Source organism: Saccoglossus kowalevskii, chromosome 8 (genome assembly GCF_978046115.1).
Source record: "Saccoglossus kowalevskii chromosome 8, keSacKowa6.1, whole genome shotgun sequence".
Lineage (NCBI taxonomy): Eukaryota > Metazoa > Hemichordata > Enteropneusta > Harrimaniidae > Saccoglossus > Saccoglossus kowalevskii.
The window spans coordinates 11,290,816-11,350,289 of NC_140648.1; the positions used below are offsets into that span (position 1 = coordinate 11,290,816).

The 59,474-nt window shown below is 37.9% G+C and overlaps 3 protein-coding genes across 3 annotated transcripts; 2 read left to right on the forward strand and 1 right to left on the reverse strand.

Annotated features, from left to right (window-relative positions):
• Nucleotides 1–5,578: 5,578 nt before the first annotated feature.
• Nucleotides 5,579–7,590, reverse strand: LOC102806570 (uncharacterized). The gene is made up of 3 exons (XM_006811711.3): nucleotides 7,362–7,590; nucleotides 6,445–6,558; nucleotides 5,579–6,311 (listed from the first exon to the last, which is right to left on the reverse strand). Exons 1-3 carry the CDS (start codon nucleotides 7,468–7,470, stop codon nucleotides 5,818–5,820), a joined length of 717 nt encoding a protein of 238 aa, XP_006811774.1. The 5' UTR covers nucleotides 7,471–7,590; the 3' UTR covers nucleotides 5,579–5,817.
• An 8,508-nt stretch (nucleotides 7,591–16,098) lies between these two features.
• Nucleotides 16,099–41,573, forward strand: LOC100374755 (uncharacterized). The gene is made up of 54 exons (XM_085502687.1): nucleotides 16,099–16,132; nucleotides 18,267–18,617; nucleotides 18,729–18,806; nucleotides 18,949–19,062; nucleotides 19,160–23,263; nucleotides 23,387–23,500; nucleotides 23,673–23,786; nucleotides 23,884–24,915; nucleotides 25,065–25,178; nucleotides 25,366–25,479; nucleotides 25,582–25,695; nucleotides 26,184–26,297; nucleotides 26,419–26,532; nucleotides 26,639–26,752; nucleotides 26,875–26,988; nucleotides 27,119–27,232; nucleotides 27,330–27,443; nucleotides 27,550–27,777; nucleotides 27,891–28,004; nucleotides 28,202–28,315; nucleotides 28,435–28,548; nucleotides 28,994–29,107; nucleotides 29,233–29,346; nucleotides 29,517–29,630; nucleotides 29,910–30,026; nucleotides 30,506–30,619; nucleotides 30,778–30,891; nucleotides 31,106–31,219; nucleotides 31,339–31,566; nucleotides 31,753–31,866; nucleotides 32,260–32,376; nucleotides 32,585–32,698; nucleotides 32,922–33,035; nucleotides 33,595–33,708; nucleotides 34,581–34,694; nucleotides 34,905–35,018; nucleotides 35,141–35,374; nucleotides 35,535–35,648; nucleotides 35,797–35,916; nucleotides 36,057–36,170; nucleotides 36,281–36,394; nucleotides 36,505–36,618; nucleotides 36,794–37,156; nucleotides 37,352–37,471; nucleotides 37,687–37,800; nucleotides 37,947–38,060; nucleotides 38,474–38,587; nucleotides 38,700–38,816; nucleotides 38,963–39,076; nucleotides 39,422–39,535; nucleotides 39,662–39,787; nucleotides 39,960–40,079; nucleotides 40,241–40,354; nucleotides 40,759–41,573. Exons 1-54 carry the CDS (start codon nucleotides 16,099–16,101, stop codon nucleotides 40,908–40,910), a joined length of 11,859 nt encoding a protein of 3,952 aa, XP_085358813.1. The 3' UTR covers nucleotides 40,911–41,573.
• Nucleotides 41,574–43,974: 2,401 nt separating this feature from the next.
• On the forward strand, nucleotides 43,975–57,635 carry LOC146739303 (putative defense protein Hdd11-like). The gene is made up of 5 exons (XM_085502688.1): nucleotides 43,975–44,230; nucleotides 54,004–54,235; nucleotides 56,444–56,511; nucleotides 56,777–56,905; nucleotides 57,379–57,635. The coding sequence occupies exons 1-5, from the start codon at nucleotides 44,032–44,034 to the stop codon at nucleotides 57,633–57,635; spliced, it is 885 nt and encodes a 294-aa protein (XP_085358814.1). The 5' UTR covers nucleotides 43,975–44,031.
• The last annotated feature ends 1,839 nt before the right edge of the window (nucleotides 57,636–59,474 follow it).

A 59,474-nucleotide genomic window follows, 5' to 3' on the forward strand; every position in this document is an offset into this window, starting at 1 on the left:
ATGTATTTTAAGAATTGATTACAATATCAAACATGCAGACTGCAAATGAAACTAGTTCAGAAAGATATATAACTGTCGAAATACGAGAAAGTGAATAACTATTTCGGGATCGATCATGATCTCGTACTTGTAACGTACGAGTTATAAGTATATATATATATATATATATATATATATATAACTGCAAGAACTCAATCGATAAGATATAAAACATGTACATGTAGGTGGCCGGAACTTCTTGGTGGCGAATGAAGACCGAATCTTCCGCGGCGGAGCGATTTTCCGGATTTTCAAGTAACGGGAGGATTAGCTACAGAACTGCAGCTACGGGCGGATTTACATGCAGCGGGCCAATTGTATATATGGGCCACCGTAGAAGGTCTATATTCGTTGACACGTTTCCAAAATTCCTTATCCAAATGTTGAAAATTGTTTGTGGGCAAGTGAATGATGAAGACGATGGAATGTCTAAATATTTGTACAAACCGTGTTTTAGTAAACTGACAATGCTGTCGAAACTGATAACAAATCGACTTGCACAATCCGGTCTTCGTTGCGTAGAATGGAAAATCCGGAATGTGAAAACTATGGAAACATGGAAAGTAACAAATACTGTTATATATATTTAAAACGAATGTTAATAATAAACGAATGTTAATGAATTCATGTGTTTTCCAGTTTCAATATACTCGTATATATATTTAAAGTCTTACAAAAAAAAAAAAACAACCTCAAATCAACCAATGCGGTCGCCATCTTGATATCAATTGCTTGATTTTGGCGTTCAGCTCTATTGAGGACGCACGTAAGTCTCGTTAATATCAATATCGTTAATGGCAATAGAAAAAAATCCGAGTTATTTGATTAATACAAAATTTTATATCAAAAATAAATTATATTTTTATAACTTTCATTAACCAGAAGGAGGGATTACCCTTTGCTTTTTTGATAACATTGTGGATATGGTTATAATGGAATAGTATAATTTCGAAAATGATTTTTTTACTCATGACTAAAACAATTCTAAACCAATTTTCGTGAAATTTTCAGGAGAGGTTACCCGTGAGACAAAGACAAATTGCGTGTAATCTGATCCGGTTTCCATGGAAACAGTAATTTCGAATAAGTATTGATTTAACTCAAAGTTTTGGTCATCATGATGGAAACAGTAATTTCGGGAATTATTTACTAGTATTTATAATTCAAACAGTGACTGAAACGTTTTGGATGAATTTTCAGCAGGGTTTTGACTTGTCACAAGAATGTTTTTAGATTTAGGTAGAAATGCAAATTCTGTTGCATGTACATGTACAGTTTACGTTATTTTCATGTAGTTCGACAGTCCAATAATGTGGATATTAATCGACTTTCATTTATATTAATGAAATTGGTATGGACCTTAAGTTACTGTCCATCAAATACACAAAATATTAAATCACTTTCACTTTTATTTATGTATACCAATTTCGGGCGTTACATTGATGTCCGTCAAATAAACAAGATACTACTGTTTTGTTTTGTTTTCAGAAAAGGCGACATTATAAATATTTATAACATTAACATTCAAATCCGAAGAAATGATGTGATTGGATGTAACTGGTATCGCTCTCTGCACCCAGCCAATCAGATTTAGTAACCTGACGTCACGCTCGTTCTGATTGCCATTTTGAATTATAAATATTTAAAATGTCGCCTTTTCTGAAAAAAACAGCATATGATATGAAATATGATTATTTTATATAAAATATAATTGCTGTATTTGTATTTACATTTTAATACTGACAATATTTATTGTCACTTACCTGTACATACACTAGTTACCTTTTTTCGCATCCTGACGATAGTCAGTTCTTGGACAGGAAAATTTGATTATGTATGTATACCACTATTGAAATTTTGATAGTGTGTGCATTGCTTTAATATAAATTGTCTTCCATAATGTTGAACTGTGTGTCACTCCGTGCACATGCACATGTGCCCATATACAACTTTTTAGATGACGCACGTAATATTGTCATAACATTTCTGTTTTACATGAAATCGAAATAATATTATTTGAAATATTTCCGGCACAGAAAATATAATCATGTCGGGAAGAAATTATATTCACGCATTACTGAAAGTTGCGATGTTATATACGTCATCAATTAAATGTTATGGGCCATTTCAACTTGATGATTTTGTGGACTTTACATCATTCGTTTAGATGTAAAATAAGGCCATATTACATGGGGGACCACCCACGAGCAGTTTTCGGTTTCAAAAACCCAATCTTCAAATTAACGACCCTGGGTGGATTTACAGCATAATTGCTAAACATTCATCGGGATACCACCACATATTTGGTTGAGGTCCACCCAAAGTTGCTTACAAAGTTCTGGACCCCAAAACAGCAACATTGTTAAGTGAGTTGGTGACTGGTTTGCTAATGGTGCTTCTCAAGATCATTTATAATTTCGGGTCAAACCATTTTGCAAGCTTTGCTATTTGTCGTGCAGCAGTATATATTTTTCTTCTCTCCCGGGTAAAATATGGAAAGACTCGCTAGTGCGCCCTCTTGTGACAAAACTCAACTTGAAGATCGCAGTCTGATCTACTGGACAAATCTATTACTGTTCGTTTGAAACAAAATAATGGAGGTAGAAATAAAACTTAATATATATTATGAATTGTTTATTTTAATTACCATATTTCTACTTTCCATGTTTTCAGAGTATCTTTACTTTCCATGTTTCCATAGTTTTCACATTCCGGGTTTTCCACTCAATGTCGGTCTTCGTTGCAACTGTGGTTGCAACACAGTCTCGTGACTTTGGGCCGGAATCCCGGCCCAGTGGAACAATATGGCGATTACTAGTTACATGCGTCCTACTTGCCATTCGCAAAGGACGTCAGGAACCAGCGAAACGGTAAATTGTGGTGAAATCTACTAAGGGTTTATGTTGAGGCTTCGGCCGAATAAATTGTCCTTGGCTGGCGAAAATGCTGCGATCTTGTCCCACTATCGAACTTGCTAAATGTATGGAAGAAATGTCACCTCCTACATGAAAATGTACAGAGCCGTGACAGAGATGTACTCGCGGTGGTTTATGCAAGTTGTTGCAGACGTATACGACAAATAATTGTGTTCCGTGGAGTGAGATGAACTTCTAAATGAAAGAAAGGTTGCTTTTTCTCATTGCTATGATGCAGTAATTACTCTCATTTTCGCTGGAATATATTTAAGCAATAACCCCCGCCGAAGGCGGGTATACCACGAGATATTGCACAATTCACGACATATATGCACGAGCCGGCGGGGGTTATTGCTATTATATTATACCAGTATATTGACAATTCGATAAAACTAGTAAAAAAAAGAGTTTACTTTCATCTACTAAAAAATCATGATTATGGCCCTTGAACATGAATATTTATAAGAATAGTATGTAGTTGTACGCTGAATGCATTCAAAAATTACATGCGCAACACAGTTCAAATTGAATACAAACTAATTTTTATTCCACATGAAAAAGAAACATACCCACGTTGAATAGAGCAGCGTAAACACACAAATTAGCATAACAAAGGATGGCCTTTCTGACCTTTTACTGACGCACAACGCGATTTGAAATACAGGGTCGTGTACAGTTTGGATCATTTAAACAACGGATTTTCCACGTTTTCATTCCGGTTTTTGTACAATTTGGACTGTAATTTGCCCATTGAAAGTACAGTTGTGAAATAAACCGGTTTTGTGACTCATCATACTACTTGTAACTGTGGATATTTGACGTTCAGCGGTACTTGGTTCGACCGAAATTTGAGACGCGGCGGGACGCAGTGTATCATGTACGGCGACCGGCACAGCGACCTCAGTTCCAACATCTGACCTGGATACCTTTGGTATAACCAAAGTTTTGTGACAAGTTTTGTCGTTGTTCTGGGGTAAGTTTGATGGTGTAAGATCGGATTTTCGCATCGTTTTTGTGACACGTACATGATATGCCTTGTCTCAACTCCGGCCGAAAGACTTTGCACGCCGTCGCTCTAATACAGTGGCAATCTGATTAAAATCTGATGTAGTGTATTTTGGCTATAAACTTATTTTAATTTTATTTTTTATTACTTTTGTTACATCAGATTTTAATCAGATTCATACAGTGGTTGGTGTACACTCGGCACAAATCTGTAGCTTTCGAAATTACCTTCATCATCTCCTGTAATTTATTTACCCATAGTGGAGAATTACAATACCATATATCGTCGTCGAATCCTGCGTTGTCCCGTGTTTTTTGAAACAGATGGCACTGCAATATTTTGTCAGCTGCCGCTACCGGACACCGGTTGTTATTGGTGGCATACATTTTTGCCTGTAACTCATAGTTTTTTGCATTTTTATGTCATTAAATCCCTCAATTATATCTTGTACTTAAAGACCATGTTTTCTTTGTTGGAAGTTCGCAATCTATCTCAAAGTAACAACACTGAGAACATAGCGTTCTGGCGTTCGTGTAGGCACCTCACGGTGTTGAGGGACGGTGGTTTAGGTTTGTGTGGCGAACGACAATCACCCAACGACCGACGCTCACAACTTGGATCCCACCATTAACAAAAAGCAATATTATAGTTATATAACTTTTCAGATGTTTTTAATTCAGTATTTTTTTCAATATTCTTCCAAAATTCAACCACTATATTTCCCTAAAAATCAAATAATACCGGTTTTATGTATTTCCGTATTAAACCTGTAGTCAATTCATGTTCCAGGGCCACTTGGTTTAGCCGTGCATTATCAGCCAATATACCATGGATTGCATATGCAAATTTTGTGTTTGGACCAATCAAATCAATGGATTAACACCATCAATATACTGGTATAATATAATTTCGTATATATTATTCCCATGTTTTGTAACCCATAAATAACATGGGTGTGTCGTGGGTTATTGCGTCTAGTACTCGTACGTATGGTCGTCCCGACGTATCGGGATGCTCAATGATAAGCATGGCAATTTAATTAAATACTCTCAAGTATTTTAATTACTAAATTCCGTGGAAATAGCGAAAATAACGTCAGTGCGTTAATTCATAGCCTGCATTACTTAATATTCTTATTTACTGGGAAATAAAATAATGCTACGTTGTGGCCACGGCATGATGTCATTGCACGTGAAAAACAGACCACCATTCACAAACGTAATGACGTCATAAATATATCATTAGAATGAGGCGCCACAATTTTTGGGAACGACAGTCATGTCCCATGCAGCCAATCAGAAAAATGAATATCCAAATATTTCATCGATTTCGTTCAGCCAATCAAAACAAAGTACGTCAATGTGAACGGAAGGAAGTCGAAAAAAACGAAAAATACAACGTGCATCATTCCTTCTTTTCATTCGTGCATTTAGCAAGTACTCTGACGCTCTGTTCCTCTTTAATTTGCTAAAACAATCATTCCGAGCTGTGATTCTATAATGGTGTAAGCGTGTATAGGACAGGTCAGGTGCACCCATCCTACAAGAATGTTATTGTAATTCTAATGCGAATTCCCAGCCCGCGTTGTAGCATAATATTTCGCACCATTTGACTTGCATTGTCTATGTGTACTTATTTTATTTATTACGTAATTCAACAATACTGACAGACGTAGGAAAGTACATGTAATTGAAATGTAAATTCACTACCAAATAATATTATCCCCTGAAAAAAACGTTAAAATTACAATGTATCCGACGATCACATTGTAAACCTTCATCAGTGCCCATCGCCCTTCTACCCATGTTCGTAACGTGACCGTCCATCACCACCCTCCCACCTGATCATACTGTAGTTCTACATTTGCCACGGAACCTTTTGAATTTGTAATAGTCCGTCAGACCTATCTCTGTGGTTTCTGACAAGAACAATTAATCGGAATAGAAACATTCTTGCTGTCCGGAATAACTGCGCATTCTCAGCATCTGCATTACATAACTTACGAAAGTCATCAATAACAGTTTCTGTGAGGTCTTCGTCGATCCACATATTGTAAAAATGGTGCCATATTGCTTCATTGTATAGAGAAAATGTCCGCTCTTTATCTCCTGATATGATAGTGTTCCAAAAATTGCTTGTCATATCAGTGATGAATTTATTAGAGAAGGTGTCGCCTGATTTCACTTTGGTGATGACGTCGTTTGCAATCGCCACGATTCCAAATCCATACACGCTACCTGGGATAGTCAAACAGTTATCGCATTTGATTTGTTGGAGTGCTTCGATGACTAGAGCTGGCAAGTCATTTTTCAAATTATCTTTTTGGTAAACTGCAGCAGGCGTGGAAAAAACTGGGACAAAAAAGAAATGACTTTGGTCAGTACAAATCACAGTAAAACCCGACTCGCCACAGCGTAATGTCATATCCAATAGATGGTGGAATCCCCTGTCACTCAAATTAAGCAGTATATAATGAGATCTTACCAGGTTCCGTGGAGCAGTCCGGGTTATTCTCGTCATCTGAGTCCATCCATTGACACACATTGTCCTCTACATCGTCTCGCTTACTTCCTGGGGTTGTCACTTTGTGTTCAGTCGCTAAGTAGAACAAAACACAATGTAAATAAACATCGATTGACACTGAATAATAGAAGAAACACGTGCATAGCGTCGTATAAAACAGAATAAGTAAGTAAGCGACCAGGGCCAGATCGTCCTTACACCAACGTCGCAAATTTGGTACGCAAATTGATAACATTGTAATAGTATATGTATTTTTTTATTTATCTAACTAAAGAAATCAGAGGATTGTTGGCTAAAATTGAAATATTGTCGCATACAGGAGGGGTCAAGTCAAAACTTGTCACGAGTTGTCAACTAGGAAAAAAAGTGTGACACATTGAATTTTATTGTACAGTGTAAATGAATGACACCTATAGATGTGTTAATTGACCGTGGAAAATGCGACATCAACAAATCACCAACTTTAAATTACAGCGGATCTTAATTTTAATTATTACAATGAATGCATAGCAAAATTATATTATTTCATATGGGGGGAGTGAGCAACATTCAAGATCATCACTACTAGCCATCTGAGCCAACATTTCTTTCAATTCATACTACACTTGATAGTATTTGGGTAGTATAAATAACGATTTATTGAACATTCGATTCACAGAAATGTCGTACACTACACACTTTAAAAGGCAACGATGATGCCTACGGCAGCTGGGTGGTTCGGTCCAGTTAATAAAATTAAATAAGTTACAGACCTCATTTTTGACGTTACGGTCGTAAACGAGTGGTCGTTTCGGCCCTTCTATTAACAATATTCAAAGTAGCCAGTTTACTCGTAATGCAATTCATAAACCAGTGCAGACGAGAAAAAAAACACCAACCTTTTAAACCTGTCCCATGTACTTTTTTTGAATGTTTTTGAAATCCACTCGTATTTTTAAAAGACTTCTCGCACGACGGGCATTTGTAAACACACATCTGGGTTGACATTTTGTTTTCAGAAGCGAGCGTACTCAGTGGACTGGCTCTTCGTTTGCTGTGACGGAAGCGGTGACGCGCTATGCACCCTGGTAATTTGGGTTGGTCTATTATTTTTATCGGGGGTAGGGTAGGTTAGTACAGTTGGCATACTTTGACACGGTTGTTGGCAAAGGTATATGAGAATGAGCCACGTGATCGCGAGTTGGCTCAGGCTCCGAAAATATCTACATATGCAGCCACGGCTTGTAGTGAATTTGTCTTGTGGTCTTCATCCTCCGATGTAATTCACGATAACCTAGTTTCACGTCATTTATAACTGTGAATTCAATCAACTTCAGTCGATTATTTCATTTCGTCATTCGAACACTACTATGCTGTTTATTCAGTTTCACGATGGTTTAGCATTCAGGGTTTCGAATTGGACAAACATTTCTGAACCTGTTACATAAAAAAATAATTTTATTTATTTATTGTTATCAAAATGAAACATATAGTTAATGTAGACATCGTTTAACGAATTCGCGGAGAAATCTTTGTGTGATATCTGGCGTATTTATTCGACTTGCCCAGTAATGTTAGATTTCAGTAGATTGGTGCCACACAACAATATCGAGTACACTAGTAATTCGAACAAATACATATAGTCACTGCATAAAAGTTAATGAGCATTCGTAAATAAGGATTCGGAGTCCCAGACTGCATGCCAGTTGAGTTGATACAAAATATTCAAAATACAAAACGTATTTCCGAAACGGTTTTGAGAGACTGACAAGCCGCCTTCTGCTACCTGGTACGGTAAATTTAACATACCGCCCTCTACCGACTTCAGTACTACATGTATAAGCATATTTTGGTTAAAGCCAATAACACGTTAGTTTCCCGTAAAAAGAGAAAAACTCGTCCGCCAAATAAGTATAAAAAACGAATATGTGCAGAGGTGTATGTAGTTCGACGTTCGAATTGTCTGATGCTGGTTCGTAGTACGACCAAGAGGCTTTTTTGAGTTCTGATTCAGATTGTGGTTCTGATTACAATGATGCTTTGGACGTCCAAGAAAATCAACATTGATTGAGAAAAACAACTTGAGCATGATAGTGATGAAAGTTGCGAGTTGTTGATGTTGATTTGCTTGATTCCGTTTTAAATTTCGTGTGGAAATGTAGTCACTGTATGATCGGCTGCGTCCAAGAAAATCAACATTGACTGGGAACAACAACTTGAGCACGACAGTGATGGAAAGTTGCGACTTGTTAACGTTGATTTGCTTGATTCCGTTTTAAATTTCGTGTGGAAATGTATGATCGGCAGTTTGTCATTGAATGAAGTTTCTGTCCAAGGATGGGACAGCCACTTCAAGTTCTATCATCAAAGAAGAGCGGCCGATAATTAGTATTTTCAAATAAACCGGAAGATGGTGTTGGGTCTGCAAGCCATTGAGAGTGTTTATTGACACACCATGAATTCCTATTGTCGAGAGTGTAAGGCATGGGAAGATAAGCCAAAAGATATGGAGCTCATGCAACCTAATTGTAACATGAACCATGATGGCTAAGAGTATGGAGGAAGCTGGAGTAACAGTATTGTTTGAAAGAAAAACACAACCTCAGGCAATAAATAAATAAATATGTGTAGTATGAGTTATTTAACATCTCACGTGGATCAGGGATTGTCCATAAAAAGTGGAAAGAGTGTTTATTGCATATTAAAATATTCATACTATTCAAAAAAATTGTTCGTGGTTGGTGTGCATAGAGATATTAATATTGTTTTTTTCCCCGTTATTTCAACTGTATAGTAATGAAAAGAATGATTCATATTATTATTGATGAAGATACACACAGTTTATTGGTGATGGAGATAGTTAAGCAATCCGGTCAGTCGAGGATGTTTATGCTGATGATGGAATTCAAGTTGAAAAAATGGACTATGTGGGTCACATTAAAAAGAATAGGTTGCAGTCCGAGAAAGCTGGTTGATTAATACAAAAGTGCGTGACTATTTCAAGCTTATTTATGTTTATTTTATATATTTGGATTGTTTTTTTTCAAAACAAATGAGAAAAAAACAGACTGCCCTCAAGTGGATGTAAGGTTTTATAAATGTAATTTATAATTTTTTTATAATCAGCATGTCAATTGTGACTGTAGAATTACATTCAATAATTATACTAAATTCGAGACAATAATGTGTGTGAAATTTTACTGTTAAAGATTTGTTGTCATCAAATAAAATCCTCATTGAAGTACACGTTCTATTTATTTCACTCCCATGCCAAACGTTGCTACTAGTATTTTACAATCTATCCACGTCCAAGTATGTTGTGAGTAATTTGGTTCATTGGCGGCCATCTTTGTCAAATGTAGTTAGTGATCGTTTACTCATTAGCGGTATTCAACGGCCTTTATTGGCACCCCCTAGGCCGCGCGTTATTGACACGTCAGCAATTCTGACATTTGTTATTGGTTAAATGTGATAGGTATTTTTGATGGTTAAAAACCTTTCACTTAGGTAACCGGGATTCGGTCGTTTCCACGCTAGGCTGACAAAAGACACACACAAGCTTCGTTCATGTTCCCAAACGATTCTCTGCCAAGTCCCTCGTTTTCACCCGAGACAGCATTAAATCACTCTTTATTTCTTGTCACTCCTTAACCAATTACAATCAGTATAAGAGACTCCAAGGCCTTGCCTTCAAACAAACAACCAATCACATGAAAGTTTTACACATCATAATCAATTAATTACTCGTCAAGCTTTCTAGAAAAACACTACTATATATTGTCAACACTAACTAATATTTATGGGGTAATAGTCTTGCACTAACATTCCACAAAGATACCGCCTTAGTTAGAATCGCAAACAAAATTGGTTTAGGATTACAGCTACTGTATTGTATCTTAAAAACTGCAGAGTCATAAGATGTTTTTGGTTGATTTCGACCAGCTCGCCATCTGGTCTTGTCATTAACCTTTATCAGTATATGTCATGGCAACCACTGTCAAACTGACTGAAATATAAATCATGACATAAATTTCGATTTAGACTAGTCCTAAGTCAAGGGTCGGAAATAATCCTGTCCCATACCAATATTCAAGTTGTTTATTGAAAAACATGTATGTGATATTTATGTGGCCCTCAGCATAGGTAGGTAGAGCTCGCATGATTTTAATTTATATCAGTAAATGTTTTAGAAAAAAGCGCCATTTATGTTATTTGTAATGGGGATGTGACTACGTCAGGTTATACCGTGACGTCACAGTGTAGGCATTTAATACTGATTGATTCTACCTGTACTACGTATAATATTGAATTGTTTGAGTGTGAGGATGTGTACTGTGGCTGAAATATTATACACAAGTAGGCAACTATTCAGCTTAAAGGGGCACCTTCCAGTTAAGATTAATTTCACAACAAATTTACTTTCTGGATTAAAATAACAATGGATAACAAAAGATAGATTAACACTGTAAACAAAATAAACAATAGTGTCCCATGATTCTTTGGTGCAATCCATGGGATTGAGCGGTTCCCCTTTAAACAGAGATACACAGTGTGGGGTTGCTTTCGTCGAACTACTAGTATTACAAAGACGATGAAAGTAAAAGTTGTGTCCTCTTCGCGTTTAAACCGGTGTTAAGGTAACAATATGAACAGGATCAAAGTCTCAGATAGAGTTTGACAGTTTCTAATCCAACTTAATTCGCGTAGAGAATGGTTTAATGCAGCTTACTTTCATCCCCGTTTCATATAAATATATGGAGCTTCAATTAACAATTACATTATTCGTGTACCGGCTACACCACCTATAGTACGGTCTAATGTTTAAGCTAATCTCATACGTTTGCATATCGGCTAGAGCGTTCACACACGGGTGAGGAAACAGCGGTTAGCACGGACTAGCGAGAGCCCAAACTACAATAACCAGGAAGGTATACATGTTAGTTCTGTGGTTATATAACAATACTGACGAAAAATCAGAAAGTGCAGATTGCAGAATAACAGGAAGTAGCACAGTTACTGGTATTTTTTCTCCCGAGAACAATGTCCCTAGATGTGCTTGCCTTGATTGTCATGTCGGAACTGGCATAATGAAATGAGTAAACCTTCTAAACGGACATTGAATACAGTGTCGTTGTAGGCGCTTAGCCCAAGTATGACTTACTGTAAGCGTTCGCGCACACTTCGTTAGCCCGTGCCAAGGAACAAAAGTAACCCGTACTTAGAGTTTCTTAGCCCATGCTAAGTGTTCGCGCGCGTTTTCTTAGCACGAGCTAACGTTTTTTCAATCCAACTGTATCACATCTCCTTATTCAATATGCCAAACTTGGTTTTCAGTGTATTTTCGGTTAATATAGTTTATCATTTATACATGGCGTGTTTTAATCATGTAAGACATGGGTGTTTAGAAAATAAAGAAAGACACATTACTGTGTGACAACAAGACAAGAACGAGATGTGCGCAATAATGCTCGAGACACAAACGTCCGAGCTCGTAATAATGGACGGTTCGGAGTCCTTCACTCCAAATATAATACCCCCGAAATATCGAAACATTGAATATACTTGCAGCGCTGAGCTTGAAACAAGTGAAATCGACAATGAGTTGGGAGTGGGTGACGCTTACTAGCAAATGTCATGTGAAAACATCCTTATACGTAATTTTGTGAACGAATCATAATGGACTTATTGTGTAAACGATTCTGCCTTCATAACCGGACCACTAAATGCACCGATCGACCAATAAGAACGCGCAGTTGGAACATGCGCTGCTGTACACATTGTAAATTACATTGTCATGGTAACTTAACTTGGAATTATGTGGCAGCAAACATATTTAGAAAAGGCGTGTCGGGACTGTTTTTTTGTGTGTGAACAAATGAAAATATTTTCTATACCGAATATTATCACATGGAGATGGTCCGATGTGTAGCCCGGTCGACTAATTCTTTATATGCTGGGCAAAATGAACGTGTACACATGGAACTATAAAGGGTTTATAGTTCCATGGTGTACACAAGGCGTTGTTACTTGGACGTATGTCTCTTTTACAATAATGATGCGAGTGTCTGGGCAGATGCGATTTTGTTTTGCTATTGCAAAATAAACATCGAAATCCATAATAAATACCAGGGCATGTTTATTATCGTTTATTATTTTAATTTCGTTATTTGTTGATGAACTACATGGATTAAAACAAGCGGCAGAAGGAGACTCTGAAAACTGGCGTGGCACTTATGGAACTGCAATGACCTCATACGAACTATTGCTTGTTTGATTATTCATGACAGGATACCATACATGGAGTGTGTAAGGGTGAATAGTGCTGTTCTCGGTTGTCGGCAACACCACCGGCGAGCCTATTTAGAAAGTATAACCAATGCAGTTAGGCTGAGCTACTATTGTTATTCTTTTGAAATGAAAGACGGGGTGCTATCGTGTAGTTATAACAGCGACTTGCAACGGTTCGATGATTTACGTTCAAGAAATTCCGGTCAACACCTTCTATTATCTTCATTTCAATGGGTTTTCTGGTATAAAAGCAAGTCGCCGGCGCTCCTATGTCACTTCCATGCTACACACATGTGCTACCGGCCGTGTACGCACAACTAATCGAACTGTTTCAAATTTCGAAAATTGTGAGAAAATATGCTACAGGGCTCTGTTAAGTTTTAAATATCATCGTTTTTTTTTAATATTTACAAAAAAGTTTGATTTAGATTATAAACTTGTTGCCAGTGAAATTATGGATACTAAGTTAGTCGTCAGTATTACTTTCCTGTTTATTGTAATAACGGAAGTTCACACACAAGGTATGTTTATTTATTTATTTATTTGTTTATTTACTTATTTACTTACTTACTTACTAACTTATTTATTTTAATTTGAGTTTATAACCGGTGATTTAAATGGACCCTTTAATTCTGTGGGTTTTTTTTTTCTTCGAAGAATTGGATCTTATTTCACATAAAATGACCGGATGATCCCTCCAATTAAATTGAATGATAGACTACCACTTACCAATATAACACCGTGACCGCGATAAAATAAATTTTACGTATGAGAACAAACGTCTTTAATACAAAATTAGCGAAATTAACAAAAATAACGTTGTTTCGCAAATGTGTCACCAATGTGATTACAGCGTTATGAAGTCATGATAAAGTCGCGATTGAAATTTAAGCTGATTACTCATCCTATTTATCTATTTTAATCGCATAATTTCACACACACGTTTATGCTACACGGAATGAACACGTATATTATAACACATTAATTCGAATTAGTTGTTCATCAAGTGTGATAACTACGATATCTTTCATGACCGTCTTATCTTACCGTGAGTCGTGTAGTTTACGGTGAATCACGTTTTTGTACCATTTGGTATGTAAAGCACTATTCAACAATGTTCATTCACATAACTCACAGATTTGTAGTGTCATTGCCCACAATGCTGTGTAAGCAAGGGATAACTAAAAGGCACGTAATGAATTCCACTTATCTGGGCGTAGCGTTGCAAATAGAATAAAATGAATAATACAGCCCCCGTAATGATTTAATCAATGCATATCAGTCGATTAGGTGGCACATATGAAGGCTTGCCTATCCCGACTGACCGGCTATGATCAATTAGTTTTTAGCCAGTTTTCTAAGACACAAAAAAGTGGATATTTTCCGGGCGCCCTGATCCAAGTGAAACACAAGGATCTGTACAATATCAGTAGATCAGAAAAATCCTTACGATAACATAGTGCGCTCCCTGTGCCCTTTAATTCGACATGTCGCGTCACCGACACGTAAAGATGAGATGCTGAATTGTTCGAGTTACGGACATCGGGTTACAAAAACATCGAATTACAAAAATGACTACGCCCATACTTCTGTTAAACAGTTAAAGTTTGAATTACTAAATGTGGATGTTCAACAAAAATAAAAAATATAGGTTGCACGTAACTCGAAGTTCTGTTACCTGTTACCTGTTCTGTTACCTGTTACCTGTTCTGTTACCTGTTACCTGTTCTGTTACCTGTTACCTGTTCTGTTACCTGTTAATTGAACAATTCAGCCTGAGCATCTCCGCGAGGATTTCCTGTTACGCAACTACTTGTGCTAACTTACTGGCGCGTCATTGATGCAACAGAAAATCATACATTGATATGGTGATCTTGAAAAATGATTTAAAAACGAAGGAAATCAGGAGCCACAACATGTACCGTGAGTCACATACAATTTTTTTCTTAAAAGCCGGACCTGTCCAACAAACACCAAACTGACTCAATTTAATTTTTTAGAATTCGATTTTGACTCAGGATAGTTACAAATTCAGTCGTGTTAGAGGACACACTGCATGCGCTATCAGTTATTGAAACACTGCATTCCCATTGGTCGATCGGTACCACGTGCCGCTAAGTTAGCAGACGGTAACAAGACAGTGCACGAGGTCAATGCACTAGCATACAAACAAGTTTGTGTGTGTTGTAACTCGTCAACATTTAATGTTTCTCCACATTTGCATGGATGGTTTAAACAACAATCTCACCATAATTCGTTCAGGTTATAAAATCACGTTCATTTTCAACTAGAAATGTACCTATGTTCTTATGTCGTTTGCTCGTGAACTTCTACACATGAAACATACAAATAAAAAAACATAAAATCGGCGCTAATCACATTGTCGATTTCATTCTTATCATGCTACTGTAACTATTGAACGTATATAATTTTTTTAGAAAGTTCCTCTTATCAAATTTGAAGTAAAGGTCTCCACACTTCCCGTGAGTGCATGATAACCGGGCTTGGAGGGAGATGTTCACTCATTATTACATGTATCCCCGCAGTGCTATATTGTATGAGAAAGATATTTGGCACGTAATCGCGTGCGCACCTTTTTCCGAATCTCCGCAACCAGTATGGCGCCGTGGGGATTCATTATTATTGTTATGAGTCATCACCATCAGAATAACAATAAGTTTAGTTATATTTGGTATTTTGTTGTTGAAACGAGTTTGCCCGTGAATAATAGGCTTATGTTATCGTGTTAAATGTAAAGCTATGACGTCATAAAAAGCTCTAATTCAGATAGGGTTGATTTATAACACGCAATGAGAATCGTCTTTTATGCACTAATTATACACATTGAAGTACATGTAGTTTCAAAGTTTGTTTGAAATTATTTTATCCCGTGGAAATTATCAACATCAAAAACAAACTACTGAAATCAAAACTTCCACAAAATAATACTCGCATGTGGAAATTTGAATATACTCTGGGTAACTGTTTCGGATGGAAAATATTCGTGGAAGTCACATGACAGTCAGTCCCTGTCATAGCCATACAAAACTACTACACACGATCGACTTTATCGTAGGTTATGGTAAAATTACAACCACTCATAGTAAAATTAACTAATATAAATTCCAAAAATCGTAGCTAGTAACTACACCGTTGCCTTGAAACTGCCTCTGCAACTTTATGTTCACAATTGTTTACGTTCCGTTCGCGATTGAGCGATCAGTGGTTTTATCTTATTTTATCTTCAGTAACTTTTATTTTTAGTTTGAAGAGCCGCACTAATATGATAACGTACTTGTCATACCACTTATATATGTTTAATCAATCTGTGAGTAATACCCCGAAAAGATGGCGAATGGGCGACCTGTTAGCAAACAGTGTGGTAAAACCTGTGAAGCTTAGACTGTGATCTATGGCCAATTTATGCAGTGTACTGAGGGAGGGGAGCATCGACCTGAGGGAGGGGGGGGGGCATCGACAACTAATGTTTAAATATGATGTTTACGAATATCTACACGAACTTCACGGGTGTATCCTGCCAACTAAACACAATGTATATTATTGACTATTCCAAGGCCCGATTTTAGTGGGGAAAAAAACATTGTTAATCGCCGCTAATCAAAATACGGAAGGAGAAGAGACCCGCGGGGTATCCATAACTATTTAACTATTGTCCTTGGGCATAGTCAGAAAGGCGTTTTATTTGTCGCCGGATTCACACCCAATTCCTAAATTCCTTTCTATTATCTTGTATCTAATACTAACGCCAATCAACCAGACGGTATGTCGTAAGTTTCACCCAGTAAAATAATTGCGGCTTTGAATATTAAAGGGAAGACAATTTACGGCTCACAATAACACACCAACTGATTGTTGAACCCAACGTTTAAAAAAAGAAATGTAAAAACATGTTCTACACCCGTTGCATTGATTCTCTGAATAGCGCATTGACTTCCAATGCTTGAGGTAAACGTTTTATCTGACCCGCTTAATGCCATTCTTAATCATTGTCGGCGCAGATCAGTATGGACATTACCCAGGGAAGTACGTACTCCTGAACATATTCGGAGGTATTCATTAATATAAATATCACCACTCATCGCCACACAGACATGATCCTATCCGGGGGGCAGTTGATACATAGCTGGGTAGGGAGGTGCCCCTGAGTGCTCAAAAGTGTGACCATTTTTATACCTTGATAGTGGCAAAATCTATACCCATAATTATACCAAAGTACGATTTCTGTCATCACTGTTTATTCCAAATAAAACAGTTATCGTATTTGCTCTATTAGAAGAGCATCCCCCGAATGGAAGCACATGTAAGCCAACAGTTGCATTGTATAGTGATTTATTAAAATATGTATTTTGACCATAGAAACACCTCTGTCACTTACATAAGTATACCAAATCGAAAAAATATTACCGATATTAATACATATCTTGACCAGAAATGAGACTGATACTTATACCTAAAATCGAAAAAACGAGACCCATTTCAGGGGCACATCCCCATTAGGCAAGTTCTATGTATATTTCCATTTATTTACTGGTGTATATAAATGTGTATATATAATTTTTGCGAAGATATTTAAGAATTCATCGAATCTTTCAATTACTAGTATTTACAATTTCACAGCAGATCTCGGTGTTTGTAGTAACAGTCCCTGCCAAGGTGGTGGAACATGCGTCCCACTCGAAAACAACGAATACAGATGCCACTGTACAACGCAACGACATGGCGTCAACTGTGAAGAAGGTTTAGGTAAATATATTTTTCTTGTATTCTCCCATATTTTGATTTTTCAAAACTTTCAGAAGGTTACCCTCTCCGTGGGATCGCCGGGATGCGAAGGTGTATTGGGCGGAAGTAAAAGAATAGCGCCACCTACGTATATTGTTGGCTGACATACCAGAGTCGGGTCGATGCCCTGGCGAGTTGAATCAGTCTATTAGTATTTCCACCTGCGGTGAAAGTGGTGATAACAATGATTTGTGTTATCGGAAGCAACGGCGCCTCTTATGAAAACACCTGTTTAAAGCACATTAAAGGTCACGAGCTACACTTTAAACTATTTTTTTTTTCACACGTTTTAATTAATGCAATAATGATCACAGTGACATTTGATGTACTGGTACAAAATGAAATTCATAATATACACTGTAAAATTGGATCGACCAATTATTTATTTTCTAGTTATTTGCATGATTTTATCATGTCACATGACTTATCACCGCATTTTCACTCATTTGTAAAGTAATTGTAATACATGAATGGCGACAAGAATGTATTTTAGTATATCCACTCAACACGTGACAGAAAAAGTGGCTCTAGATATATTAAATAAGTAAATCACACGCGACTTTACTTGATGAATACTATTATTATCACATCTTTAAAATGATATGGGCTTATTAAAGCAGACATCAAGAATCAATGTCAACATTAGGATTTACTTACTTATTTTAATTAAAATAAAACTAAACTGATAATCATCATTATTTATTATTTACTAGCTGTCCTTGATAAATGCAGTCACACCTACTACAATCAGAGGAAATTCCACGTAACGTCATACAACTACCCTAACGTGTACGAAAACCGATTGAAATGCGTCTATTTCATCTCATACCCCACTGCCTATACCATCAGATTAACATTCAACGACTTCGAGACAGAACTGAACAAGGACGTTCTCGAGATTGGAGTCGGGAGCACTGTTGATTATACTCTCGCCCTGCATAGATTTATGGGGCGGACCCTTCCCAACCCCTCAGTATACCTGATCGAAGCTAACCAGGTGTGGATGTACTTTGAAACCGATTTCAACATTTTGTACCGTGGCTTCAACGTCACTGTAGAAGTGGGTAAGTAGATATCTCTTAAGACGCCTTCTAGCATTGTGGTAAAACATTCCACGCGAGATATCCCCAAGGGATAAGATGAACTAATATGTTAGCTGACTGATTAAATTTCAGATGACGACGAGTGTATTGAAGACCCATGTCAACCCGGCTATCGATGTATTGACGAACCATTCAACTACATATGTGTAGGTGAGTAGTGAGTAAACTAGCATTTAGGAAATTTTTTAGGAAATGTTTAGATTATAGAATCACTTTCTATCGAAGACACGAACCACGATGATAATGCCTGTACTTCATTATTCAACCACCATGTATCTTTCTCTACTACCAGACATTAATGAATGTGACAGCAATCCATGCATAAATGGCGGTACTTGTCAAAATTTGATGAATGCCTTTCAATGTACTTGTCTCCCTGGATACACTGGCCCAAGATGCGAAACAGGTGAATATATATTCCGTTGATAAATTTGCTAAATCAGTTCCATCGTTAAATGATGTATGTGATTCATACTATGTTATTTACATTTGAACATCTACAGATATTGATGAGTGTTCCAGTAACCCCTGTTTGAATGGAGCCACCTGTAACAACCTCATCAACATGTACACATGTACCTGTGTTCCTGGATGGACTGGAATCAATTGCGAGTTGGACATCAATGAATGTCTGGGTAACCCCTGTTTGAATGGCGCCACCTGTAACAACCTCATCAACATGTACACATGTACCTGTGTTCCTGGGTGGACTGGAATCAATTGCGAGTTGGATATCAACGAATGTCTGGGTAACCCCTGTTTGAATGGCGCCACCTGTAACAACCTCATTAACATGTACACGTGTACCTGTGTTCCTGGATGGACTGGAATCAATTGTGAGTTGGATATCAACGAATGTCTGGGTAACCCCTGTTTAAATGGCGCCACCTGTAACAACCTCATCAACATGTACACATGTACCTGTGTTCCTGGATGGACTGGAATCAATTGCGAGTTGGACATCAATGAATGTCTGGGCAACCCCTGTTTGAATGGCGCCACCTGTAACAACCTCATTAACATGTACACATGTACCTGTGTTCCTGGATGGACTGGAATCAATTGCGAGTTGGATATCAACGAATGTCTGGGTAACCCCTGTTTGAATGGCGCCACCTGTAACAACCTCATCAACATGTACACATGTACCTGTGTACCTGGGTGGACCGGTGTTAGATGCGAGATGGACATCAACGAATGTCTGGGTAATCCTTGTTTGAATGGAGCCACCTGTAACAACCTCATTAACATGTACATGTGTACCTGTGTCCCTGGGTGGACTGGTGGTAGATGCGAGATGGACATCAATGAATGTGCCAGTGATCCTTGTTTCAATGGTGGTATATGTAACGATCTTCTCAATGAGTATACATGTTCATGTGTACCTGGCTATACAGGCTTCAACTGTGAGTTGGACATAAATGAGTGCTTCAGCAGTCCGTGTTTGAATGATGCCACATGTAACAATTTGATCAATATGTACACATGTACCTGTGTACCTGGTTGGACTGGTGTAAAATGTGAAATTAACATCAATGAATGTGCCAACAGTCCTTGTTTCAATGGTGCCACATGTAATGATCTACAGAATGCTTACAGCTGTTCCTGTGCTTCTGGATACAGTGGATTAAACTGCCGGACTGATATTAATGAGTGCCTGAGTAGCCCTTGCCTCAATGGGGCCACATGCAACAATTTGATCAACTTATACACCTGCAGCTGTGCACCTGGATGGACTGGCAGCAGATGTGATATAGACATAAATGAATGTTTAATCAACCCTTGTCTCAATGGAGCCACGTGTGTGAACCTGCTAAATGCTTACACATGTACATGTATGCCTGGTTACAATGGATTGAATTGTGAACTTGAAATTGATGAATGTTTGAGCAATCCCTGTTTTAATGGTGCTGCCTGCAATGACCTGATAAATATGTACACATGTACCTGTATGCCTGGGTGGACTGGTGTCAGATGCTTAACTGATATCAATGAATGTGCCAGTGAGCCTTGTTTCAATGGAGCAATATGCAATGATTTGCTCAATGCATATAGCTGTTCATGCATAGCTGGCTACAGTGGATTCAATTGTGATATAGAGATCAATGAATGTTTAAGCAATCCATGCTTCAATGGTGCCACATGCGAAAACCTGATTAATAGTTATACATGTACATGTGCTCCCGGGTGGTCTGGTGTGAGATGTGAGCTGGATATTAATGAATGTGCTAATAATCCCTGTCATAATGGTGCCACATGCATCAATCTGTTGAATGCATACAGTTGTACATGTATGCCGGGTTACAATGGATTTGACTGTGAGCATGAAATCAACGAGTGTCTCAGTAACCCCTGCCTAAATGGTGCTACATGCAACAATCTTATCAACTTGTATACCTGTACCTGTGTGGCAGGGTGGACAGGCGTACTTTGCAACATTAATATCAATGAATGTGCCACAAATCCGTGTCGGAATGGCGCTACCTGCCTAGACCTCATTAACAGTTATACATGTACCTGTGTACCTGGATGGAATGGTGATCAGTGTCAATTTGACATAAACGAATGTGTCAGCAGCCCTTGCTTTAATGGAGCAACTTGCAATAATCTCTTGAATGCCTATAGTTGTTCATGCATCCCTGGTTGGACTGGATACAACTGTGATTTAGACATTGATGAATGTTTCAATAATCCTTGCTTGAATGGTGCTACTTGTAACAACCTGCTAAACATATATTCGTGTGATTGTGCACCGGGTTGGATTGGTGCTAACTGTGAAGCTGAGATAAATGAATGTGCCAGCAGTCCATGTTTTAATGGCGGTGTATGTGACGATGATGTGAACAGTTACACCTGTAGTTGTATTGATGGCTGGACTGGGGTCCACTGTGAGATTGAGATCAATGAATGTTTCAGCAGCCCATGCTTAAATGGTGCCACGTGTAATGACCAATTGAATTCATATAGCTGTTCCTGTGTTCCTGGTTATAATGGTGGAAATTGTGAATTCGAGATTAACGAGTGTTTCAGCAATCCATGTTTGAACAGTGCAACCTGTAACAACTTGGTCAACTTCTACACCTGTGACTGTGTCCTGGGATGGACTGGGATCAACTGTGAACTTGATATTGATGAATGTTTTGGAAACCCTTGTCTGAATGGTGCAGTCTGCAACAATCTACTGAATCACTATACCTGTATTTGTTCTGCTGGTTACACTGGAGGAAACTGTGAAGTAGAAATAAATGAGTGTTCCAGTAATCCATGCGACAATGGGGCAACATGTAACAACCTGATTAACATGTTCACTTGTATTTGTGCACCTGGCTGGACAGGTGTGACATGTGGCATTGACATTGATGAGTGCATAAATAATCCTTGCTTGAATGGTGCAACGTGTCTTAATTTACTGAATGCTTACAGCTGTAACTGTGTTTCTGGCTACCAAGGCACAAACTGTGAAACTGAAATCAATGAATGTGCGAGTAATCCGTGTAAAAATGGAGCAACCTGTAGGAACTTAATTAATAGTTTCATTTGTGACTGCATATCCGGGTGGTCTGGTATCAACTGTGAGATTGATATTAATGAGTGTATCACTGCTCCATGTCAGAATGGTGGCGTCTGTAATGACCTTCTCAATGCATACAGCTGTTCATGTGCTCCAGGATGGGTGGGCACTAACTGTGAAATTGAGTTCAATGAGTGTATTAGCTTTCCATGTGTCAATGGAGGCACATGTACTGACCATATCAATGCATATCAATGTGTTTGTATGCCTGGCTGGACAGGGATGAACTGTGAAGTCGACATCGATGAGTGTATTGTCAATCCATGTCAGAATGGAGCCATATGTAGAAATCTACAGAATGCCTATAGCTGTGATTGCATTGCAGGCTGGACTGGTGTTAACTGTCAATTGGATATTGATGAGTGTTTGGGGGCTCCATGTAAAAATGGTGCATATTGTCACAATTTGTTGGATTCATACAGTTGTGACTGTCTCTCGGGATGGACTGGATTCAACTGCGATGTCAACGTGGATGAATGTACAAGCAATCCTTGTCGGAATGGTGCCATATGTAATGATTTAGTGAACATGTACACATGTAGTTGCATTCCCGGTTGGACAGGAATCTATTGTGAAATTGATGTAAATGAATGTTTAGGTTCTCCTTGCCACAATGGTGCTACATGTAGAGATTTGCTGAATTCGTACAGTTGTGACTGTGTACCCGGATACACGGGGGCAAACTGTGAAGTTGACATCAATGAATGCAGCAACAGCCTTTGCCAAAATGGAGCCATTTGTAACAACCTCATCAACCAGTACACTTGTACATGCACCCCTGGATGGACTGGCTTGAATTGTGAACTTGATATTGATGAATGCCTGGTCAGCCCTTGTTACAATGATGCTACTTGTAACAATCTTCTCAATAGTTACACATGTACATGTGCGCCGGGATGGACTGGAAACAGATGTGAAATTGATATTGACGAGTGCACACCAAGTCCTTGCCAGAACCTTGGAGTGTGTCATAATTTACTTAATGCGTACCGCTGTGACTGTCAACTTGGGTGGATTGGTGTAAATTGCGAGATTGGTGAGTAGAAGTATATTTTCTTTTTGTTTTATAAATAGACAACATATGATGATTGCTTCCTGATAAAACGATCGGAACACACTTATACATAGATATTGATTACATTATCTACCATCATTTCAGACTTCGACTTCTGTGCCACACGTCCCTGTTTGAATGGTGCCGCATGTATAGATGGATTGACTCAATACACATGCAACTGTCTACCTGGATATAGAGGAATCAATTGTGAAATTAGTAAGTGAAATGAGAAATTTACATATTATTAGTAAGTGAAATGAGAAATTTACTTATTATTGTACTGAATCGTGTAGCATTAGTTGGAACAAATAATAATTTACTATAAACAACCAAAACAACCAAACTACCAAAATATGGAATGCATAACATTCCTTTTATTCTTCTTTAGATATTAACGAATGTGCCAGCAATCCATGTATGAATGGTGGTGTATGTACTGACAGAGTTAATCAATATACTTGTGAGTGTTCCCAAGGCTGGGCTGGACTCAGGTGTGAAACAGGTGAGTTACTGAACATCGCAATGTAAATTAATTTATCACATATGGAGTTTAAAAATATACATGCTGACATGGTCTGCATTTTTTTTATATTTAATAGACATCAACGAGTGCGCAACTGCTCCCTGCTTGAATGGTGGGATCTGTCGTGATCTGGTCAACTCTTACCTTTGCGAATGTATACCTGGTTGGCTGGGTATCAACTGTGAGATCGACTTCGACGAGTGTGTCAGTCATCCGTGCCTCAATGGTGCCTTGTGTAATAACTTGCAGGGTGCGTATAGTTGTAGCTGTGCTGGCGGATGGGACGGTGTCAACTGCGAGAATGAAATTAACGAATGTGCGAGTAATCCATGTCAGAACGGGGCCGCATGTGATGATCTGATCAATGGTTATTCGTGTGCATGTGTTCCTGGTTGGTCTGGCGTAAACTGTCAGATTAATATAGACGAATGTGCCAGTGGACCTTGTCGTAATAGTGGCACGTGCAATGATAATATCAACTCTTACACCTGTACTTGTGTACCTGGGTGGACTGGTCGCATATGTGATGTAGACTATGATGAGTGTTTGATGTCTTCTTGCTTGAATGGTGGTACATGCTTGAATCTCTTCAACGCATACCAGTGTATTTGCCCTCCAGGTTGGGGAGGAATCAACTGCGAGATTTCCACTGATGAATGTAGAAGTCAGCCATGTTTAAATGGTGGTACATGTATCGACTTGGACAACGCCTACAGATGTGACTGTTCTCCTGGGTACAGTGGGGCCAACTGCCAAATAGACGTTGACGAATGTTCTGCAATGCCGTGTTTAAACGGGGGTGTATGTATAGATCAGGTCAACAGTTTCACGTGTCAGTGTCCTGCTGGGTGGCTAGGGCAAAATTGCGAAATTGACCTCAACGAATGTTCAAGCGATCCTTGCAGAAATGGCGCCACTTGTCTCGATCTTCCCAACTCGTACAGCTGTGTGTGCGTCCTCGGCTGGACTGGAACGAACTGCGATATAGATATAGACGAGTGTTCCAGACTCCCTTGTCAGAATGGCGCAACGTGTTATAATACCATTCCACCAAGCTTATATCTATGCACATGTACATACCAATATACTGGCAGAAACTGCGAGTTTGGTGAGTTATGCAATTGTTGTGTTTATTTTCACGTGTTCCCGTCACAGACTTTAGACAAGAACATAACACAATTCTTAACCTTTGATTTGTGATTTAATTTTATTTTCAAGACTAATATTTGAAATGCCATTGCCTATTTTTTTTTTCAGAAATCGACATGTGTGAATCTAATGACTGCATAAATGGTGCTACTTGTATCAACCACTATACCCATTATACATGTGAATGTGCCCCAGGATGGACAGGTGCTGCTTGTGCTGAAGGTGAGAATATAGTAAAGGCATTAAAATGTTGTATAATGTCTATGTAAAATCTATGTAAATATATATATATACAATATTCGAATGTACGGCGACCTATATCGTTTGAAAAAAAATATCGTAAATAGTGAAATTATAACAATTTTTACAGCATTATTTTATTGTCATGTGGAAATTCACTTTGTTTCAGATTTCGACGAATGCTTTAGTCAACCATGCCAAAACGGAGGCATGTGCGAGAACTTGCAAAATAGTTACTTGTGCTCATGCGCGAATGGTTGGACTGGAACAGATTGTAACATTGGTAAGATCGCCTTTTTCATTATTCCGCTTATGTTTAGTGATCTTAGTTATGTTTAATTTTAAAGTGAGTCACGTTTATGTATTTTGTTAACTTACATTCTAGACATTAACGAGTGTGACAGTAATCCATGCTTGAATGGAGGTACGTGCATGAACGATAATAACAAGTATATATGTTACTGTACTAGAGAATTCACCGGCACTAACTGTGACACAGGTAAGAGCCAACCGTTCGTCATGCTTGACTTTTATTTACCGTGCTTTGTTCAATTTTCCTTATTGTTATATTACAACATGCGTTTACGCATCTGTGAAGTGATGATTGATGGCATTCACAGCCTCTTTCTGATTTGAGGTTGTCTGCCATTAAACATACTGTTTTAAGACCAATGACGATCAACTACACAGTTGTTGATTTGAACGTTATTTGACGTCACAGAAACGCTTCGTCGGTAGAAAAAGTGTATTTACTGTATTTTTTATTAATTTCTGATTTTGTTTGTAGTTATTAGATCTTTTAAATGTGTATTTATTTTTAGTTGCATTACTCATATTTTATTTTACACTATTTTTACCTTACTGTATTCACAGCAGATTATAGTTGCGCAATAAACCATTATTATTAATATTATTATTATTATTATTATTATTATTATTATTATTATTATTATTATTATTATTATTATTATTTTCTTCTATTTCTAGAAATCGACATGTGTATCAGCTCTCCCTGTCTAAACGGCGGTGTGTGTATTAACTACCACTCCCACTACACGTGCGATTGTTTAATTGGATGGTCTGGACTAACATGCGAATTAGGTTGGTAAAGTAATACATTATCATAACATTCTGCGTGAGTCATCCTGCTAATACATTTACCACTATTTCTGGGAAATCAGCAGTAACAGTAATGGATATTATTTTGTTTTATTTTGTTTAGAAGTGAATTTATGTAAGAACAATCCGTGTTTAAATGGCGCTGAATGTATTAACCTCTACACGTCCTACACGTGCACGTGCACGCACGGCTGGGAAGGAACAAACTGTGGACAAGGTAATAAAATACCATGATTTCTTTTACACATTTGCTTCAATAATACGTAAGAAAAAATCACTCGCATTTATAGTCGTTTTAATAACAAGTAACCTTTCTCCCACAGAGATTAATCCATGTTTCAGTTATCCATGTGCTAACGGTGGGCAGTGTAACAACTTCGTCGACTACTATACTTGTAGCTGTCCACAAGCTTGGAGTGGACCCACGTGTAATCAAGGTAGTCATATTTAAATAGTTATATGGAGTAGGTGTTCGTTCTTCTACTTATAGCTCAGTGTTGATCTTCCAGAGGTGTAACTACTCGTTTTAATAATGGGCTGTGTTATTTTGTTCCCGTAGCTGTCGACGCCTGTGAAAACAATCCTTGCTTGAATGGCGCCCTCTGTGTCAACCAGTATACCCACTATACATGTCAGTGTCTCATTGGATGGGGTGGCATTAATTGCGAAACTGGTGAGTACACATTTAACATTTTTTCAAAGACGAAGAGAACTTTTATATTAATAATTTTGCAAATGTACTGTAACTTTTTTACGTTTTTACCAAGTAAAGTTATTTACTTCGACGGTTAATTTATTTACAGAACTGAACCCATGTCTAAGTACTCCCTGTCTGAACGGTGGACTGTGTTCCAATTTCTACATTTCATATACATGTAACTGTCAGCAAGGGTGGAGCGGAGCAAACTGTGAAACTGGTAAGTATTCAACGTGTGGGTGTTGCAGCGCCCCCCCCCCCCACGACAAGAAAGAGAAACACAAATAATGTGTAATTTTGCCTGTTATTTGTTTCAGAACTGAACCCATGCTTCAGCGCACCATGTTTAAACAACGGAGCATGTATTAACCAATTCACATATTACACGTGTAGCTGTGCTGTAGGATACACCGGGCCGAATTGCGATAGAGGTGAGTACGGTGTATTTCACAAAATTACTAACAGGAAATGATACTCTATGTTCATTAAATCATCCTCATTTAACCTTGCCGGTGAACACTTTTATATTTCTTACAGAAATAGACCTGTGCGTGAATAACCCATGCCTGAACGGTGGTGTCTGTCAGAACTTCATGTCCGACTACAAGTGCACATGCGCGGAAGGATACACGGGTCCGAACTGTGCTGTCGTCATCAATCTATGTGACCCAAATCCATGCTTGAATGGTGGCGTATGTACAAACTTCGCTACGCGCTACGCATGCGCATGTCAGGGTGGTTGGACAGGGAATACGTGCAGTATCGGTGAGAGAATTTTAACGTTATCAATCAGAGTTTTCAAAATTTGGTTCGTTTATCATAAAAAAATATTTAAACAAGTTTTGTAATAATGGTTTTGATGTGCTTTTATTGAATAGCTGTGGACATGTGTTTTCAAAATCCCTGTTTGAATGGCGGATTCTGTACGAATTACCAGACGCACTATACGTGTCAATGTATTGACGGATGGACTGGAAATGACTGCAATACTGGTAAATTGAAACAATACTGATCCAGATATCATCAAACTTGTATTGTTGATTCTGCTCTTAGCGTCTTATAAATCTTGTGATATACATATTTCGGTTTTATCGGTGACACTTCTGGAAATGTTTAAACAAATACTATTTACCCCATTAAAGTCACAATGTCCATTTGTTTATGGAACTTTATATTTCTTTACCTTCAGAAATAAATCTGTGTACCATCTACCCATGTAAAAATGGTGCCACCTGTATCAATCATCGCACATACTACACATGCGAATGCCCCGATTCCTGGACTGGACCCACGTGTGAAATCAGTAAGTGTGTTTAAGTTGTTCGTTGCATCGACGCAGCAAATCATTACATATTTCACACCATTTACACCGATTACGGCGACAATTAAAAACTACAACAATTGATATTTCTATGTGTACAGGAGTGGATGCATGTGACACCAGTCCGTGTCAAAATGGAGGGACCTGTATAAATTACTACACCCATTACCAGTGTCAATGCCCGCATGGATGGTCCGGTCTGAACTGTGACAACGGTGAGGTGGTATATAAGTGGCGAAACACTTTTTCTTAATGTATCGTATATCAGTAGAAGCATCGTGTATTGTGGATAATAGTCACTAACATTATAAACCGATATCAATTATTATCATTACTAATATATTACATTTTTATGTTAAAGCGCGGTAGTCGACGCGCTGCGCGTGTAAACAAAGATGGCGACTTTGACTGTCGCGCAGATGAACGAAGTGGAACGTTTCCAAGCTTTAATTGAGTAATTTTCATGTTATTGGAAGGTATCGAAGGAGTCGCCGGCGGCAATAAGTGCAAGTCGTGCTTGTGATTTCCATTTGAAGAGCGCTTTGGATTGTGGGGAAATCAATGTTTATCAACACAATGTCGCACATGCGCAGCGCGACCGCTACCGCACTTTAAACTTGACGTTCACGGTTAATAGAAGGATATCCATTTGTATTTCAGAGATGAATCCTTGTAGAAGCAACCCGTGCTTCAACGGCGGTACGTGTAATAACCTAGGCACATCGTTTACGTGTTCCTGTACCAGAGGATGGACTGGCCATACGTGTTCGCTTGGTATGTCAATCACGTAGTTTTACACTAAATTGCCTAATAAAACTAAGTATTAAATAAATATGGTATTTATATTATATGTATGTTTCCATGATCTAACACATTGTATACCCCCATTGAATCAACAGCGATCGATGCCTGCCTCGGCAATCCTTGTCGAAATGGAGGATCCTGCAGCAACCACATTGACTTCTATACTTGCAGCTGTACCCACGAGTGGACTGGAACCAACTGTGATACAGGTACGGTAGCGAATATGTTATGTGTTTGTTACGTTTATTTTATCAGCCTAGTAAACACATACCGCGGAAATAAATCGCAGTTTGGTTGTATTAATACACTGATGAGCAAGCAATTCATATCGCAACCAGTAGAGCTAGTACAATAAACAAGTATGTTTTCCATGTTTCAGTGGTTGATCTCTGCTTAAGTGGTCCATGCCGTAACGGTGCAACGTGTACGAATCTGTATACAGATTATATATGTACGTGTCAGATTGGGTATACTGGAGCAATATGTGATAAAGGTAAGTTGATTAGTTTCAATGTACATTTAAAGGGAGAAGTCGTCACCTGCGCATGCGTCAAATGACCATAGCGTGTCTTTGTTTATAAACAATCCTCTACCCATGAACCTTTGCGTTTTTAGCGTGTGTTGTTATCGTCACTTGGGACTCAATTCCCGCGCGTGCGCAGATGACGACCCTCCCGCTTTAAAACCGGTCAGATTGATCTGGTAATTTGTGTATACACGATGCAATTCATGTAATCTAACGGTGTGTGTTTGTTTGTGATCTCTTATACAGTTGTCAACTTATGCGAACATAATCCTTGTTGGAACGGTGGTGTGTGTTTAAATAACAACGGCATTTCATACACGTGTCAGTGTCCTCAAGGGTGGATAGGCAACAACTGTCAGATTGGTAAGTTTTCCAATTCGGCGTCAATAGAATGTTCTCATATACTTCATATGCGGTATCTCATGGATACTATGAGGTTATTGCGAGGATACCTCAAAGTCGATGCGACGGCTTACTGTCTAAGTGCATACTTTGAAGTACCCTCGTAATAACCTTATTATTGTACATCTTTTCCTTCCAAGGATACATCATGGGAGTGCCGAAATCCAAAAAGTTTCGAACAGAATTAGCGAATTTCTTGTGGGGTCCGGTCAAACCCCGGTGGCAGCCATGTTTGTTTTTAATATTAGAGGACGCTTAAGCACGTAATCATTCCATATTTGGAATTCGCATTTCCTTATATGGTAGGATGAAAATACCCCGTAAAATACCGCACGATATGCCTTATGGCGTTACGGTGACAGATGTATAATAATGGGTCATAATAGTACACGGTACACGACGTAAAAGTCACATGTTACAAAATTAAACATTTTTTCCAGGAATCGACGCCTGTGCCAGCAGTCCATGTTTGAACGGTGCTGTGTGTTCCAACCAACAATCGCATTACACATGTCAGTGTCCTCCGGGGTATATGGGATACAATTGTCAAACTTGTAAGTAAAATACAAATGTTACAGTTAGTAACAGTTTCGCTAAAAATCATGTTGTGTTTACTTGAATATGCTACGATAGAGAGAAGAATTTTTTTATAATATATACTAGTAGATGATAACGGATTTCTAACCTTGCATTTTTTCTATCTACAATACAGTAATCGATATGTGCTACAACAACCCATGCCAGAACGGTGGTGTATGTAACAACTTTGGTAGTCATTATACGTGTCACTGCGCTGAGAGATACACGGGTCTAACTTGTGAACTTGGTGCGTATATTTACTTTCGCGAAATTATCGGTAATAAGTACAGATACACTTGTATTGTATGTGGAATTTCAAACAAGTCGATACGAAGTCGCCAATGTGTAGCGTAAAAAGAGTCATGTTGGTTGTTTAAAAAGTCGGACATATCATTCATTCGTTCATTCGTTCGTTCGTTCGTTCATGGTAACTTGAACCTACTGTCGTGTTCTTTTTGCAGAATTAGACGCATGTGCCAGCAGCCCATGTCTGCGCAGTTCTGTGTGTGTTAACCTATACACATCGTACCGTTGCAATTGTTTACCTGGGTGGACCGGTCAACTCTGTAACATAGGTAAGATTGGATATGTTAGGGTCGATACATCTCCCACCCCCTGTTTTTAGGAACATGTAAACAAAGCATCGTACACTGCAATATTATTTCACCACCTTAGTAACGATTTCCAATTGCAGAAATCAATCTCTGTAACCAGAATCCGTGCTTGAATGGTGGTGTGTGTAGCAATCACCGAACATACTATGCTTGTCAGTGCGCCGACGGGTGGACCGGACAAAACTGTGAAGTGGCTACTGACCTATGTGTGTCTCACCCATGTTTGAATGGTGGTGTGTGTTCCAATTACCAGACCAGATACACGTGTACTTGTTCTGACGGGTGGATGGGGGATACCTGTGGCATCGGTGAGTTCACGTTACAAATACGACTAACAGTTATATATATAAACATTGCAGGATATCATTATTATTATAGATTGGACATTATAAGTACGGTACAATAGTACGAATTGTAACATTTATGTATTGTATTTGTGCTGTATTCATTGGTACTGGTGTGTTCTTATCTTGTCTATAATGTTTGTCACTCAGCCGTGAATCTGTGCGAACCTGATCCGTGTCTCAATGGAGGTATATGCAGTAACTATCAGACGTATTACATGTGCAGTTGTCCACGTGGTTGGACTGGATATAACTGCGGAACAGGTATGAACTGTGATGTATTTTGGGCATAGATGTGAAGCTGTTGTCTGTCGAATTGATTTTTTAAGGATGTAGCAGACTTTCGTTGGGCAAAACAGAAAAAGCTTGATAAAAAAATAATACATGTACTGATTAGTGACTAACAATTTTTACATGTAATTGTAGCCATAGCAACACTAAAAAATATCAAAAATATGATAACACTGATGTCGACGTTAATTACGTATGGTAAATAAACAAAATCTTTTGTGTTGCTATTTTTTTACTGCTACTAGAAAACGAAAACAGTTAGAAAACACATTTTTATGAGAAAAGGAAGACTACAATGTTATCAAAAATAATGTTTTTACCATTTATATCATTTTATTTATTTTCTTTTATTTATTTATTTTTCAGCAATTAATTTGTGTCTGCCACACAATCCATGTCAAAATAGCGGTTTTTGCCAGAATGTTCAAGACAGTTATGTTTGTATTTGCCAAACTGGTTGGACGGGAATCAACTGTGAAACAGGTAGGATGACAATCTTTCATGCGCCCTCAACACAGTAACATATTCTTTTTTAAGTATCCGTTTCTTTCAGGTTGAACCATGTGTGTGAAATCCGTATATTGAATGCTGAAATTTGATTTTAAACAAAAATAATATCGAATTGTTCAAATAATAAAATCAGTCAGGTTTCATTGTCTCACCTTGTTTTTTGTTCATGTATATTGCATAGCCTTGAACCAGTGCAGCAGTCTGCCATGTCAGAACAGCGGCACGTGCATCGATTTCGTAACTCACTTCACCTGCACATGCGCACAGGGATGGACCGGGCCAACATGCAGTGACGGTACGTGTTTAATCTTATTTAACCCTGGGAAATGCCTCCATGACGTGCGTTATACAACGATACATATTTCTAACAAATTGCACCAACAAATAAGTGGGCTCACCAAGTGCTTGATTGAATCTGTACGATTTAACACAAACAACTACAATAAAGACCCGAGTCGCTTGTACTGTGAAACGGAATGCCACAAAACGTTAAATTACACTTTTTCTGTATTCTGCAGTGATTGATTTCTGTGCTACGAGTCCATGTCGCAACGGAGGGATATGTAGCAACGTGGGCACGTCGTACATGTGTCAATGCCCCATTGAGTGGTCTGGTCCACAATGCCAATTTGGTAAGTTACGATGTTATAAATAAATCCTATTACATATATTATATAACTAATTTGTACTGACTGGTGAGTACTGACGAGGTTATGTTACATTATTGAACATTGCTACGTTTAAAATCATTTAATTAAAGCACGGTGGTCGTCGCGCTGCGCATGTGCGACATTTGTGTTGATAAACATTAATTTTCCCAGCATCCAATGCGCTCTTCAAATGGAAATCACAAGTATGAGGTTTAACCTGGGCTCGACTTGCACTAAATACCGCCAGTGACTCCTTCGATACCTTCCAATCACCTAAAAATTAAACCTTGGAAATGTCTCAGTTTGTACTCGTTGATCTGCGCAACAGTCAAAGTCGCCATCTTTGTTATATGAGACCCATATATCTCGCGCATGCGTGGCGCGACGTCTACCGTCCTTTAAACTAGTTACGTTATTGTACTACACATTTTCAGACTATAAAGAACTGTCACACAATACATTAGAATATCATAACTAAACTCAGATCATAATTGATGTACAAACCTGTTTATAACAGTACGCAATGTCTTTGTTTCCTCAGCTGTCGATGCCTGTAGCAGTTCTCCGTGCCAACACAACGGCGTTTGCCAGAATTTTTACTCTCATTACTCCTGTATATGTACACCAGGGTGGACTGGAGTGAACTGTCACATCGGTAAGATTACTCTGTCTGATTTATGCTTATATTATTCTGGCAGCAAAGTATGTAATACACAATAACCTCGATATAAAGAACAAGTTTATAATGAAATCATCGCATGTATCCAGCGCATAACAAACCCACTACTTCATTGTAACACTTCACTATAAGAAACTAATTGTATGTACCCAAAAGAGTTTAGTAACTTTTTTGGATGTTTGATTATTTTATTCTGATAGCAAAGTAAACAATACGTGTATAACGTATTCAATACAGTATTAAAGATGAGACACACCTTTTAAGGCACTTGTTGATTAATACTTGTAATATCCTGTTGAATAAATTTGAACTTTCTGTATTCAAGCACACTAAACTAGTCTAGAATACTTCATTTATTGAAACATGTGACTTCTGGGACTTTATTTAAATAGCTGCAGGCCATTTGCATAATTAACAAGGGCTGCAAATCAGTGGTCATCTACACTGTGCCTTTACACAGTTTATTATACACAAATTTAGGCATTGTAAAAATGAATTCAGCATGTATTGAGCCATTTGAAAATAATGTATGAGATGTGTAACACAAAAGAGTGACTTTACGAATATTCTAATATCCCTTTTGTTTCATTTTATAAGCACTCAAGAATAATTTAATTTGTAATAGCGTCAACACGCCTCTATGTGAATGTTGTTGTCGCGTAATTGGATAAAAAGGGCTTAGCGAATTTTTATTTTCACGATTTTAAAAATCAAAAATTTAACCACATTTTTGATAAGATCTTAAATGTTATTCAAAAAAATCCTCTTTAAACCGAATTTATAGACATTCAAAATGTTTTTTGGAGTTTCATTTTAGAATTGTACTTAATATGACTGTTCTGTTACAGCCAAGGACCACTGTCTTTCTAACCCTTGTCAACATGGAGCATTATGTACGAACTACCAGACATACTTTCAATGTACGTGTACCGTTGGATGGAGTGGAACCCATTGTGAAATTGGTAAGTGTGGTTGTTGGTGGCGCATCATCAATTATCTGCTTTCCACGTGACTCGTGTTACATTATTAATCATTCAATTTTTGTGCCTGTCAGTATAATTTAGTCACGTCATGAACAGTTATGGACTATCTACTCCGTAAACGCCATCAAGTCTCGTGTCAGAAGTGAAATTTTACATGGGAATTATAATTCTATGCCATTTTCCTTTCAGCCACTGGTCTCTGCAGCTCATCCCCGTGTCTCAACGAGGGACAGTGCAGTGATTACGGCTCCTATTATTCATGTAGCTGCAAACCGGGCTGGACGGGAACCAATTGCGAAACCGGTGAGTAACACTTTTGAATTGAAAAATGTAGTATCACGTCAAATTCGCATGCACCAAATTGTTTTTTGCGATTATTGTGTAATTTCGTATTTCCAATAGTTTTCTATTTCTTTTCTGTACAGCTCTCACGCCATGTGACAAACACCAGTGTGTAAATGGCGGTACATGCATTGCCGCTGCTCAGAACACTCACTATACCTGCAGGTGCGTTACGGGGTTTACTGGACCGTTCTGTGACATTAATATCAACGAATGCGCCAGCAATCCGTGTCTGAATGGTGCTGTCTGCAACGATCTCATCGGGAAATATACATGCACGTGTACGAATGGATACTCTGGAATCAACTGTGAAAATGGTGAGCAGTACATCCGGGATATTCAACATCCGGGTATCTGAGATACCAGTGTTTTTTATGTAATATTTTCTGAGCTGTAATCGGATCTTAACATTATAAACCCAAAATAGTATTACGTATTAGCCCAATTTTATTTTTGTTATGTTTTTACCACTTTCAGTCGCAGAGCGATGTCTGCCTAATCCATGCATGAATGGCGGCATTTGCACTAACTATGGTACTTACTATGTCTGTACATGTCAACCTGGGTGGACTGGATCACAATGTGATGTCGGTACGTATTACTGTCCGTATTACTGTCCATGTTTCTGTCCATTGTCCCTTATCTCACCAATCACTCAATGTGCTCGTGTGACATTCTGCGACTAAAAACAAGTGGTAAAATTGTCTCATATTAAATGTGTGTTTTTTTTTCATTTTAGAACAAAATTTATGTCAGAGCAGTCCATGTCTCAATGGTGGCACATGTTTCCATCAGCTTGGGCAGAGCTTTTACACGTGTCTTTGCGGCGATGGCTTCACAGGGCCACGATGCGAACTCGGTAAGTGCGCCACCAGCGACATATTGAACCCATTATTTTGTTTTTTCAAAACATTTAATAGCACATAGTAACTACGTATATTTCAGACTATATATGCATTTGCCAGGCTATTGTTGTTAAATTGTAATTTCTTTGCTTAGATTTAGACGAGTGTGCGCGCCATCCATGTCTGAATGGTGGTACTTGCACCGATGGTATTAATGGTTTCACGTGTTACTGTCGACCTGGTTGGACCGGAACGCAGTGTGAAGTTGGTGAGTAATAAGTTCACCCTCGCTGAAAAGTACAATGCATAACCCTAATGTATATTACTCAACTTCTTACATTTTACTTTAAAAGCTATATATTTCACTTTTCTATCTAGATATCAACGAGTGCTCGAGTAACCCATGTATCCACGGAGGTACGTGTATTAACGGAGCCAATATGTTCACATGTCAGTGTCTACCGGGCTTCAATGGTGACTTATGTCAATTTGGTAAGTGTAACCCATCGGGTAACCCCTCATCACCGACAATAATATCGGGAAAAAATTTAGTTCAATATTTGCAGTACGTCTCATATATACATTTCGGTTATTTTCCATAGAGATGAACGAGTGTGCCAGCAGCCCCTGTCTGAACGGTGGTACGTGTCTCGACATGCGGGGTTCCTACACATGTCAATGTCCAGCAGGTTTCCAAGGGCGTAATTGTGAACTAGGTGGGTGACGCAATCCAAAAATTATCTTACTCCATGTTAATTTGTCATTTCTAGTTAAATTATGTTTGCCATGTGAACACTGTCACGAACGTTTGTGAAATTTTGATGGCAATATAAATGTTCTGAGTCACTATTCTATATAAAATACAATATACATGTTTATTTGGTCCCGTAGCTATTGGATGTATTGCCGAGGTCGACATCACTGATGCCGGTATTGTTGAACTGCATTCACCAAATTACCCAGCCAACTACCCAGACAACGAGTACTGTCGTTGGATCGTGCGCTGCAGTCCAGGAAAACGTATTCAGGTGGTATTCCAGAATTTCTACACCGAATGGAAATACGACTGGGTTGACGTGGGCCTGTGGAGCGATGTGGCCGATCTGGGGTCACGTCTGTTGCACTGGTCGGGTCAGGAACTACCTCCCGCTATCATCACGGAGGGGACGGAGTGCTGGATTCGATTTACCTCGGATTACGAGAAGACAGAAAGCGGGTTTTCAGTGAGGGTGTATGAGACAGATCAAACTGATGGTAAGATTTTTAAAATCATTCTGCTTCAACCATCGAACTTGTTAGATTCACACTATGGCATCATATGAGTAAACTGGCACGATAGAGCTCAAACAATACTGTGAGTTTTGCGAAAACCTCAGCACTGACGGCGACCCGGGTAAGAGCACAACGAGAAGAATATTCGATTGTGTAATTTCGTTTTTCCCTTTACAGTTGTGAATGAGTGTTCCAGCTCGCCTTGTAAGAATGGCGCTTCCTGTATCAATTCCATCAATAAATATGTGTGCGTCTGTTCTGATGAATGGCATGGAGTTAACTGTGAAACCAGAGTCAGTAAGTACAACTTAACAACTCAATTATCTTCACGCACGTCGATAACCTATTTATCAGTTGTTGTTTGTGTTATGTCATGTGCTATCTTTAAATGAGTACGTCATCACATCCACCATTATTGTTTACGCTTCCCTGGTACCAATTTCGGTTACGCAAACGCTTGTGACCGTGATCGTCATGATTTTTTTTACTCACTTTAAATTTTTGAATTATAGACATCAATGCTTGTTCCAGTAACCCATGTCCAATGTCGGCTACCTGTCTCGATACAGCGAGTAACTATGTGTGTATATGCCCAGATGATGTTGATCATTATTTATGCTCCAAAGGTAAGGTTTTACCAACCTATATAGAATGATTTGCAAAACCGTCGGATTTTATATTTTCTTAGCCTTGATTTTGCGTGTACCCTCTATGTGCATTCATAGATGTATACGTTTTATTGACAACTGAATGTACGTTATGTCTATTTCAGACTTTGATGTTTGTACTGAAAGTCCATGCCGCAACGGCGCCACGTGCGTGAAATATGGTAATGACTACACGTGTAACTGTGCACCTGGGTATGAAGGTCCCCTCTGCGATCAAGGTACGTATATTTGTCAACAAATGTTCATATATAAAATATAAGACAGCAATAATAGGCGTTTTCTTACACAGTCACTTGGGGCTGAAAATCAATAAATACTATTTTTTTTAAGAAATCATCCGCTATACACATATATAAATAAATGAAATCGGTAAGTAAGAAAAAAACTATGTATAAATCATTAAAATACAAATACAATTCTACCTGAAAACATAATACACGATATACCATATGCGTATAGCGTATGATTTAAAAAATATATATTTATTCATTTTTAGCCCCCAAGTGACTGTGTTTTTTTAATATATAAGTGACGTAATTTCAAATTCAAAGTCATACATCTCGTCAAATAACTCACACGAGTAAATGCGTGTTCTTGTATACTTATTTCTTGACTGTATTATTTCATATAGAAGTAAACGAGTGTGCTCCCACGCCTTGTCAGAATGGTGGTACGTGTGTCGACGGTATGAACTCCTACACGTGTTACTGTACTCCAGGGTACGAGGGCACAAGATGTGAAGTTTGTAAGTATATTAGACAATGCTCCGTATAACATAATTATATTCAACTTATTTATTCGATTGTTTTTTTGTTTTTTCCCCAATAACGACTCTTATTGAATGAATTGTGTTTCAGCGTTAACTGGCTGTGCTGCCTTGCCATGTCGGAATGGTGCTCAGTGTCTGGATCTTGTCGGTGGTGGCGTGCAGTGCAATTGTGTGGCCGGATTTTCGGGTTCAAGATGTGAAAACGGTAATTAAGAAAAAAACTATGTGTGAAGACATAATACTAGTACACGATATACCATTTCATACATACTTCAAGACAATTGTGGCGATATTATAAACTTGATACATATCACACATTATATTTTCTCTCACTCTTCTCTTCACCTACAGACAACGATGAGTGTATAAGTAGCCCGTGTCAGCATGATGGATATTGTATCAACGACATCAATAAATTCGCATGCGTGTGTCCTTCTGGATGGCGCGGGGAACGCTGCGAACTGCGTAAGTATGACTTGTGAAACATTGGCCATACATTGACAAACGTATAACTAATCCATGTAATACTAGTATATACTCCAGTACTACTATAAGTTGTAGCCTTCTATATTTAAAGCAGGACGATCGTCACCTGCGCACGAGCGGGAATTGAGTCCCAATCGACGATAACAACACACACTAAAAACGCAAATGCTCATGGGTAGACGCTTGTTTGTAACAATGACACGCTATGGCCATCTTTAAAATTTAAAATTAAATACTTAGTCACGACAAGTTAAATGTCGTCGTATACATTATACAACTTTCATTTGTATTTATGTTTACATGATATTTGTTTTTTATGCACAGCTGACCAGTGCTTCAGTAGCCCATGCATGAACGGTGGCACGTGTCACGACATGGAATACGGTGGATACGCATGCGTTTGTCCAGCGGGTTTATCCGGGGAGAACTGCGAGTTTGGTAAGTCTCAAAATGAATCCCTGATTACATGTCGCATAAAGTACATGTACTTAAAAATGATAATTTAGAATATAGGTTACCATATCTAAATATTTTATCTGTGATGTTTTCTTCAATATATTGCAGGCGTTGTGAGCCACTGCGTAGGTATGGTCAATCCGTGTTCTAATGGAGCTACGTGTGTGTCCATTCAGAATGGTTCTCCCCGATGTGTTTGCACCTCGTCGTACACTGGCGAATACTGCGAGACTTGTAAGTGAACTTTGATACATGTTTGATTGCGTCGTTTACTGTACTCTGTATACGCGACGAAGCTTGCGTGCGTTTGAATGTTGCAGTGTGCAAAACCATTAAACCTGGAATCATTGCCCGAAAAAAATATCTTAATTACTCAATCTAATAAACTTTCTCATTTTCTCTCTAGATGTCGGCATGTGTGGTAACCATCAGTGTAGAAACGGCGGTTATTGCGTTTCCGTGGACCACGAAAGTAGATATACATGTACATGTGAGCCTGGGTGGACTGGAGAATATTGTGAAACAGGTGAGTTGAGCAACGCCACCAACGGCAACATATTAATATATTTGTTTTTATTCAAATATCTTTGTTGAATTAGTTTTATGTGTAAAGTAGGCAATAATGCAGTTTCCACATTAATATTGGCTTAACCTAACATTTTATCACTCTTTGCGTGACGTATTTAGATATCGACGAATGTTCAAGCCAACCATGTATGAATGGTGCTACATGTTTGAACGAACTGGATAAGTTTACATGTAACTGTTTGCCTGGTTACGAAGGCGATCTCTGCAGTCTTGGTGAGTGGATATTCTTTGTGAACAAATGTCCCCTTAACACACTGAACACCTCTCAATATTCCGACTGTAGCAAAGTCGTACATCGATGGATATTCATACATACGATCACTTCCAGCTGTGACGCAACACATCCATCTGTGGTCCGATGGAGTACGATAGCGCCCTCCCCGTGAAACTCACATTACGAGTGTGACTGACTCAGTGTTCAACACTTTTCAATGAAACAAACCAAATATATCAAATTCGCTCATAGAAAATTTGGTTCAGCAGAATGTGTTGCGTGGTCCAGTGTGTCACTTGATAACGGATAATCTGTACAGCAATCTAATACAGTATGCACATGGCACGACGAATTAACGTTATTGTTAACAATACTTCATTCAAATTATTCTATTCGTTTACAGTTCCTACTGTCAACACATCTGGTGGTATCAATTGGTTTTGGATCATGTTTGCGTCGTTGCTTGCGTGCATTATTCTAGTACTTTTCTTGGTGCTGGCATATTGTATGTGCACAGAAAAACGTAAGAAAAAGAAGAGCGAGAGCACAGCTTGAATTCCTGCCAGTATATTAATGCTTTCTTTATTTTCAATATCATGTATTTATTATTATTTTTTCTATTTTATAAAAAGGCGTACCAAGAGCTTTATGTTTTTAAAGAGAATTTATGTTATTAACACCCACGTTGCGCTTAGAAGAATACATATCTAGATTGCTAGCTAATTCAATAATTTACATGAAATTGCACACAATTATGAAGCTTTGAAGCATCATTGTTTTTTTTTCATGATCTTATTTACACCTTTACTATGCGTGTCTCTCTGTGATATTTCACGCTGTGTATGTAAGTATGAATGAATGTTAATTACTAGAATATTTTTGATTATAGAGAGAACTATAAAATGATTGTTAAACCATGAATGTCAACCTAAATATTAACTTGAAAGATTATCACATTTGTTTGGTTCTGAAGAGATTTTCAACTATTTGTTGAGCTAGTTTGTATATATATTTTTAAAATATCGTGATTCCCACCGCTTTTAAACATAGTTGAATTAGTTGTTATTGTCTGTTACAATGGAGCGCATCACACACAGAACTAGACGTGGATTTACAAATTAACTGCCTCCGAAGTTATTTTTATTTTTTGTATTATACATAAGTGCTAATATATTATATTGTTTTAAAATAAATATTATTATAACATTTTTTACAATTCGTTCTGCTGTTGCCTGAATACTGCATTGTGTGCATTTCCATATACCGGTAATAGCGGTATCGATTCTATGATAGTTGTACCCAAAATAAAGCTTTCTTTAATTTAGCAAATGAAATTTCGAGAAAAATACACTACACTACTATTATTTCAAAAAGACTAGTCCCTTCAAATTTCAATATTTTTCAAGTTCTGCATATAATGTTCGCCATGCTGGGAGTAGTCATAACGCTAAGATTAAAAACAATCAAGTTCGGTAACAGTATAGTGTACCGGTCTGTGCTACAATCTCTCTATCAAATGGCGATATCCAGGCGTCAACCAGGCACTATCACTTGCACTCCAGTGGACGAATCTCTGCTAGTGGAATATACTTTCCCATTGACTATGTGACACACTCACCCAGGTGCAACAACTACTAAGCTACAAGTGTCTGGTTTGTACAATTCTTCGTAGAATATGTTTTCTACTGTTTACACTGGCAAATATTTCAAAACAGTTACACAATTTAAGCATGTCCGGATAATATTCATTTTAATGGCAGAAAAATACGATGTCCACACTATGATTCATAGTTCAATTGTTGAACAATTCGACAAAATATAATCGTGACAGGGCGTATACTCACTTCACCCATCCGTACCTGGCAGTGACAGTAAGTATTGTTATGCAAACAAGAAGACCCGGAAATTGACAATGAGTCACCAATACCACACCATCGTAAAATTATACAGTGGCGGCTCTCCGACACGAAGTTATCCCAGTTACGTCGTACTCAACAGGGTTGTCTTTTCAGAGATTGGAGGTGAAAGATTACCTTCGCGGAAATAAATATCCCTTTAGTACGAGTCACAAGGTTAACATTGCCAAGAGGAAAATTCCGCTTGTGTCTTTCCAACAAAAGAATAAGTTATAGATCAATCATGGTACCAATGCAACAACAATTTTAAATGTATCGTTCCGTTTAGTTACACATTGCGTACGTTTTCGTATTAGCCCCTTCCGTATAATATCAGAGGATGTTATTACGTAATAACGATTAATAACTGCTACACGTGCTTAACATCCACATGTTTTATATAAAAATCTTAATATTTCGTATTTTCCAATGCCAAGGCCCTGTCCACTGGATTACGATTATTATCGATTAGCGGGTAACTCGGCAAATTATTTTATGTTTCCATGGGTTACGGGGTGTGCACATGCAATACCAATGGCGATAATATAAATGACATGTACACGGACCACGTATACTAGTATTATATATATTTTAGTAAAACATTTGTTCGGTTTTGTTGGAACTAAACATCAAGTTAGTGCATATATATATCACCACATATTAACGATCATAGAAATGGAATCACGGCATAGTGTCAAAAATAACATGACACGTGATAAAAAAGCATTGCCTCCGTTGCTAGGCAACATGGTGACTTTGATGATAACGTCAACAGGTAGATGATTTCATCGGGTGTACCATCATTTATCCTTAGGTATACAGGCTGTGCACATGAACAAGGAACATTTCGCAGAGAAAATCTAAAGATATTTTTACATGGAGAGAAGCATAATCTGTACACATGGTCCTGGGCAAAAATGAGATTAGCGGTGCATTCTGTGTGGCCGCGCACCTTGAATAATTGGCTCGGTATTTCACAATCAATTCACACATTCGCCAGGAGTGGTTTCGGTCTCCAGGGATGGGGTATTGCTATTTCACGTAAAGTTTGAAATTCTTTTCATATTCTGACAGTCAGTCATCACAGTTCTATGTCTAGTAAAAAAAAAAACGCGAAAGCATCGTAAAGAGCGAGAGAGAAGGAAATGAAAAAGGACATTACATACCGGATATAGTAATCTTTTCAAATACACTACAAAAATAAATATAAAAAATAGCAAATGGTAATTTAAATGTTTGGCATCGAGCGAATTGTTATGCAACGGCGTTAACCGAATCATTAACACCAAATTCCCGTGCTGGGCTCTGCCTGATTTCATTATAATGCGATCGGGGACATTTTACAGTTACGGTTCAGTTGTAAAATTGTACATATCACAGCGAGGTATAAGAAACACCTAAATATCGTTTCAACATACACCGTGGAGTATTTTGGCACCGGGATTATGCTAAACACACCATTCCGTGTTATCAGGCCCCAGAGCAGCCTACTGTATGTACATGTGCATTGCAATACGGGGGAACAGGAGATTGTGGGCGACGCTTCGGTGAACGGATTTGCATGACAATTGGTGTCAGAATTCCTAATAATGCAAACGTACGAGCTTCATCAATATTTAAAAATAGGGTGATGGCCGCACAAAAAACACGCTCCCACAATTCACCTTTGCAGCGAAAGTGAGTCGACGGCTTCTGTTATTACTGTCATTGATACTTTGTGTTGAGAGTATTTGGCGTGTGGTTTATGGCCGTGCTCCTATGCAGGTGATACACAGGGAAACATGGCGGCTTCATATCGGGATGTGTTTATTTTATTTTTTACGATATGTGTGGATGTTACTCGGACTTACCGAACGGGCGCTCCACAATCAGCGTGCTTTGATATGACTCCCAATCACGGGTACTCCGCACAACTGACAGACAGTCCTTATATTATTACATCGAGCGTACAGGAATACACCCCTGGTCAGCGAGTTACAGGTAAGTGTATGCTATAACAACGTAACTCTCGTCCCAGTTAGACGAAAATCGTGCCCTGTCTTAACAGGAGCGTGTATGATTTGTATTATCCTCTGTCTCATTTTGCAACATGGCAGGTGCGCGTCTCCGTTTAACCAGGATCACCACGCCCTGTCGTATGAAAACTCAAGATTCTTCGGATACCATATGATCGACCAACTTCGAGCGCCACACTCAAAATACCAATACAAAAAACCTTCTATTTTCTAGAACATTTGACTGTCTGGGACAAGCAGGCCAACCGTGAAAATCACCAAGCAATAACTACCCGTGTTTATATATTTTGTATGAAAATGTGATGTCAATATAACTTAAGATGTTGTTTTGGCGCAACTAATTTCGACGTTTATACTCGATTTACTCAAAATTTCACCTGTTTTAAAAGCTGCAAGGTCGAAGATCGAAATCTAAATCAGAAATTTGAAACGATTTTACTCTGTTAGTGTTACTTTATACAAGTGAATTTCTCTCATGCGTAGCACACGTTTTGTTAGAGTGAATAGCTGACGTTTTAAATCTGTTGACTCGACCTCAGTGCTATGTTGACGATCTCATGCGTTCACAGAAGAGAAAAGAAAGAAATTGGACAATAAAATGTTTCACGGTAGTGGAATTTTACGTGTCACCACCCAAAAGTGAGTAAGTCCACAAGAGCAAGTTCGACACTCTGTAAATTAACATTGGCAATTGGTCGCCCTGGGCGTTTTAGGGGCGAGATATAATGCAGAATCAAAGATTACTTACATCGTGGTTTGTGGTGCCTCGTAGTCAACCTGACGCTCCTGTAGGTAGTAATTTAACAGTGTAACAGAATATCCGTTTTAGCATAGGAACGGCAATCTGACCTAGCGCCATTTACAAATGTAATTTTATTACCCCATTGTTGTGTAGGAGTATAAATACTGTCAAGCGAGCTCCCTTACCAAAACCATCTGTGACAGGATCGAAATAATCTCTATTATGACCAATGTTGTCGAATTTTGTTGTCGAGGGTGAATGGACATTCCTGCATATCAATTGTAATGCAATGTGCGTCAACTCTGTACCACTCGTGTCACTTAATGGTAATACATGTATATTAAACTAGTGTGCGTGTTAGTATTAGTATTGCTACGTTCACACGTCAGCATTCTATCGGAGCCGAACTGCCCCCTGATTATCTCGAATGCGTTTACACGGGTCGGGGCCGAACGAGAGCCGAAATCCACCCGAGTTCTATCCAATTCGTTCAGAGCCGAACGAAACAGCGTCCTCGATTACGTAGTATGAATACAACTACGTTCACACGACATCATTTTATCGGAGCCCTACGGCTCGTTGCAATTGTGTGCCTCGCTCGGTTGTATCTCTGAGGTTGTATCGCATATTCTGTACACTTCGCGCTTCTTCGAATTCGGAAATTGCGTATTTCTTCATGGGATACATGGGATAGCTAGTGTCATATATACATAATTTCTCTCAGCGTATCAGCGTAATCTGGTTAGCGGTAAAAACTGGGTGTGTTATTTTTGAGGTGGGGTGTTCGAAACAGCCGATGATGAATGCGTCGTATTTAAAATGACCCGAGTTATCTCTTTCGAAACGAAGACCACTATACCGTGATTTCAACGCATCTCGGTGTAGAATATTATCTATTCGGTCGATTACTAATATTTATTTATTTATTTACTTATTGACTCTTACACAATCCCCGGAGGGAAAGAAAATGGTCACAAAGTACAAGGAGAAATGTATATATAAAAAAACAAAACAAAAACACAATATACTAAATAACAAATAACAAATACAATCACTAAATTACTAAATAATACAAAATCTCTAAAATACAATCTAATATAAAATTACAAAATTGACAGTAGGCATTAAGATGTCAAGTAAGACCCTGCTTCCTGACTTCAAAGCTTTTACTTATGAACTGTGCTACTGGTATAATAATGTTTTCAATAATAAGTTCACTGACACGGGGAATGCATGCACAGAATATTGACAACAATAACATCCAGTAACGCTTAATATACTAGTAATCCAAACAACTGGGTGTTCATCCAAGAACGTGCCGTGTTCCGCTATGATGACCAAAATGTTTCCTTGTTTATTATAAACTCAGACAACTAATGTTAAAGCGGGGAAGTCATCACCTGCGCATGCGTCCGATGGCCATAGCGTGTCATTTTTTACAAACAAGCATCTGCTCATGAGCCTTTGCGTTTTTAGCGAGAATTGTTATCGTCGCTTGGTACTCAATTCCCGCGCGTACGCAGGTGACGAACCTTCCGCTTTAACTGTTAAATGTAGTTGTCTCAGATCAGATACGCGATGTTACGTTCAGTAATTTTATATATCAGATATATGGCGTTGCGTAGACTAATTTTAGTATATAAGTATCAGATACGTGATCGCATAGTGATTCATATGAACTATGATTTCAACTAATTTCACGAGGACAAAATTCCCCGGACCACAGTCACTCTACTAGGACCCTAGTAGAGTGACTGTGCCCGGACGAATGCGTCATGCAAGTGGCAATATATCATCACAGTCCCTCAACACCGGTGTTGAGGGACTGTGATATCATATACACTTTTAGACAGGGGTCAGCGAACTTCTGATTTTACTTTGACACAAAGCAATGAAGTCGTTTCAATGCTAACTATCGAATCGAAACAAGTCTCCCAAACATGACCAATAATGATGTAATTCGCTTAAAATATGTGATATATATATGTAGCACACTCAGTGTGATCATTCCTTTCCAACAAATCGTGACATCCGAACAATAGACGTAGGTGACTTATTGTACGAGCTGCGACGTCTCTTATTGTTTCATGACAACATGTATTCAACGTCATAACATTGCCAAACCCCTCCCACTCAACCAACCAACCAACCAACCAATCTCCCTTTCAATAGCTATTTGTCTTGAAGCATATGTGTTAATTATTCAGTGAGATCACGGTTAGCTGTAATATGTCACATGGAAGGTACTATCAGGGGGGAATTCTTTTACTCTCGAGTTCTCCACACGTGTCAGGGGGGAATCTCGTCTCGTCTATATATCTCGTCCCCTTGAGGTATGGGATCGGGAAAGTCAGTTAAGCTTTACAGTCAAATAAGACACACACAACGAAATACGTTTCAACTTTCGTCTTAGTCGGTCAGTCGAGTACTCTATAAGACACAGCGCCCTGGGGAAAAATCCCCAAGACTATCGCAAGGCTGACCCAAGACTCTTTTAGACTGCGTCAAGGCTCGCGCCAAGTCTCTCCAGGACTGGACTCTCTACTGCGTCTATCGTAGAGTACTTGACAAGACCAACTCAAAACTCTCTTTATTCATTTTCAAAACTCTAACCCAGGCCCGTAGTTGGGGGGGGGGGGGGGTTCGGTCGAACCCCCTAAATTTTGGAAGTGAATAGATTTATGATCGTAGATTAGAACATAATAAAACAAACATTATTAATTAAAATGATTATCATTGTTTAAATCACTTGACTCTGTGAGGTAACTACCAGAGTAATGTAATTAGTAATGCATGGTAATGAGCATTTAGGTGGCAACGAGCTTTAAATGTCAATCGTGAAGTTATGCCGTCTCAGCTCAACAGCAGCCAATCAAAACAGGTTGTTATAAATAGGCAAGCTTTTATTCGGTTTTTCCGCGATGGTGTAATGAAGATCGCGTTCAAGCACCTGATGTTAAATATTAAAACGACATTGCAACAAAAATGTAATGGTAGTCATTTTCTGAAGGATGTGGTGGTCCTGAATAGGGCAGTTTGTCTTGTGCTAGTGTTCGCCCAGTTAGTAAAGTGTGGGGATCGAACGGGATTGACACAACAACACGACACTGTACTTTCCTAGTTTGGTTCATTAGTTTTGTATTCTTCAAGTTAATGATGGCATATCTACTGTTTTGTTCCAAGTGTATCAGCCAAATGTAGTTAACTTATTGTATTAGTATGTGTAGTATCTGTTATTGGACAATAGTGTACAGCTACGGGTTGAACATATCATTAAAAAATGCCGAAGATTTATCATCACGAGTTGTATAGGTCGAAGAGCTTCTTGCAGCCAACAATTTACCCCACAGTGTTGCTTTAGCACTGAAAATATGCGATGAATCATAAATTGCAAACATATTTTTTTTACACGTTTTTTTTTTGATGTCTCAGAAAATTTACTATATTTTTAGTGGGTTCATAAAAAGAGTTGTAGTCATTGAAGTCTATTGAGACCGCTGCTAAACTGCCACTGTATGCATATTATTGTACCGCCCTCTAAACACAGATTTACAGTGAACCAAATATATTTACATACTGTAAGAAACTTGGTAGTATGCTTGGTTTGATGCAATCATTGTGCCAACTATTTGTTATGGTAGCGATATGGGGGGTACGTAAATTCGGAAATCGAGAGGGTACAGATAACATTTTGCAGATATCTACCCGGTACTTAGCATTAATAGTTGTACAAACAATGTAGCGATGTTAGACGAATGTGGGAGGCTGTCATTGTGCTGTGGTTATTTCAAGCGTTGTATCTCATATTGGTTAAAATTGTTGAAACCCCAAAATATGTTATATCATGCTTAAACGATTAGACAAGACCGGCAGACTTGCTTGGGAAACCCACATAAAAATCCCCTGTTCAAATATGGTTTCGGCATTGTCTAGTTTGAAAAACAAGTTGGAGATACTGCAAGTTTCCTAGGGATATTTACTCAAAGAATAAAAAAATAGTGGCATGCCTCAATTTCACAATCATCCAGGCTGTGTACTTTTGGAAAAATCAAAGTAGTATTATAGCCTGGGAGATTTATTGGCAAGCAATTATAGACTCAAATATATACTGACGAGTTTTCGCTGTTTTGGCCATAAACATAATGTAGAATTAGGCAGACACACAAACATACAGTTGGGCTTACTTCGTCGCTACACAAACTGCCACACCATATATCAAATAGCTCTATATCTTTTAAAAGTTTTCAAGCGACGAGATGAATATGAATTCAGCTTAACTTAGTACCATATGTTTACATGGATGTTGTATTGTGTTTAAAACGTGATATGCACTTTTCTACCCATTACATTTTGTACGATAGGCTGATGTCCTGTACAGAAATAAAATTACATAATACAAAATTGACTAATACTAAAATGAATAATTGTAGACAGATTTCGACATGAAATCGTGTCACTTTTATGTGCGCCAACATCTGCGAAGAGCGAAAAAACTCGTAAGTAGCCTTCTGCCTTAAAATACTTAGACAATAATGCTAAGATAAGTACAGTCTTGTCTTTTTTGTGTACAACATTTTGCCTTAGTGGATCAATGGTGTGAATGTGTTTGTCTGTAGGTGGGAAATGGCTCAGGACCCCTTCTCTGAAATGGTAAAATAGTTCAAAGATGTTATGTGAAATATCTTACCAACGTAACACAAAGTAAACCAATTGAATTTAAAACCGATAATATAAAAATGTATGTAACAGAGCTCAAAAACACTTTTTGAATATTATAAAATTCACACATTTCACATCAAATATATAATTGTTGTTTTCGAACCCCCTATTCAAAAGTGCTGGCTACGGGCCTGTGACCAATTACAAAACAGAAAAAAGACTCTAGGGCGTAACCTTCAATCATACAGCCAATCACACTAAGTACTGAATACGTCATATCTTTTGATTAATCGTTCACTACATTAATAACTACGGATACCAACTGTCAGAAATCGTAGTCAGAATAGCGACGGTTATCTCGTAATTAGTTCCAAATCACTGAGCCAAGTTTCGTCCAAAACTTCAAATAGGCCTAAACGATGACAGACATAACACAGTAATTTGCTAATAATCAGCTAATTAAGTCGATTAACAGATACGTGAAAACAAATTCATGACATACTAGTACCTTCCGTGGTCGTCACAAAAACCATTTACGAGAACACTGACAACGTACAATTTAGCTTTCTTTACTCGTTGGCAATGTGTTTTAAGAATGACGTACGTATAGCTAACAAGAAGTTCAACTGGCTCTTGAATTGGATTTTTCTGAACCAGTTTTCGTTTCGGAACATTAGCTACAGCCCTGCAATAACATTTAAAAGTGCCAGTCATCATTGTTATCTAACTTTCCCAGCCACATTGTTGAGATTCTTGCGTTAAATGACACCTGCGAATCCAGGGGTTTAATGGTCGACATCAGTGGCACGTAACTGAGCGGGTCAGAGAACATCAAATCAGTCTGTTGTCGTATTGAAACGATCTTGGGCGAGGGGGGGGGGGTCATGTCATATGCCCGTCTTCGTCATCATTGTATGTTGTCTCAGCTGACAGAACAAAAACGACAATTCTTCAGCATTATGACATTTATTGATGGTGGAACAAATAACAAGACTCGACGTACACAGACCACAAAAAGACTGTAAACATGTAACTGAAATATGTGCCAAAATATATACATATCCAGCACCTTGTTTATATTAAACGTGAACTTCACTTCAGGGTTAAAGCGGAAGGGTCGTCACCTGCGCACGCGCGGAAATTGAGTCCCAAGCGACGATAACAACACACGCTAACAACGCAAAGGCTCATGGGTAGACGCGTGTTTGTAAACAATGACACGCTATGACCATCTGTCGCATGCGCAGCATTAATAAATTCAAAACAGTATACGACTTACGAGACAAGTCAATCGCCTGTCGCCATAGTGCCACCATTATACGCGAAGCTAGCGTATTTAACTAACTGCACAAGAGTGCACTTGTTTTCCTCGTTGCTCGCGAGCTAAAAAACCCTTTCCTTAATGTAATTGAATGTAAAATCAGTAAAATGCCAGGAGATTAGTGTCGATACGTCTTCTTACCTGACAGGTGTCAGTGACACCGCCACTACTCAAGTTAACAAGTTAATCTGTGACACGTACAACACTAACACTTGGCACGATGCAGACACATTGATTGATTTTTTCACATTTATATTTACTTTTAGGTAGACGGTGTCGCAATGAAAACGTCATGGCGAGATGGCAACAGCTAAATGCTATCATTGTATTAATAACCGAAATCTAACTGGAATAATAATTCATGCTTAATATTCAATACTACCGTGTATTCCAATCTACAGTATTTCACAGCCATGAATAGCTATGAATACCAAATCCTTATTACACAGTGATGCCAGTACAATCTATAAAATGCACTATTCCCTCTTTGTATTTACGTTTCATTAACCCGCGAGTTTAAGAAAGCCTTGGACATACGATATCACTTCCTCGTTTTACAATAATGCGACCCGCACTTACCAATGCATTTATATAATTCTGAATAAAACGGATGTGTCAAATGAAAACACAACGGTGTGGATTTACAGCAACACCAATATTTTGTTAATAATGTTCTGTGATTCAAACTCGCATAAGTGTACCCCAGGAAGTGTACAGGTCATTCAAGCACGGTAGTCGTCGCGCTGCGCAAGTGTGAGAAATATGGGTCTCATATAAAAAAGATGGCGAGTTTGACTGTTGCGCAGATCAACGAGTACGAACTGAGACGTTTCCAAGCTTTAATTAAGTAATTTTCATGTTATTGGAAGGTATCGAAGGAGTCACCGGTAGTAATCAGTGCAAATTGCGCTCACCTCATTCTTGTGATTTCCATTTGAAGAGCGCATTGGGTTGTGGAAAAATCAATGTTTATCAACACAAATGTGGCACATGCGCAGCGCGACGACTACCGTGCTTTCACATATCCCCACGTGTACAAATTTTGATATCACTGGCCTGGTGGAATATTCACGTGCATCATCTCATTACTGATATTGTGGGATTTGTTTTATGTTATTTGTTTCTCTGAGTAATTTAATTTACCGATATATTTGGTTCAGGCATTTCTAAAAGAGATCAATATTTATTCGAGGAACAAATGTTGACGGGCGTCGTCCCTCCAAAATCAAGCTGAACTGCTTTGTATCAGCAAATTCTGCCCCCCAAATGCAAGAAATAGCGTTTCAGGGGGTCTAGATTTCAATTTTTGTATTAGAGAGCATACCCCCGGAACCCCATAGTAAGGTCGCGCCTTCGGTGCAAGGTTGGTTAGCAGATCTCGCCCCACATGCAAAATTACGTGCCGCCTCCTCTGAGTGAGTACTGTGAAAACATAAAAGGGAAATAAAACAGTGATTTTGCATAATACGATTTGTCTTTTAAATAGATAATGGAATATTTAGAATGCGTATATTTAATTGTTCATGGATGCAAAAACTACAATCTCAGAAAAAAGTGAGACATCTGCGTTGCTGTATTTTTTAAGGTGTTGACGACCAGTAAAATGTAGAAAGCATTTAAAGATGTAATGTATTAATTATTTAAAATCTATGCAAATTTAGTCACCTCAACAATGTGGATATGTTCCATTTATGACCATTTTACTTTGTGGTAGGTGGATACATTTATTTGAGCATCATTTTCAAAAAAGACGTCACATATATTTTATTTCTTACGAACAGAATTTAAACACTGTGTATAACGCATGTTATAAAAGCTACAATAAAATAACACAACTAATTTATTAAATTGCGTTGTCGCCTGCGCATATTGTCTGGTTTCACTGACTGGCGCCATTTTGAAGTTTAAATCGAATATTGTAGGCACACTTACTTCGACAACTAAATTAATAATTTAATACACCTCAAAATCTAATATTTTGTGCAATTTAATTTCCATATTTCAGAGGGTCTTGTAACTATGACATTTGACTACAATCCCATGCAGGTTATCCGAACTAATCACTCTTTGCGTGAAGGGGAAAATAAATATTTGCACAACGTGGGACAAAAGTGTTCTGTGTGCCCTAATGTCTGACTGGCATTCAACTCATTACAGAATAACGGAAATGCATACGCCAAATAATGAAGGACATTGCTTCTAATTCCACATCGGAAGTAGTTGCCATAGAAACAAAATTCGGAAACAAAAATTAATGGTCCGATATCTTCTTGGCAGGTGTTTTTAAAAGTAGACGTATTGTGGCTGCGAGGATTTCGAATTCGTAAACTGTCTTTACCATATTCGGTAAACTAAATAGACATAGTGTACATTTTAATGGATGTTTCAATTGAAAAAATATTTTGAGAAAAAATATCAAAAACCTTTTTTTTAAAAAAAAAAAGGAATAGTCCGCCTGCCATTTTCCACCTACTGTACATGCCACACGAACAGCAACACGATTGATTGATTGTCACTATTAATTCGAACCAATGCGACTGTTTTGCCACTGCAATGGCCACGATTACACTCTTTTGTTTGACGCCACACCATATCCCATGTCATTGAACTATACGATGTCGACCAGCTCAATTCTATGTTAGGGAACTATTATGGTACCCTTGTGAATAATTTATCTACGTAACACTCGAGTAAACCAAACTCATTAGAAGGTAAATATTATGGGTCAAACGCAGCACCGAACACTGGTTTGAACCCGTATTTGACCTTTAAGGTGTTAATTTGCAAAGTTGCGCATGATTAAGGAAAATCACTGGGGGAGATTTGTCGACATTTAATGGTAAATGATAAACAGCAAAATGCACTATATTATTCAATAAATGTTAGCCTGACTAAATCGCATGCATTTGATTATTCAATTTGTCAAATGTATAAATGGTGCGCGTAGAGAACGCGTCAAAAATGCTTCTACGTCCTGGAAACTGGTGACAATAACATTTGTAATTTATTTTTGCAGTTAGTGTTCATGGAGATGAATTTGGCGGGATTCTTCTACAGGCCCGAAGTGCTGTTTCCACCTCTTCCACTGCAGTGGGGACGTGGGAAAATCCACCGACGAATACAAAAGTAACAACGTGTTCAAATACAAATGATGCGATCACTCATTCGGACGGGGCTAGTCTAAAACCCAACCCCACTCATTTTACCTGGCTAGCACCAACGGCAGGGACTGGAGCAGTATATTTCGTGTAAGTCGATTGTTTTTGCTTAGATATTCGAATTGTCATGCACATCTTATGTCTGACAGACTACATTTTTACGTAGGACTGTCATATAAATGTGTTGAGAAAATGTAACCGGAAGACGTGTGTGGCGCATGCGCACAGTTGTTATTTCTAATTGCCCAATGTCGTCTGCATCAGAATCCACACAGATAATTTGAATATTGAATAGCGTTAAGGTGTCTGTAAAACCACGTGACCTTACAGAGAACGCATGTTGAGAATAAATAGCAGCCCTTCTTTGTAAAGTATTTGCAAAAAATGCGCACATATGCCGATTATTTGAAAACGATTACAATATATATATATACCACTCAGCCGCCTATACGCTTTACGACGTCACTACTCAAAACAACATTACAACATTCTGGTCAGCTGTTTTGAAGTATTCAGCGAGGAATTATGGTTAGTAAGACCATGGCCTGCTCTTATTACTACAAAAAATCACCAGCTGTGTCGCCATTGCGGATTGGTTACTCGCTCTCTAACACTTGGCCGGTGTAAAAACAGTGTTATCGTCTAGTTTCTGTATAATACAAAGTAAATTGTTCGATTGAGGCGACCCCCGTAAATCTTCCTACTGGCCATGCTTTCCTCAATACGGCCACCAAAACCGCAATGACCCTAAATACGGAACATTTCTCATATGCAAGAGCCGACATGCAGCTCTTTAAGAACGGTTTACATATACATGTAAATGTAAATGCCACACAATGTGCTATTTTGGCTGGCCTTGACGTATATTAACACAAATACTCAGTATGTAAAAATGGTAAAAATTAAATTAAATTTCATATTATGACCCAGTACAGTAAGTCACACTTTGCTCATCGGCAGCTGCTTCTCTTCACTCTTGTACATCTATCATTTCTATTACATGTGATACGAACACGTGGTGTAGATGACCAATTACATCGAAGTGTCAACTCAATCACTCATTTCAGATAATAAATAATCAAGACAACCTTTTATTTTCTTGAAGCAGAACAATTAATTAATTACATTACATACACCTGTCAGATTTTTATATAATAACATATAACGTGAACACATCGAATCTATTCTATACTATGGAATGCGAATTAGTGGAATTACACCAACTACCCTGTATATGAGTGAGTGAATACCGCTTTGACAGTTACAGCATACTGCACTCACTAAAGCAAGACGTGCCATTGCCTAGGCAATGGGTGACCTTAATTGCTATAAGGTTTATTCGCATGTCGTAGACTTTATTATAAACATACCTGAGTACGCAAATGGGTAATGGTGACATAAATAGTAAAAACGTAGATTTACATTAGTAAAATTTAAATTAAACTCCCAGGAATAGTGGTATGCTAGTCACGCTCAGCATTCCTTTAAATTATCTGCCAAAGAACAAGCAAGTGACAATCATGATGTGTTACCCTTAGAGATGGAAAGCGGCAGAATCTACGTCTGAAAAAAAAGCTATATGTAAGACCAGATTTGTGTCGCCTTACGTTGATGCATCAGGACAGGACATGCAATTGTTACATCACTTATGCTACCATGAATGTAGATATAAACGTAGTTATGTCTTTTGAAGCAGCAGCAGCTGCAGGAGAATACTGTAAAACATGTCCTTTTAGCTAGCATGTTATTTTAGCTCATTTAGCTAATCTGTAATTTCGCTGTAAAGTATATTCTCACAATGAGATTGTCAACACTTTTGCTAAATTAAGATTCAGTTAATTCATGCATGGAGTTAAATTCGCTAAAATGGCGTGTAGATATTTAAACATGTTTAGTACTTTACTACGAGTAACTTGATTGCGTTTTGTCCTACAGTCTGTATTTTATTTGATTTGCTTAATTAGGTTTTTAAAATGAACATTTAATCTCATGGCATTAGCAAGTCAACATTGAAGAAAATTATAAATTTGTAGTATGCTTTTAAGACTAATTTCATTTAATGATATGACATACTTAATCAAATTGATATATATATATATATTACGGATATAGCATAATGTAATTTTCTTTATAATTTCTTTATAATTTCTGAGACATTATGATTCAGGAGGTATAGATCTGGAAAATATTTCTAGAATATTGACCTCTGGTATTTAATAGGAGTATGGCAATAAATATCATTTATCCGATATTACTGAATGTTATTAAATAAATAATTTCTTTCGTTGATTATTTTAGAGCGACGATAGTACGGAACTACAGCACATATTGGACGGGTGTGACGTCAGGAATTGTTTCCGAGATTGGTGAGTTGTCTATTCACGGGACTTAGCATTTAAATGTTAGGATGAACCACAATAAGTTATTTCTCATCTCTCATCGATGTTTTGACTTTAGTCTCCTATACTTAAATGATTAAAATGCAACATAAATTATATAAATATGCAATACGAACAATTTAAGTACTGTTGAATCTGTTACAAATACCTTCCCAGTAAGGCGAGGTGTATCTGAGGTATTTTTCATTTGAGTATATTATTTTAATGGTTTTTGTTTTTCCTAATTATTCAGCTGCCGTTACTGCGTGCGAATCCTCCCCTTGCCAGAATGGCGCTACATGTTTCGTTAATGATGTTAGCAACTCGTACATTTGCGTATGCCCTCAAGGATTTAATGGTCTTAACTGCGAACAATCAGTCGGTGGGTCATTATTTCATGGGTAATAAGGTTTACATGGGTGAAATTATCTAAAGTAACTCGTCTTGATAAACTTGCATCTTACCAATAAATAAATAAATAAATAGATAAATAGCTCCGGTTATGTATGTAATGAATGTATGTGCATGTGCGAGCGCTTAATACAAAACTGAAATCAGTCTTGCTCGAGGCTTGGAATGCGAGACGATGGATGCTAGCTATGCTGGCGTATTTGATCAGGTAGGTGGTTTGCAGTGTTGTGGAACTAATTCTATTAATCATTATATTTCCCAAGGCTGTCGCAGTAAATTTAAAGTAATACAGGTTAATTCAACCAGTTTAATTCTATCAGTTTCGGAGCCGCTTACATTTTCGTTCCTACTTCCTTTTTGACTGTTTTTGCACGAAATACACGAATGTTGCATTCTACAAGCTTTGCATGTATGTTATTTAAGATTATGTTTCTTGCTATATAGATTATGCATGTCTTCCTAATCCTTGTTTAAATGACGGAATTTGTCTGCCAAATGAAAACGATTCTAGCGATTACATATGTTCCTGTGCCGATGGCTTTAATGGTAGAAACTGTGAAACGCAAGGTAATATAATGTTGCTTAGTAACAACAGCTCAACGATAACCACACTAATACAAATTCCAACACGGTCAGCACAGATGTATTCTCGTCTCGTTTCCCTATTTTTGAAAAAAAAATGTTATCACAGTGAACCATAAATATTTTATAATCTGCTGTATATATATTTCGTGTTAGTAGTGTGCGGTGTAATTATTAACATTTTATTATTTCAATTTGCCAGCAAGCATATCAAATCAAACCTAATTTACTATAAAAAGATTCTTGCTTGTAAAATTCTTGTCAAAATGGTGGAACATCTTATTTTATTATCTTATCTTATTATTCGCTGATACACCACTGTATGTATGAAAGAGTAATACTGTAGAGCAAACTGTCGTAACTAAATATGGTAATTATATCTCGCATGATAATGCATATTTTAGGAAAACTAATATTCTGGACTAAATAATTGCTTTTTAAAATGTACTTAAATATAATACTGCCATCACAATATACCTCTCTGAATTTAACAGATATTTATATAAATCTATAGAAACTCATCTGCTATAAAGCTTTGTTCTGACAAAAAGTAACATGTTTCATTAGCCAAATAATAACAAATAATAACCTGTATAAACTTTATGATAGCCTGAAACTCTACGCGCTGTATGTTACGTGTCATTTAGCCGATGCGTTACTATGACGTTGTCTTAACTCTCATTTGTCACTCGAAAGGAATCGAGCTTTATCTTCCAACTATTTCAAATCTAAAAATTGACTTTATGTTAGTTGTTACCATAATGTTTTGAATTATTTATGTTTAATTTCATCTTTTTTATTTTGCTTCAAATGTATGTGCTCTTAGAAGATATCGATGTATGCTCACCCAACCCGTGTCAGAATGGCGGTACATGTTACCTTTATGCTGCTGACACGTCTTTGTTCATCTGTATATGTACCACTGGGTATGATGGGAGTCACTGCGAAACAGAAGGTAGTTGTATTGCCCTCTAATTATTAAGTGGTATACGCAATAATGCAATTTGAGTGTTGAGGTTGAGCCTGATTTTCAATCAAAATGCACCAATTTCGACTGATAATATATGCCACGATTTATATAATTTCTTCCTGTTATTTGATGCATATTCATATCAGGGGAAATATACATAATTAACAAATAACTAGTCGATATGGAATCTTTAAAATATAACAGTATGCATGTAGTTAAATTAATCTTTCATTTTGAAGATCTTGTTGCGTAATTCCCATTTTTAAATCTAAATTAATCAAGTTTTCTAAACCGGAATTATCACTGTTTTACATAGAAAAGAACGTTCATACAAAAACTTAAATGTATCTATCTACTTTAACGCACCATCTAACATGTATGGCCCTAACCCTTGTTGAAATGATAGAACATAACTCTACCTAATGTGTTATTTGTGCACGTTTATTTGGGTATGCTGGGTCAACGCGTGGCATTGAAAATAATTACTTGGTTTGTGTTCACCTTGCACGTCTTGATACACGTTTAGATATTTACTTCAATTATGCTATACTAGTATTATGGGTTTTTTACTGTATAATTCGTCGACACACAAGATGACGCACGTGATTCCAATCCCTGTAGCAATGGTGGAATGTATTTAGCAATTGTATGATTTTGTTTTTCTATCATATTTAGAAAGCAATGGTGCATGTATTCCCAACCCATGTCAGAATGGTGGCACGTGCTTTCAAGATAATCCAAACACGTTGAACTACACATGCATTTGTTCAACTGGGTATATTGGGGACAATTGTGAAATAGAAGGTAGCTATTTTTTTTATTTATAAGAGGTAGTGCAAATTCAAATTTCTATAAAACAAATTAGAAACATTAGACTAATAGTAGGAGGGTAGTTTTCCATGACAATGTTAGGTTTAAATTTGTCATAACACTTCGTGTAACTCTATGTAAAAAAACGTCCAATCCAATTAATATATTCATCAACATA

Bases quoted from the DNA above. Each gene is read 5' to 3' on its own strand.
- LOC100374755 (XM_085502687.1), top strand. From the start codon at position 16,099: ATGGCGAATGGGCGACCTGTTAGCAAACAGTGTG. The intron at 30,892-31,105 runs GTGCGTATATTT...TTCTTTTTGCAG, and splicing joins GGGTCTAACTTGTGAACTTG to AATTAGACGCATGTGCCAGC. The intron at 35,649-35,796 runs GTACGTATTACT...TTTTCATTTTAG, and splicing joins TGGATCACAATGTGATGTCG to AACAAAATTTATGTCAGAGC.
- LOC102806570 (XM_006811711.3), bottom strand. From the start codon at position 7,470: ATGTCAACCCAGATGTGTGTTTACAAATGCCCGTCGTGCGAGAAGTCT. The intron at 6,559-7,361 runs GTTGGTGTTTTT...TGTTCTACTTAG, and splicing joins ACATGGGACAGGTTTAAAAG to CGACTGAACACAAAGTGACA. The intron at 6,312-6,444 runs GTAAGATCTCAT...TTTTTGTCCCAG, and splicing joins GGACTGCTCCACGGAACCTG to TTTTTTCCACGCCTGCTGCA.
- LOC146739303 (XM_085502688.1), top strand. From the start codon at position 44,032: ATGGCGGCTTCATATCGGGATGTGTTTATTTTATTTTTTACGATATGT. The intron at 56,512-56,776 runs GTGAGTTGTCTA...CTAATTATTCAG, and splicing joins AGGAATTGTTTCCGAGATTG to CTGCCGTTACTGCGTGCGAA. The intron at 56,906-57,378 runs GTGGGTCATTAT...CTTGCTATATAG, and splicing joins TAACTGCGAACAATCAGTCG to ATTATGCATGTCTTCCTAAT.